General features: G+C 54.0%; 2 protein-coding genes across 2 annotated transcripts in view; one reads left to right on the top strand and one right to left on the bottom strand.

Annotated features, from left to right (window-relative positions):
* Positions 1 to 1399: 1399 nt before the first annotated feature.
* Positions 1400 to 22382, top strand: MMP15 (matrix metallopeptidase 15). The gene is made up of 10 exons (XM_057534798.1): positions 1400 to 2169; positions 12582 to 12730; positions 13399 to 13527; positions 15313 to 15620; positions 15957 to 16118; positions 17063 to 17316; positions 17677 to 17815; positions 18839 to 18989; positions 19125 to 19240; positions 20386 to 22382. Exons 1-10 carry the CDS (start codon positions 2008 to 2010, stop codon positions 20841 to 20843), a joined length of 2028 nt encoding a protein of 675 aa, XP_057390781.1. The 5' UTR covers positions 1400 to 2007; the 3' UTR covers positions 20844 to 22382.
* Positions 22383 to 56571: 34189 nt separating this feature from the next.
* Positions 56572 to 58243, bottom strand: part of CFAP20 (cilia and flagella associated protein 20) — a 12774-nt gene continuing 11102 nt past the window's right edge. The window contains exons 4-6 of the mRNA XM_007167518.2: positions 57992 to 58180; positions 57511 to 57621; positions 56572 to 57000 (exon numbers count right to left, since the gene is read on the bottom strand). Of these exons, the coding sequence (XP_007167580.1) occupies positions 56995 to 57000; positions 57511 to 57621; positions 57992 to 58180 (306 nt within the window). The 3' untranslated portion in view covers positions 56572 to 56994. The remainder of the gene's footprint in view (positions 57001 to 57510; positions 57622 to 57991; positions 58181 to 58243) is intronic.

Below are 58243 nucleotides of genomic sequence, written 5' to 3'. Positions count from 1 at the left end.
TCTGATCAAACGCAGCATCCCCACTATGCCCCAGGGGATATCTGATCACCCTCACCTACCTTCAGCCAGAATCCCCCAGACTTGATGTCTCCCCTTAGTAATTTTCCATCCACCAATGCCACCCCGCCCCCCACTTGCTCCTTGGCAGTAAATCCCCACTTGTTCCAGTTGTATTTTGAATCAGGCCCAGTTCTATATCGGAGTCTCTATTGCAATAGCTTTTTTTTAAAAAATAAAATCTATCTTCGTCACTTTACTGCCTGTTCTCTTTAACAGTGCTCTTTTTCTTCACCTGGCAGGTCGGTGAACAGGCCATTTCTGAAGCTCTGCCAGATCTCTGTGGATTTCCAGGACGTGAGGCCTGCCGGGCGACCTGAGGGCTTACATTAGGGAAACCCTCCCTCAGGTAAGGAAAGCTCCCATTTCCGGGGCTGGGAGGTGGCGTTGGAGAGGGACGGCCTCCGCCCTCCTGCCCTCCCGAGGGGGCCTTCACCTCACGACTCTGCCCCTCCCGGACTTCCCTTGGTCTGGATGCGCAGCCTCTGTGGACCTTAGACATAGGCCTCCCACCTCAAGCCTTCAGCATCCAAACCGACCGGATCTCAAGCCGCTCTTGGAAAAGAATTAAACTAGCACTTTAAGCTCCGCTCTGCGGGGAGTTTTGCCCACCCGCCCAGCACCCTGTGGGGCTGCATTGTCACATTTCATTTGCACAAAATAGTGTTCTTTGCTCGGACACCTAATGTGTGCTAGGCCAGCAGCCAGAAGTATATCTAACCCCCCACCCCAGCCCTTTGCCCTGCGTTCCAGATAAGGACTTGGAGGTTCAGAAAAGTTAAGTAACTTGCCCACCTCCATACAGCAAGTATGTGGCAACCCAGGACTGCAACCGCGTCTCTGTCGCTTGGCACTGCCCATCCAAGGTACCCAACGCTTCACTTGGCAACTGAGAAAAGTCCTGAAGGGCCAAAGACACCCTGAGGCTCTTGAAAAGAGACCTCAGGCCAACAAATCTCTAGATTTTTGTTTCTTTTTCTTTTTTTTTTTTTTTTTTTAGCCTAAGACCAGACACTTGGGTCTCTCCTTCTCGGCTCTCCCTGCACACCGCTGCCTCAGTGTCCCCACCCACCCACTAGGCGGGAGAAAGAGGCGTCTTCATTCCTTTTTGCCCCTCCCTCTGTGGGGCGGGCCTCTTGGGGGTCAACCCAGCTCCCCAAAAACAAGGAGGCGAGTGACAGGGGCGGACTGGGGAGGATTGCCGCCGTCTGTGAAGAGTTAAAGGGTCGCCTGTCCGGCTCCACCGCCGGCACCTGCTACCAAAAAGCCTCTGGCTGAGGTACCGCCCCCGGCCCCCGCCCGGGTCCGCCCGCCATGAGAGCACTGGCCCTTTAAGAGCGGCGGCAGTGCATCGCGGGGAGGAGGGCCGGGAGCGCTCGGGGCTGCGCGGAATTCGCCGGGAACGTCTGGCGCCGGCTCTCTGGCTCGCTCACTCGCTCCGACCGGCTCCCTGCGCCTCATCCCTGGGCTGCGCGGGGACCCGGGCCCGGTCGGGCGCGGGGCGAGCAGGATCCACGGGCGGGAGGCGCGCGCTCTGGGCAGCGCCTGGCCCCGGACATGGACAGAAGGAGCTGGGCGCGCAGGGGGCGCCGCGGGACCGGGCGGCCGGAGCGCTGAGCCAGACAAAGGCTCAGGAGTTGCGCTTGCTCTCGAGAGCCGGGCCCCGGGCGCCGAGGCTGCAGGACCCCGCGGCGGGCGGCTCCGGCCCGCCCTCTCCCCCGTGGGCAGGCTCCGCGCTCCCGGCCCTGCCCGGCCCGCTTTTCCTCGGGCGTGGGAATTTGCCGAGGAGACCTAAGCGGCTCCGCGGTGGCCGGGACCGGGAGGTCTGCCTCGCGCCCGCCGGGCGGGGAGCCAGGGAGCGTCGCAAGTTTCCGAGCCGCGTGCGGGGACCCGGCGAGCGGGCGAGCCGCGCGTGCAGCAGCGCCCCGGGCCAGGCCGGTCGCCGGAAGCATGGGCAGCGACCGGAGCGCGCCCGGACGGCCGGGCTGGGCGGGCAGTCTCCTTAGCGGCCGGGAGGCGGCTGCGCGGCCGCGACTGCTGCCGCTGCTGCTGGTGCTTCTGGGCTGCCTGGGCCGCGGCGCAGCGGCGGAGGACGCAGAAGTCAATGCCGAGGTAAGGACCCTCGCCCAGTCCCTTTGCCACGGGTTGGAGGACTTGGGGCTGGGGGACTTGGGGTGGGAAGGAAGCCACGCCCGCAGCCTGAAGCGTGGAGAGGAAGGGCGCGGAGATGAACCCCAGTCCCGGAGTTGGGGGCGAGGAAGAAAGGGGACCCGGCAAGCTGCCCCTCCCCAGCTGGCCCTTGACGGTGCACCTCTTCCCAAACCCTGGAGGGCGTAGGGCTTGCGGCCACTCTCTACCCCTATAGCCCCGCCCTGGGCACTGATCCTTCCCAGCCCGCGTCCCGGGAGCCGCTTCTGCCGCCCCCAGCCCTTGCTCCTCTCCTTCCCTCCCTACCAGACTCCTGATTCCTCGAGAGCTCTGCGGACGCACGGTGACGTTCTTTGCGAATGGGAAGGGGGCTGCTCTGTGTGTGTGTGTGGGGGGGGGGTCTTGGGCACAGCAGGCAGCGCTCCCGCCTAGATAGACTCTAGTTTGGGTGACACTGAGCCTCGCGCGGCAGGCTGGGGTAGGGGTAGGGGGTGCGAACCTCCGAGGCAGCCCATTCGGGTTGAGGGGGCGCTTTGGCGACTTTCTCAGACTCTTGCGCGCAAGCCGCACCAGGGCCAGATGGCATCTAAGAGGGAAGCCCGGTCTCAGCCGGCGCTTCCTCCACCAGCGCCCCTACGCCAAGGCCCGGGCCCAAGAGGGTGGACCCCGAACATTTTTTCACCAGGAGCCCGGCAGACGTCCCTACCGGGGCCCATCTCTGGAGCGGTCCCGTGGGTGATTAGGCGCCGCCTCCTGGCGCAGAGCTGCGTCCAGCCAGCGTCCCCGGCTCCATGGGGTCGCTGAGCGCCGTCCTCCGGATTAGGGACAGTGAGGGCACTAGCTCCGTTGACCCAGAGCAAAAGCGTAGACGTTCATTCACGACTTCTAAGGCCCTGCTCCCCGCCCAGGAGAAGGGGAGAGGTTTGGCATGGTGGGGAGACACCCCTCTCAGCGCGTCCCCGGTAGGCTCGGGCCTCGGTGCCCTTGCGCCGGCCTGGAGCCTCCTGCCGCCAGGGCTGCTGCCCTGAGTGCCGTTTCTATTTGCAGCCAGGCCGGTGCTCCCTCCCAGCTCTCAGCGGCTTCCCCACCTCCCCTGCTGCCTGGGAGATTTTTCCGATGGAAGCCTGCCCTTCCCCGCCCTACTTTAATAAAAGCACTGAGGAAGGGCAGGGAATTCCTCCCAGCTCAAGTTACACCTCCCAGCCAGTTCCCCACCTGCTCTGCCCTCCCTCTTCGGCCGGCCAGGGAAAGCTACGGGGAGCCAGGCCCAGGCAGGAGGCAGAGTGGGACCCCAGGCCATGCCCAGTCCAGCTCCACCACCCCACCCCTGATTCACACAGGCAGGCAGGCAGGGGCTTATTGAGGACTCCTGCTGGTGGGGATTGCCCCTCAGCCTGCATCCAGGTACTGGGCAGAGAGTGCTGTTTGGGCCCACCTGCCACTCTCTGGAGTTGAATACCAAAGAATTGCAAGTCATAGACGCACCCCCGAGGAGTTTATAATCTATACTTAGAAACGGCATCTCCACACAGAAAGCAATTGCAGACCAGACTGGAATTTGGTAGCCAGGCATTGTGATTTGGCATTTTAGATGGCCAGGAGCTGGGGCACTGGGACCTGTGGTCTGAGGGCCTTCGTTCTCTCTTTCCTTTGCTTCTGCTCCTCCATCACCTCCTCCTCTCCCAGCTGCAGGAGTACCCATAGCCCAGGGCCTGCACTGGGGCCACAGACCATGGCCCTATGCCTGTGTGGCACTGACTAGGGATTCTGTGACTGACCTGCAGCCCCTCCCCTCGGGAGAAACTTGGGTTGGGCTATTTCGGGAAGAAACTCTGGAAAGTACAGGGCACCCTTGAATGCTGGAAGCCAAGGTAGATGCAGGACTAGAGACCGGTGGGCTATCCCAGATCCTAGAGTTGGCTTTGGAGTACAGGCTGTTCCATGGAGTCCCATCAAGTCTGGCCGGATCTGGGCCCAAAGAGTCAAATGGCTTCAGCAGCCAGCCCATTTGCCCGGAGGCTGTGAAAACTGTCCCCAGGTCCGTGCTAACCAAGAACCAGCATCAGAGATTCCTGGGCCTGGCTGTACCCTGTGTCCAGAGCTTCCGTCCCTTGGAGCAGGGCTTTGGTCCTTGACCACAGCTCCAGACCTCCAGTCAGGTCATGGCTGGGACTGTCTCTGAGCAGCTTAGAAACTGAGGCAAGGCCAGCCCCTCTCCCTCTCTCTCCCTCCCAGGGCAGAAACCAGAGGCATCTCATCAGACTAAGGAATCAGACGTGTGCTAGGAGCCAGTGGACACCGGCAACCTGCCAGGCCTCAGCCTGGAGAAGGCTGTCTTCCTTGGGGAAGCCACCACTGAGCTACTCTGCCCTGTCCCACTCCCTCCCTTGGCTGTCAGGTCCCAGTCTCCAGCCATTCTGGCCCACACAGACCTAGGCCCCGCCTGACTGAGGTGCCAGCTGTAGCTCCTGGCCTCCCTGACCTGAGAGTCCAGGCCCTCCTTCAGATTTCTGTCTTGCTCTTTCTGGCTATAGCACATACTCCGCTTAAGTGCCTTTGATTTTTCACCAGAGAAGCTTTGGCTCTCCCCACCTCCCCCTCCCCCCGAGACACACATCTAGGCCCTCAGCCCACCCACCCCTCCGCATGGAGGTGACTCAGGCCGCTAGAGTTCAAAGGTGTGGTGCCACTGCCACTAAAACATGGACACACCCACCTCCTTGCCCCTACCTGGCAGCTTAGCAGGAGAGCAAAAAAAGGGGTAGGAGTCAGCTGGAATTCTGCTTTTGACCTTCAGGTCTAACTTGAGCCGCAGCCCCAGGCTTCCTGGGTTCCAGTCTCTGTCCACACCTCCATGCTGGCCCCTGGGGCCCCACTGTGTGCTCCTGTCAGTGCCCTTTCCTAACTGCGGAGCAGAAGCGGCAGGGGCCCCTGTGCCCACCCTTGAGGAGAAGGGGTTAATGTGAGGGCTTGTCTTTGGGAACCTACAGAAGCTGAATCTTCTCGCCTTCTTTCTCCCTCTCTGCTTTTTAATCTGTTCTCCTCTTATCACTAACAAGCTACTGCTCTCTATACTTTATTTCAAAACCCAGAGAGAACTGGGCTGACTGGTGCTGCCAGGCACTCGGGATCCGACTGGGCTGTGCCCTTCATGCCCAGCCCTTTGCCAGGGCCCTGTGTTAGGTCTGCCCTGGGGTGCAGTCAGTCAGCTTCCTCCTTGCAGAGAACAGCCCAGTGTGCGCTCCATGTGTGTGCATCACCTGGCCTGCCCATTCTGACCCCTGGACTCAGACGCCTTCCTTTGCCCCAGCCCAAGGAGGGTGGAGAGGAAGCAACCTAGAAACACACCCAGACGCCCCCTTAGAAGACTTCCTGCAAATCCCTCCAAATACTACCCATGTTCTCTGATGCCAACTCAGAATAGCAACGCTGCCCAGCAAGGAAAATCCTCTCCCTGCCAAGCACTTGGTTCTGGTCACCCCTCCATGCCCCCTTTATTGCTTGGTCCAGATGTCCCCTGCCATCGAAGCCTCTGCCCAGCTGGAGGTTTGACTTCTGCCTGAGGCCAGCTTGAGGTGGTCGTAGTGGTGGCCACTGCTTCCCACCTCCAATTAAAGTTGGTGCTGTAGGCCTTTGGGAGGTGATTAGGTCATGAGGGCAGAGCCCTCGTGAGTGGGATTAGTGCTCTTATAAGAACTGCCTGAGAGGGCTTCCCTGGTGGCGCAGTGGTTAAGAATCTGCCTGCCAATGCAGGGGACACGGGTTCGAGCCCTGGTCCAGGAGGATCCCACGTGCCGCGGAGCAACTAGGCCTGTGTGCCACAACTACTGAGCCTGTGCTCTAGAGCCCGCGAGCCGCAACTACTGAAGCCCATGTGCTTGGAGCCTGTGCTCCGCAGTGCATGGGGTCGCCGCAGTGAGACGCCCGCGCACCGCAACAAAGAGGGGCCCCTGCTCACTGCAACTAGGGAGAGCCCGTGCGCAGCAATGTGGAACCCAACGCAACCAAAAATAAATTAAATAAATAAATTTTTTTTAAAAAAGATAATTAAAACTGCCTGAGAAAGCTCCCTTGCCCCTCCCACCATGTGGGGACACAGCAAAAAGTTAACAGCCAGGAAGAGAGCCCTCACCAAACCTGACCGTGTTGTCTCTCTGATCTTGAACTTCTTACCTCCAGAACTGTGAGAAATACTGTTATGAGCCACCCAGCTCATGGTATTTTCATTATAGCAGCCAGGGTGGACTAAGGCAGTTGGCACCTTCAATATCGTCCCAACATTTATGTAGTTCACACAGCTGACCACTCGGGCAGGGGTCAAGCCCCATGGCCAGCTCTGCCCTGGGCGTGGAGATGTGTTCTCTGAGTCAGCAGAAGCAGAGAGGGCTTGGGAGCTCTCTGCTTAGATCCTTCTCCAGCTCAAAGAGGGCCCAGGGAGGAGTCCACAGATGAATGTGAGGACCTGGGACCCTGCAGGTGGCTGAACACTCCAGGCCTGAGGCACACAGTAGGTGCCTTCTGACTGGACAAGCCCCCGCTGAGTTAGAGCTCATATGAGGCCGTTCCCCAGAAGAACAGTGGTTCTGGGGATGCCTGAGCCCTTTAGGGGAGGTAGTACAGATTTTGCAGCCCCGGGCAGGAACAGCAGAGGTGTATGAGATGGTCCTGGATCGGAGAGACAAAGAGGGATGCCTCTTAACCAGATCCCATTTCCCTTGTGGGAATAGCAGGAAATGAGCAAGAAGACCCAACTCAACCTCCAGTATCTGGACAGACAGATGGGGACCTGAGTCCCAGCCATCAGCCAGCCCTCAAAGATGCCCCACAGCCACGGAGCCTGGAGGTCAGGGTCTAGAACTGCTCTCTAGGATTCGCCCTTAGTCCTGGACACCACCTGGTCCTTCTCCCAGAAGCAGCTGCCCCCCCCGAGGGGTGAGAGCCCAGCTTCATGTCCACCACACATGGGCCTGGCGCCTGGTACATAGGAAGCACTTACAAAATGGTGGCAAAATACAGTGACAGTGAGAAGCACATGGCATTTGCTGTTGTGAGCAAGTCATTAACCCCATCTGAGCCTCAGTTTCCTTGTCTACAAAATGAGACTAGTAATAGTATCTACTGGATGGAGTTACTGGGGAAATTCAGTGCGTTTATGTGTAAAATGCCGAATGCGATGTACGATGTCCTTCACGTGGGGCCCATGGAGGATCAAGTGTTATTTTTGAGCGCCTTCAACATACTTGGTGCTATCCTGGGCAGGGCCTAGGTGTGTTTTGTAAGCATTTTCACATTTAATCCTGTATTAACTCTGTAAGCTTAGGTGCAATCATGACCCCATTGTACAGAAGAGGAAGCTGAGACCTTGAGGTGAGAGACATTACCCCTGATTCCCCAGCCTGGGTGGTGGCAGAGGAGCCTGAGCTCCCAGCCCCCAGGCTGGGTTAAAGGCTACAGATCAGAGCCCGGGGTGTCATCCTTTGGAAGTGCCGCCAGGCAGGAGCCTGCTGGGCCTGAGCCAGGTGGGAAGGAGGGTGTGGAGGTGCAGCCAGGGCCCGCCCTCAAGCACGTGAGCCTGGAGCCCTACCCCTGCCTGTCCAGCCACCCAGGCTCTGCCTGGAAGGCAGCCCCGTGTAAGAGGCAACACCTACAGGGGGTTTCCAGGTGAGGCCCCAGGCCTGGCCCTCGGCCAGCCCGAAACCACTAGCAAACAGGGCCCTTTTCCCCAGCCCTGCCCGCCCACTGGCCGAAGGACCCGGCTGCTTTTCCCTCCGGGTTAAGGAGTGCGGGGCAGGCTGGGAGGCCACAGGGTAAAGAAGTGGTGTCCACTTCCTTCCTGCTTCCCTGGCTGGACGTCCCCCACCCCGCCTGCTCTCCCCACCGCCCAGAGCCCCTTCCCCACCTGCAACTTTCCCATCTTGGGGGGTTAGATTTGAGCCCCAAATGAGCAAGTTTGTTCTTCTAGAACTGCTTAAATATGGACTGTGCTACCTCTAAAGGGAGTAAATGATCCACTAAGGACAGGGTGGTCTGGCTTGGCGCCCCCCTTCTTCCCCGGCCTTGGACTAGTTATGCCATCTGCGGGCACAGTGAGGACCTCAGGACACCATGAAAGGTCTGCGTCCGTCCGTCGCTGGCGGGCCTGACAAGACGCCTTTTGTGCCTGTCTGGGCAGCCCCGCTAGGGTCTGCTTGGCCTGCAGAGAGAGCTGTGGGTGAGTGAAGCAAAGCAGAGCCAGGAGAGGTTTTTCTTATCGCACAGGGTCTGATAAGGCCGGGTGGGAGGCGGCTCGGCCGTCTGAGCCCCAGGAGTTGGATGCGGTGGCAGCAGCAGCGCGCTCACCCTGCCCCCACTGCTGCTTCATGCACAGTATTGATCGGGCAGCTCCTTGCCAGACACGCCCGCCCTGTGGGGAGGGCCTGCCTCGCCGCTGTCTCGGCGGTCCTGGGGGGCAGCCCTGCTGACGTGGCCCAGCGCCCAGACCCAGCCTGAGATGTGGAGTGTGGGGAGGGCTGGGCGCTGTTCCCGAGAAGGGCCAGGGCCCAGTGTGCCCTGCCTCAGGCCCAGAGGAGCTGCTGCTGCTTCACAAACAGCCTGGTCCGGTAGCACTGCCCACAGGCTCCGGTGCTAGCCACAGAGCAGCTGCGTGACCCTGGCTGGGCCCCGCACCCTCTCTGAAACTCGTAGTCTGTGTAATGGGGATGGGGCACTTGTGAGCATTGAATGGGGTGATGAGAGTGGACAGTCTGGCCTCCAGCAGATTCTCGGCCCCTGGCTGCTGCATTTATGGCCTCTCCTAGGGGCCAGGGGGCCAGGAATTCCCCCTCAGACTCTTGATGGCTCTACATCTCTTTGCCTGGGGCAACCACTCACCTGAAGCCTCTACACACACTTATTGGATGGGGTCTGGAGCTAGAGAAAGAAATGGCTGAAAGAGCCAGGGTGGGTGGGGTCTCCTGCAGCAGCCTCCCTCCCTGGGCTGCAGGCAGGAGGAGGCCTCGTGGCCCAGAGCTCTCTCTGCAGAACCCTTACCTGCCTCCCACTGGACAGTGGTCCTCACGGAGGAGGGCCCACCACTCTGCTGCTTACTGACCTCCCTGAACCTCAGTTTCCCCAGCTGAGCAACAAAGCTTCACTGCTTGGCTCACCCCACCTGTGAGAGTCGAGGTGACCGGACGGAAAAGGAGACACCTTATGGAAGGGACAGTCTTTACCGGTAGGAGCAGCAGGGGCTTGAGCACAGCCCTTCCCCGACTTTGAGACCAGGGGTCAGTCATGACCTTGGGAATTGCTTCCCGCTTTTGTCCCAGGGCCGCAGAGCCCCTCAGGAGGCTGGAGTTAGGGCAGCACCTGCCATGCACCTGTGTCCCCCATGGTCTTTCCCCTCCACCCCCAGGGCTTGTCGAACTTAGCAGAGCAGTAAGGTGATGAGAAACTTCTCCTGGACACTGGGGAAGGAAAAGCCCCAGCCCCGCAGGCGGTGTAGACTGACTGGTGCATTGCCAGTCAGGCGGGCTCCGTCAGCTCCTTCACCTTGTCTTCCGGGGACTCAGCTGCTCTGGGCCAAGGCTGTATTTCAGCTTAGCCCACTCATGTCACCAGTCCTCAGCCTCAGCTTTTTACCCAGCAGTGGCCGAGAGACATTTGTCATCAGGAAGCCTTGGCTGATACTGAGATGGAAGTTCCTGGCTTCCCTGGGACTCAAAGGGTGTTTGCCTGTGTGAAGGAGGGTCCACAGGGACCCTTGGGCCTTACCTGTCAGCCCCCCGAGCTGTGCCCAGTACTGAAGGGGCCCCTCTGCCCCATCCCCCGCCGGGCTCTGGAGCTCTTCACTGCAGACAGGCCCAGCTCCCTCCCCTCCCCAGGGCCCCAGCCTGAGCCTCCCCCGCCCTGCCCTCCTCCTGTCACTCACCAGACACCGCTAATCAGCCCCTTGGTGGCCTGTGATTGCGCTCCCCGGGATATTTTTACCTTATGCAAATAGGTGATATAGAGGTGCCCTCATCTGTCAGCAGCAGCCCCAGTTCTCCCCCCACCTCCAGCTGGATTCCTTTCACTGTCAGAGCTGGCCGAGCATCACAGCCTCGCCTTCTAGATCTTTCCAGGCTTCTTCAGGCAAACTGTGTCCATTAAGGGTGGTGGACATCCCCCTTTACAGACACACAGGAGCCTCAGGAAAGGTGTCCATGCTTGGGAAGAATGGGGAGGGCGCCCGTAACATTGCCAGTGTCTGGTGGACCTGAAGGAAGGGGGCCCCGGGCAGGAGGGGTGAGGGGGGTCCGTGGGGGATGCCACAGGGCGCTCCTGCCTCCCCCAGCTGCCCTGGCCCCACCCAAGGCTGCCATGTCGGAGCCTGGATCCTTCAACCCTGTCGGCCGATGCAACGGGCTGCCACTCTAGGAACAACTGGGCAGCGCCCCTGCCCCCACCAGCCTCCATGAGATGAGGCAGGTCTTGAGGCACCCCCTTTTACAGACTGAGGCACAGGGAGCAAAGTGGCTGGGCCAGGATCTGTCCCCAGAGCCGTGGTCATTTCTCAGCGCGGTGTCTGCCACATTGTTCTGCGAGGCCTGGAAGCTGTGGCTGGGCATCCTCAGGCTCTGGCAGTCTCCCCGCGCCGCCCTTGTTGGCTCAGCCCCCGCTCCCTCCAGCGGCAGCCTGGGCGTTGCTGAGCCCGGCTGTGTGGGCACCCCATCCACACCAGGGGCCTGGGCAGGGCCCTGGGCAGGTGCCAGGGCTGGGCTGGCGAGTGGCACTGAGGGAAGCCAGTACCTGAGGAGCTGGATGTGACCCTGGTGGCAGACAGATGAGAGTGTGGCCCAGGCCAGCTGACACACGGCTGTCGGCCCAGAGCAACTACCATGTCCAGCTGCCATCCTGCCCCGTGGGCCCTTGATGTGCAGCCCTCACCTTCCAGAGCGTCTCAGAGAGCAGGCCTTTAGGTCCCCTCACTCTGGGGGTTCCCAGAGACCAAAGATAGACAAGGAAGGGTTCAAAGGACATGCTTCCATGTAGCCAAGGCCCACAGCAGTCCCTGGCCTCTGCTCACCAGCCTCCCACAGTGGTCACCACGTTCTCGTGGCCTTGGGGGCACCAGGTGGGCAGGGCAGAGTCCCCTTCCTTACCACCACTCAGCTTGGCTCACTGGGGATCCCGTCCACCGGTTTTGACTGCAATGGTCCTGTCTGCTCACAGACGTGCGGGCGCGAATTCCTCGCTCTGCGAGTGCACCAGGTCTCCGCAAGGAGATCATAAACCCCTGGAGGTCAGGACACCTCAGCCGCCTCCTCCACGGCCTCCAGCTGGCATGGTACCTGGCACAGAGAGGGTGCTCAGAAACACTTGGCAGGATGGCTGGCTGGCTGGGTGGACACACAGACAGACAGATGGGTAGATGGATGAGAAGACTTGCCCAGCAAGGCTTGAAGGGGACGGGCACCCCCACTGTGTCCCAGCTGCTTTTCCCAGGTCCATCTCTCTCACCCCACCCCCTGACAACCCCATGGCTCCCATTTCGCACACGAGAACACTCAGGCCCAGAGAGAACAGAGTTTGTGGCAGAGCAGAGACTGGACTTCAGGTCTCCTGTCCGACCCTCCTGGGCCTGGGTGGGCTGGGCTGCCTGAACCCACCTGCTTTCCCTCCGGAAGGTTCAGGGTCTGTTGGGGAGCAGCACCAAGGGGCTGGTTTTCCTACTTGGTGAGAACTCAAGAGGTTCTGAACCCTGCAGGGTCCCCAGTGGTCTGCCTGGAATGGTAGAAGGCCCCACCCTGGAGGGGCCAGCACAGTAATAAGGACGGCAACTGTGGACTGTCCTCAGAGACACAGCTTCTGTCCTAATGGGGGAAGGCAAATGATAAACACCTAAGTGAAACATACAGTGTGTCAGATGGTGACAAGTGCAGGGAAGCAGGAGAGGGAGTACAGCGGATGGGTGTCTTTTTTACATTTGTCAGAGAACACCCCTCCAATAAGGTGATGAAGCAGAGACCTGAAGAAAATGAGGGCATGAGCCATGCAGATTTCTGTGGGGAGAACACTCCAGGCAGCAGGAACAGCAAGTACAAAGGCCCTGAGGCCTCACAGGTAGCTCCTGTGAGAATTGGCTTTTCCTCTGAGATGGGAAGTCTTTGGAGGGTTCTGGACAGAAGACTGACCAGACCTGACTTGTAAAGGCCTTTTGTTCCGGCTCTTGTGTGAGAACAGACCGTAGGAAGTGGAAGCACGGAGAGCGTACAGAAGCTCACATGGTCACCCGGCGGGAGGTGGTGGCGGGAGGTGATGGTGGTGGAGGTGAGAGGTGGTGGGATGCAGGCCATGCATGTTTGGAGGTAGCGGTGCCAGAACCTGCTGACCGGGTCATGGCCTCTCCTTTGCAGAACTGGCTGCGGCTCTATGGCTACCTGCCCCAGCCCAGCCGCCACATGTCCACCATGCGCTCCGCCCAGATCCTGGCCTCGGCCCTCGCCGAGATGCAGCGCTTCTACGGGATCCCCATCACGGGTGTGCTGGACGAAGAGACCAAGGCGTGAGTCCCTCGGTCGGGCCATTCCCAGACCCCACTGGCACCTGCCCTCCTTCTGGCCAGCTCTGATGAAGGCTTGGCATGTGGAGTTTCCAGAAAAGAGTGGCCTAGATAAGAGATGGCATATGGCTTGATCCTCCGTGCTAGCTCTGATTGGTTGGGAGTGGCTGCCTGCTGCCTAGTGTTGAAAAAGCTCCTGAGGCCAAAGCCCAGCTCAGCAGCAAGGAGCATAGGATTGATTAGTGATGTCTGCCACGGGCACGGGAATGGGGAGGTGCAGCACACATGCGCACATGTGGTTGCCTAGCTAGGCCTTGCTCTGAATCTGGCAGAGGTGATGTGACCCAAAGCCACATCCTTGATGAGCACACACAGAGCATAACGTATCAGGGATAAGAAGCCTCAGGGTAACTCTCCTCCCATTCCTGGGTGATACTGCTGAAAAGGGGCTCACCTTTGCAGAGCCACTGCTGGGCACCCAGTCTTCCAGTACAAGGTCACTGTACCGTTTTCCTGATGAGGAGCTCGAAGCTGAGAGAGTCTCTCACCCCCTCCACACCCATATAAGGGGCAGCTGGAGGCCAGTGGGGGGAGGGTGGGAGACGGTGGACTGCCTGGAAGAGGCAGAGCCCAGCAGGCAGGCGTGTTGAGGGGAGGCTCTGTGCACCCAGTTGGATGAAGCGGCCCCGCTGTGGAGTGCCAGACCAGTTCGGGGTACGCGTGAAAGCCAATCTGCGGCGGCGGCGGAAGCGCTACGCCCTCACCGGGAGGAAGTGGAACAACCACCACCTGACCTTCAGGTAGGGACCCTGGCTGCCCAGGGTGGCGTCCCCCCAGGGCACCCTCCAGAAGCAGCTGGCCCCTCTCTGCCTGGGCTGAGGCCTCAGGCTTCCCAGTGGGCTCCTCTGGAAGGCTTCCTTTCCCAGCAGCCCACTGCAGGGTGTCCGGCCTAGCCGTCCAATCCTGCCAATCCCGCTCCCATGCTGATTAGATCAGTCACCCCACTCACCCACCCACCCCAGGCAGTCTCCCTCCAGAGAAGGGCAGGAACTTTGAACTGCTTCTGCTCTGTCCTCCTTCCCTCCATCCCCTGACCCGCCAGCAACCTAGGGCTGGCCTCACCTGCCCAGATGGGCTCCTGCACCGGTGCAAACTGGGGGCTTCAGGTGTCTGAAGGGTAAGGGAAGACTGGGGTGCCTGAATCCAGGCAGATGCAAGCAGGTAAGCAGCAAGTCACCTGCACAGACCCTGGTTCAAGCACCCTCCTCCTTTCCACTGAGTCCTTTGGCAAGAAACCCCCCTGAGCCTTGAGCTCTGTGGCAGTCCCCAAGGGTTCCCCCTTCCTGTTCCAATCCAGCCATGACCCCACCCGCAGCTCCATCTGCTGAGGAAGAGCAGCCCACAAGGTCACATAGACCCAGGCCGCCAGAGTGAATTCATGATCCATGAGTTGATTCATGATCTTTGATGGAGATCTGTCCAGCACATGGACTCTTAATCTGCTTTATGTGGGAGATAACAGGCTTCATCATGCTTTGTGTGTGCGTGTGTGTGTGTGTGTGTGTGTGTGTGTGTGTGTGATGCTTGTTAATGTTTAACATTTACATGTTCTCAGGATGAAATTATGTAAGAAAGAAAAAAATCAGAATATGTACCCTTTATAGGCATCACAGTTTTGTTTGGGTCAAGTGTGAGGCAGAGTTGCCTTTAGTCTGTACTCTTCAAGGCAATGGAAATCTAGAAGGACAGATATTTATTATTAGGGGCTGGTATATTTGTTTAATATTTATCTGCAATAATGATAGAATTGTTTTTAGGAGAATATGGATAGTAGGGTAAAATATAAAGAGAGAAAGAGCTCTTTTAGAATTATACATAGATTTAACCTACTAAATTGCAGAACATTGGTAGTAGAGAAGCAGCATGGCATGTTGGAAAGAAGTATGTTCTGGAAGCCAGCAGTCCTGAGTTTGAACAGGCTTCATCATGCTTTTATCATGTGCAGGCTCATCTGTGCCTATGTTCTACCTGAGTTAAGTCATTTAATCCTCCCAGGCACTCCATGATGAAAGCGCTGCCCTCCTTTTCCCATTTTACAGATGATGAAACTAAAATTCAGAGAGACTAAGTCAGTTGCCCAAGGTTCCACAGAAAATGTTAGAGCCGAGCCTTGAACTCAGGTCACCCTGACCCTGGAGCCCAACATTCAGAACCTCTTGGCCTGTGTTTCCCAAACCGCAGCCATTTGCATCCCACTTGCTAGGTCTTTCTCTTGGCTATGTATCACCTATACTTTTAATTACTTAATGTTTTTCTTTCTTAAAATAAGCTTATTGGGCACAATGCAACCTTATTCAGTGATATCCTAATGAATTCCTTGGCTTCACGTTAGTTCCTTTTTTTTTTTCAAATTCACGTCAAAGTAAACTAACAGTTGATATTGATGAGCATTGTCCATGAACCAGCTCAGATCTTATGCCCTTTCCTTCAGACCATGTGTCCCCGCCCCCAACCCAGTGAGTGCTAGCAGTGGACAGCAGCCCCAGGCCCTGTGTTCACTCACACATCTCTCTGCCCACCTGCAGCATCCAGAACTACACGGAGAAGCTGGGCTGGTACCACTCGCTGGAGGCGGTGCGTCGGGCCTTCCGCGTGTGGGAGCAGGCCACGCCCTTGGTCTTCCAGGAGGTACCCTATGAGGACATCCGGCTGCGGCGACAGAAGGAGGCCGACATCATGGTACTCTTTGCCTCTGGCTTCCACGGCGACAGCTCACCGTTTGACGGCACAGGTGGCTTTCTGGCCCACGCCTATTTCCCTGGCCCTGGACTGGGCGGGGACACCCATTTCGATGCAGATGAGCCCTGGACCTTCTCCAGCACTGACCTGCATGGTGAGAACAGCTGGTCAGGGTGACAACAAGGGAGGCGAGCTGGAGCCTCAGGGCTCAGAGGAGAGAGCATCCCCCGTGCAGTCCTCAGGAGCAGTGACGCTTGGTCTCCGTCTCCTGCCCATCATCTCCAAGGGGGGGTGGTAGGGAAGGGAAGGGATCATCGTACCCATTTTCCAGATGGGGAAGCTAGAGGCCCAGAAGTCAGAGCAGTTTAGCTTCTTCTAAGAGTAAAGCATGGCCAGGCTCTCTGGCCCCCTCAGCCCACCCCAGCCCTGTCTGGGGTGTCCAGGACCTGGGCCAGGTCAGAGCTGACTGTGCTGCCTGCCCCCACTACAGGGAACAGCCTCTTCCTGGTAGCAGTGCATGAGCTGGGCCATGCGCTGGGGCTGGAGCACTCAAGCAACCCCAGTGCCATCATGGCACCATTCTACCAGTGGATGGACATTGACAACTTCCAGCTGCCCGAGGACGACCTCCGGGGCATCCAGCAGCTGTACGGTGAGCGGGCGGCACGGGTGTGGCCGTGTTCTCTGCACGCGGCTCTCAACTCCCAGCCCTACGAGGCGTAGGTACTACTGCTACCCCCATTTTGTAGACGAGGAAACTGAGGCCCAGAGAGGATTAGTGGTGGTCCACATCATTCAGTGAGTAAATGGTGGTGCTAGAAATCAAACCCAGGGCTGGCCGACTCCAGGACCTGGCCCTCCCTCAAGGTCCTCACCCAGAGCTTTCATGATGGCCCCAGGGCCCCTCACTGCCCCCCTTTCCTCCTCAGCCTGAGTGATACTCTTATTAGACCGAGGGTGTCCCTGGGGTCCCAGGACCCCATTCCTCCCACTGTCACTCCCAGCCCGTGCCTGTCCCAGGCTCTCCACTGAGTGTTGCTGGTTTATCACTTCCCAGTGCCTTTGAGGCAGGTGGCATCCCTGCCGCCCCACTGCAACTAGGCCCCACCATAGAAGGCCTCCAGTGGGGAGGTGTCCTGGGGGCCAGTTCGGTGGGTCAGGGCCACACTCAGTGCCCACCTTGAGCCCTCAGTATGTTCCTGGCCACCTGGGAACCAAGTTCTTCCCTCTGTTTGTGTCCACTATTTCCTGGAGCCTCCACTGGAGCAGGCTGGCATCCTGAGGGGAACATCACCCGGGGCGGGGGGGGGGTGGAGCCAGTGGCAGCCTCAGGGGCGCAGTGACCCAAGCCCAGTGTGGGGAGGTCAAGGAAGGGGCTGTGTGGAGGAGGATGGAGGTCCTCCCAGGGCTGATGGCCGTGCGGGGGAGGGGTCTGCCGTGGCCAGATAGGGCCTTTCGCCTGGGTGGGCTGCCCATGGAGCACAGGTCTCCCCAGGCTGGGGACCCCAGGCTCCCAGGGTTCTAAGTAGGAGACCCTGGCATCCTGGCTGAGTTCCAGGGCTATACCCCCTCACTTCCCCCTGCCGCCCTCCGCAGGCACCCCAGATGGCCAGCCACAGCCCACCCGGCCTCTTCCCACCGTGACCCCCCGGCGGCCAGGCCGGCCAGACCACCGGCCCCCCAGACCCCCTCAGCCACCTCCCCCAGGCGGGAAGCCGGAGCAGCCCCCAAAGCCAGGCCCCCCGGCCCAGCCTCGAGCCACGGAGCGGCCCGACCAGTATGGCCCCAACATCTGCGACGGGGACTTTGACACGGTGGCCGTGCTGCGCGGGGAGATGTTCGTGTTCAAGGTCTGGCCCTGCCTGTGCCTCCCCAGCCCCTGGGCCCAGGCTCAGAGCCGAGAGCACCCTCTCACCTCTCCCCCGGACCCTTGCCCCGCCTCCCCCCCCGCTTCACTGAGCAGCCCCTGTGGAGCCATCAGACCCTAGACCAAGAAGAAACCAGCCCGAGGGACAAGAGAATTGCCCGGGATCGTACAATAAGCCTAGGAGTCCACACCCCACCCGGGCTCTCTCCCTGGTGCCACCCTGGCTTCCTAAGCCACCTCCCCCTGGACCCTCCCTGACCCGGGAAGGGGTGGGTGGAGGGGGGCCTCCCCCAGGCCAAGGCAGCAAGCCTGCCATGCTCGCTCACACCCACGCCCTCCCCAGGGCCGCTGGTTCTGGCGGGTCCGGCACAACCGGGTCCTGGACAACTACCCCATGCCCATCGGGCACTTCTGGCGTGGTCTGCCCAGTGACATCAGTGCTGCCTACGAGCGCCAAGATGGGCGTTTTGTCTTTTTCAAAGGTGAGCTGGGGCAGGTAGGAGGGAGGGGACTGGGCGGCCTTCCTGCCCTTACCTCTGGCCTGACCTCTGACCCAGCCGGGACTGAGGGAGGAGGAGAGGGAAGGACCGTGCACATCTCGTCTTGTTGCCCACTGTGGGCTTACTCGGGGGAGACGAGTCCTCCTGGCAGCAAGGCAGGGGTTGGGGACGTAGACAGAGACCAGAGGACTGGGCGGCAGAGGCTGCTCTGATTGGAGGCAAGTGTCCATCTTCTGCAGCACAGGGGCTCCGCCCCATCGCCCTCCTTCCTTGCATCCTGTGCCCCTTCCTTGCCCCTTCCTCATAAGAATGGGTCCCCGAGCCCACTCTGGGGCAGGATTCCTGAGTCTGTCTATGGAAACAGTGGCGCTCTCTCCCCTCAGCCCTCCCTCTGGGGCCTGCCTTCCTGGGGAGGGCCTCAAGGGCAGCACCCCTGATGGACCAGCTGTGTCCCCAGCCCCGCTGGCCGAACCTCAACCAGGCAGGAACTCCCCGAGGACAGGGCTGGGTCCACACTAAAAGTAAGGAGCCCTGGGCCATGCACTGGGGTGCCCCAGGGATGCAGCCCCCAGACCCAGAGGCCAGGCAGGGCTCCCCCTCTTTCCTCTCTCTGTACAGGAACTGTGTGGGGGGTGGATGTTCAAGTGGGAATGGAGGCCCGTATACGGTGCGACTGTGTGTGGTGTGTGTACAGGTGTGACCCGGCAATGTGTATGTGTGTAAATAGGTGTATCGCAGGTGTCCATGAGTGTCCACTGTGTGTGATGCGAGGGTGAGTTGCGCTGTATGTTGTCATGGGTGTGTAGGTGTCAGTGCCTGCCCTGTGTACGAGGATGTGTGTGTGTGTGTGTGTGCGTGTGTGTGTGTGTGTGCGTGTGTGTGTGTGTGTGCGTGGTAATGGATGTGAACAGATTTGGGAGCCCAGAATATCCCTCCCGGTGCCCCCTTCCTGCACACCCACCACCGGCCCCAGGCCTGTCCTCACCCCCCTGGCCCCTCCTACAGGTGACCGCTACTGGCTCTTCCGAGAAGCGAACCTGGAGCCTGGCTACCCACAGCCACTGACCAGCTACGGCCTGGGTATCCCCTACGACCGCATTGACACAGCCATCTGGTGGGAGCCCACGGGTCACACCTTCTTCTTCCAAGAGGACAGGTGAGCACCCCTCCTCGAAAGGGAAAAGGCCCGCACTGGGACCCCACCTTCAGGCCTGACCGGAAAGAACCCATGGCCCGTGCGGACCGGGCTCCAGGCCCCAGCTGGCCCGCAGCCCTGTGCTTTTGGTCACAGGTATTGGCGTTTCAATGAGGACACGCAGCGTGGAGACCCCGGCTATCCCAAGCCCATCAGCGTGTGGCAGGGGATCCCCGCCTCCCCTAAAGGGGCCTTCCTGAGCAACGATGCAGGTACCAGGGCCAGCCCCCTCCCAGTCTACCCAGCACTCACCATTCCCCCTCCTCCATACACAGGAACAGAGCTTGCCTGAGGTCACCAGCATCGAGATGGCATGCATGGGGGACACAGCTGTTACCCCAGGCTACCATTTACCCCATTTACAGAGGCCAAAGGGAGCTTGCGTAAAGGGCCCCAAATCCCGCAGTGAGGAAGTTACGGAGTCAAGAGTCCAGCCAGACCTGCCTGTGTCCAGAGCTGGTGCTCAGAGCTGCCCCGATCCCCACAGAGCCTTGAGCCTGGCGGGGGTGGGCGGTGAGCTTGGCTCAGAGCGACGGGAGCAGGAGTCCTCCCGGGGTGCCCCCTTACCCGCTTGGCAGGGAAGCATGATCTCTGTCGTTATAACTGAGCAACAGGGAGCTGTGGCTTTTATTTCTCCAGCAGGGTCTCTGGTGAGTTTAAGAAAACCCATCAGCCCTGGTTCTGAGCCTCCAGGTCTCAGGGGAGACCCGGCTGGCTTTGCTAATGCTCGGGTGGGTCACACAGCTGGTTCTGGCGGGTCCGGCACAACCGGGTCCTGGACAACTACCTCCCCCGTGCGTGTCACGCGGCTTCCACGCGTGATGGTTTCACTCTGCAGCTGCTCTGACCTCCTTGTGCTCAGCTGAGTATAGACGCACCTGGTGGTTCAAACCTGGCCCTTCCTGGAGTTAAAGGGATGTGGGTGGAGTGCCCAAGACCAGAGATCTGGTCCGAGGCGGCATCAATCCCCTCTCCAGGTCTGATGCAGGCTGACTGTGTGGCCTTGAGTAAGACACTGGCCTCTCTGGTGCAGGGAGAAGCCAGGCCTGGGTCCCCTGACTGTAGCCCACAACCCAGCAGGCTACCGGACCCTTCTTTGCGCTGCCCTAGTCAATGTCAGCCCAGCCAGGAAGCCCAGGATTCTAGTTGTGCCCCTGACCTAAACCCTGTTCTTCTCTGAGCATGGCCTGGCTCCTATAAGTTGGTAAGGGACAGATTTGAAAATGCCCAGGGAAGCCAGTGAGAAGGATGGTGTTTTAAAGCTGGGGCCCCTTCAGCTCGCCCTGGTCTTCTTTGAGGTCTCTGGCCAGTGGGTGGGCCCCGGCCTGACACCCCTCTGGTCTGCTTGCCCTCGCAGCCTACACCTACTTCTACAAGGGCACCAAATACTGGAAGTTTGACAACGAGCGCCTGCGAATGGAGCCCGGCTACCCCAAGTCCATCCTGCGGGACTTCATGGGCTGCCAAGAGCACGTGGAGCCGGGGCCCCGGTGGCCTGACGTGGCCCGTCCGCCCTTCAACCCTGACGGGGGTGCAGAGCCCGGGGCGGGCGGTGACAGTGAGGAGGGCCACGAGGCGGGCCCCGGCGGCAAAGAGGGGGACTTCGGGGAGGGGACAGACGAGGACGGGGGCAGCCGCGTGGTGGTGCAGATGGAGGAGGTCACTCGGACGGTGAACATGGTGATGGTGCTGGTGCCCCCGATGCTGCTGCTGCTCTGCATCCTGGGCCTCACCTACGCCCTGGTGCAGATGCAGCGCAAGGGCGCGCCCCGCATGCTCCTCTACTGCAAGCGCTCCCTGCAGGAGTGGGTCTGACCCTCCGCACCAGCCCCTCCTGCTCCTCACGGTGCTAAGGGGCCAGGCTGGCCGCGCCTGTGGTTCTGAGACAGCTCCTGGGGCCTTTCATCCAGAGCCTTCAGTGGTTCCCTCAGCCCCTGGGTGGGGGCCCCTCCAGGCCCTCTAACATCCCTGCCAGGCCTGCCCCCTTGTTTATTTATGCCCAGGTATCTTTTTTTTTTTTTTTTTTTGCACACTGATTGAGCATTTCTTCCTACTTTCCTGACCAGGGCGGTCCCTCAGGGCAGGGGGTTAGTTTTCTAAATGTAGTTCTGCACCAGACAGGGAATTAGGCTCCCACCCACTTCTGGCTTAGCCAGAGGAGCAGAGGGTCAGAAGGCCCGGCTGGAAGAGTGGCCAAAGGACTGTTGGGCTGTGCTTCAGCCTGAGCACCAGGGCCAGAACCGAGGGCTCTGCTGGCTTTGGAGTGTGGTGGGGCCTAACTGGTCTCAGCCCTCTGAGTCTCTGTGGTCTTAGAAAGAGCTTTCACCCGGTGGCAGCCCCAGGCCAGAGGGGCCAGAGGGGGCAGAGGGGGAGGTGGCCTGCTGATCGAGAGAGTCCTGTTGAGGTCTGGTTCCTTCCCACCCACCTCTGACAACTCCAGCAGCCTGGTTCCTTGTGCCTAAGAACCTACCCTGCCCCTGGCCAGCACAGGGCCAACAGCCCCCAGCTGCCCTGTACCCCTTGAGCCCGCACCTCCTTCCCTCTCTGGAGAAGGGGCCCTGGGCCTGCCTTACCAAGGACCAAAGGGGGTCTGCCGAGGCCCCTCCCCCAAGGGTAGCACCAGCCTCGGCCCCGGGCTGGGTCTCCACCCCCGCCCACTTTCTCCTCTCTGAGTCATGACCCAGCTGGGCTCTTTCCGTGAGCGTCCTCCCTCCCTCTCTCACCCACACCACCATCCTCAGAGGTCTCAGAACCCCAGCAGCCTCAGGCTCAGCTGCCAGTGTCCCGGCTGTCCCAGGGAGAGAGGGGCGGATGGGCGCCCAGGCTGGCACGGGAGGTGTCCACAGACGCGCGCCCACCAGCCTGGGGGTGTTCCTCCCTGCCAGCTCCCTGTCCCCCAGGCGCACTGGTAGGGAGAGGCCAGCAGCTCATCCCCTCACACAGGCTGTGGGACAGGGCTGTGGAGCCCCCAGAAGAGCCCACTAGTGGTAGCCTGGAGATCCTCCCCGTCCTGGGCTCAGCCCTGAGCGTGAAGATGATTCCTCCCTCTTTTCCTTCCCAAAGTAAGCAGGAGGCGAGGCTGCTGTGGGAAATGGTACTGTACAGCCGGCTCTGTCCCCTCTGCTTCCCTGCAGCCCTGAGCAAGCAGGTCTGCCGCCCAGAATCCCTGAGGCCCCTGCGGGGAGGGGCTCCTCATGGGCTGGCCCCAGTGCGGGTCCAGCAGCTTCCTCCCCCCTCCATCCTCAGAACCACCGGTGAGCCAGCCAAGGGGGGTGGGGAGGGAGGGGGTCAGTGTCCACCCCCATACGTTTCTTTCTGTAAATAATCTGCACTGATTAAATTGTACGGCCGGCGAGTGTGCCTCCTTTGTAAGAGGCCTTGGGCTGGAGCTTACAGCTGGAGGGGCTGCAGGTGACTAGGGTGGGGAGGGCGTGGTCCAGGCTGGGATTAGGGGACTTGCCCCCCACCACACCAAAGAGACCTCGTTCCCAGTTCTGCGGGGGCTCCTTCCTGATGGCCCTGGAAGGGGCAGAGCTCTGGGGAAGAGTGGGAGGCGGCTGCCCTCAATAGACCAGAGGAGGGTGAGGCAGGGGACCAGGGGTGGCCCTGCTGGGGTCGGGCAGAGAAGGGGTGGGGAATTTACTGGCCATTCCTTCATGGTGAGAAAGGGCACCCAGCTTCCCGCACACCCTGCACATCTACGAAGGGTGGGATAACCAGTCCAGGCCACCCAGCCTTCCCACCCATCCGGACTGGTTCTAGGCAGCCTGAAGACCCAGCTTGGACGAGAAGAGATGAGAAACGATGCCACTGTGGATTCCAAAAGTTCCCCTCATCCACATGCTCTGCCCAGAAGGTGAGGGGCCACCCAGGATCTGCCCTCTTTGAAGAAGCAGAAAACCTCGCCCCGGGCAGGGGGCAGCCGATGCCCAGGAGTGCAGGAGACGGGCGTCGCTGCCCTCGGGTCTGAGCTTGGCTGGTGAGCCTTGCCCTCCATGTCCGACCTCTGGGCCCAGCCTGTTGGGCGCCAGCCTGTGCACCCAGGACCGCGACGCTCAGCCACGGAGCAGGCCAGGCCCCCAGAGCTCCTTAGGCGGGTCCTCCAGCCCGCTCCAGGCCCACCCTCCCCCGCAGCTGCGTGCCCCCTTCATCCCGCCCTTTCCTCTCTTTGTGTTGAAAACTGGCTGAGGAGAGTAGGAAACACTGGCCCTCGGAAGCCCCAGAGGCCACTCAGGCTCAGCTAGGAAACGCCTGTGTGCTTCCCCCAGCCCAGGGGCCTTGGTGGGCGGCACGGGGGTGCGGGTAGACGCTGCCTCGTCAGCCTTCCTGTGGCAGCAGCCGCGGGGCCCCACCAGGTCTGCCTCCTGCCTGAAGCCTTAGGGTCACCCAGAAGCCCAGAGGTCACCAGGCAGGAGGAGGGCGGTGTGGGGCACGGGGACGAGAGAGGACAGGATGAAAGGCCTTCTCGCCCAGCTCTTCCGCAGCCGCCGGAGGGGAGACTTAGCAGAGGCCTCACCTCCTCAGGAAACCCGCCCGAGGAGCCTTCCAGCCCCAGCTCCCGGCTAGAAGCTCAAAGAAACCCTGCGGCTCAAGGAACAGCCCATCTCACGAGCCCAGTTTATGCTTGCTCAGGGGCCCAGGTGTGTGGAAGTCTCTGAGGCACAAGGGGTGGGGGAGCACCTGGGCCCTTTCTCCCCAGCCCCAGACAGCCCGGCAGCCCCAGTGACCCCCTCCTCCCCAGGATTAAACAGAAGCCCACATCTTTAACGTGGCTTGTTTTTTTAAATCAAGCTGTAACCTAAGCTCACCTTGGGCTCCTCCCAGCCCTCTATTCCCTCAGCATCTTTTGTTTCTTTATATTTTGCTAATTCCCAAGTAAAACAGGCAAGACATTACAGATAAACAAAAAGAAGAAAAAGATAAGTTGCCATCACTTCCCCAGCCAGTGTGGACAGCTTGGTGTATTTCCTTCCAGCCTCTTTTCCTCTGCTTCTGCACAGCTTGGGGTTTTAGAGTCCAAAACGTCCTGGGCTTCAGCCCTGGTGCTACCGGTACTTAAACCTCAGTGGAGGGGATCACATGACCTACCCCACTGGCTGCTGGGAGGATGATCGGAGGACGCTGACTGTCAAGTGCTGGCGAGTGCTCAGTGTGTGATCACGACTCCAGTCGTCTTGCATGCTCCCTTGCTCACATTTCACTCCCGAGACAAGCAGGGCTCAGAGAGGTGAAGTTACTTGGCCAAGGTCACACAGCCGGGAAGTGGACGATTAGAACCCAGACAGAATGACTTGCACAGCAGCCCAGCGCCCCCACCCCCACCCCCACCCCCATGCTGCTGGAGAATCCAGCAGGGATGAGGAGGCCCCTGACCATCCTGGCCTTCCCTCCTCACACGTTCTAGACATTGGAGACCCCAGGGCCACCAACAGAGCCTCCTTTCAGGCTGGGGCAGGGCTGAGCTGGCCGATTCCTCCCCCTCCGACTTGGCAGAAAAGCCTTTTTGTTGTGGCTCACATAGAGGCCATTCTCCTCCGGCTCACGGGAAGAAATGGCCAGCTTCCTGTCCATCCACAGCCGCCCAGGCGGCAGTGGACTCCTCCGTGTACATTCAAGAGGAGCAGGGCTTCCTGCCCCTCCAGGTCCTCTAGTTCTGCCTCAGGGGCCCGAGGCTGCCGGACTTTGCCCCTCGATCCGTGAAACCACACAAGGGGGTTGGACACAGCCTCCTCTCAGCTTTCCTGGCGAATGCTGGGGATTCCAGGCCTCAAGGCACTCTCAGGACACAGCAGTACCACCCTCGGCCCACTGTTCAAGTGGCCTCATGACCCACAAAGCGCTGGCAGAGCCCCTGCCAGGCTGCTTGCTCTGTCCCAAATGTCCTGGCACTTGCTTGCCTCTATGCCTTTGCTTGTGTTGTTCCCTCCTGCTGGAAAACCTTTCCCTGCACATTTTATCCTATTCAAATTGCACAGATCCTTTAAGGCACAGGTTAAGGCTTGCCTTTTCCAGATTTCCACCCTCCCTCCTCAAGATGATTGTTTCCTTCCACCCCTGGCTCAACCAGCACTTGTATCCTAACCATTCCTTGCCTCCGACTCCAGTCTGCCCATCCTAACAGGCACCCAGATGCTGAGTGTGACTCCATCACTCACAGGCTGTGTGTCCTTGGGCAAGTCACTTCACCTTTCTGAGCCCATCTGTAGAATGCGGCTAATAGCCATGCCTATTTCATTCAGCTGTGAGGCTTGATTGAGCTGATCCATGTAAACACTTAGAACAGCCCACAGCAGGCTCTCAATAGTTTGTTACTCATATCTCTGTTTTAGGTGCAGGTACCTGATGGGCACTAAGGAGTCATCCCTCCTTGCCTTCCTCTCCAGGAGTATTTGTGGGATGGGGTCAAAGGTCGACAAGCCCAAGGACAGGTGCCAGGAAGAGGGACATTCCTCTCCCACCAGCTCCCCCCCTCAGCTGCTGTGGCCTCGCCCTGCCGACCCTGGCGGCCCAGCCTCTCCTCACCCACAGCGCCAGCACTTCTTTCCAGATCTTGACCGTGAGGCCCCGGCTCAGGTTTTCTCCCCAAGTGCTCCTGTCACCTCCCACCCCTACATTTTTCACCCACCTCACTCTTTGCCAGAAATAGCCTCCAAACTCCCCTTCTCTTACAGCCAATCTAACAGGCCCCTCCTGGAAAAACTATATCATTCCCCTGCCAGCATGGATCACAGCAATAAACTGGATTCCATTAAGAAATTGAGTCAGTGGAAAGGGAGGGGTGGCTATATACCCCAATAATTTCATCAGAAAATTACACAGCACCATCCTAAAACCTGTCGACTTCAGCCAGATTAAGGTTCCTTTACAGATGGGGACACTGAAGCCTGGACAGGGGGCTGATTTGACCACAGTCACTCACTGAGTCTTTAAACTGGTGCCCAGGCAGGACTCCTCCACCCACACCCTCTCTCACCATGCACCCCACGCCACCTCCCCACCCCTCATGGGGCCTCCCTCTTCTGCACTTTGGAAGAACTGAGGGCAGGGTGTTGTGGTTGATCCAGCTTTCCTGATAAAGGGCATTTCTGTGCTTCATGCGTACATGAAGCACAGCCTTCAACACAGCTAGTGGAGAGGAGATCTTCCCTCTGCAAATTGCCCCCCATTGTCCCGTGAGAACAAGACCCTGCTTCCTCCCAGTCCGTGGATTCTGGTAGAGCTGGCCCTATTGCCTTGGTGGCCAGATGATCTTGTGACCCAGAATCCACCCAATCAGAACCCCAGCGCATGATCCAAGGGTGGGTAGAAAACCCAAGCCTGGCCAATCAGGGACTCCCTGCGACTTTTTCTGGAGCCCCGAGGAGAGAGAAGCCCTGTGTCTGCTGGGATTGCTGAGCTCCTGGAGCGTGACTCTGGAGCTGCTGATGGGTCATCTCGCCACCACACAAAGAGAGCCTGCCTCAAAGCAGAGCCAGCAGAGGAATATAGAGCCTTGAAGGTTCTGGAAGGCACCACTTGAGCACCTGGATCCAGCTGTGCCTGAAGCTCTTTCAGTTACATGTACCAATAAACTCCTTTTATTTCTTAAGCCATTGTGTTATTATTTTGTTTGTTTGTTTGTCCTCACTGATGCCCAGGGTGCCCTGAGTTCCAAATTTGTGCTTAGCTTAACACATTCTTCTTGCAAATCTAGGACTCTTCTCAAGAAAGTGCCAAACCCCAGGACCACAAGCCACCCATCTCTTCAACACTTGAATGTTTACTGAGAATGTTTACTGGGGTCCCTGGCACAACTCCCAGCCTCAGTAATGCTGCCTAAGACAACATAGGACACCTGAGTCTTCACAAGAGGCCCTGGGAATCACGTAGCCAAATGGTAGCAGGTGAGGGTAGTGGGGAGGCTCACTTAACTGTTACATGGGCTTTTTCAGATTGCATAAGGTAACAGACAATGAGAAAACCACAGAAAAGCCAAAGCTGTCTATGAAAAATGTCATCAATATCTACTCTTTCACCAAACAACTTTAACAAAATTTTTTTGTTTTTTTGGCTGAGCCATGCGGCTTGCGGGATCTTAGTTCCCCGACCAGGGATCAAACCCGTGCTGGGTCTTAGCCACCGGGCCACCAGGGAAGTCCCCAACCTTAACAATTTAAATGTAAATCCTACAGGCTTTCCCTTATGAGTACATATTAATATATTTTATTTTCTAAAAGTAAGCTCATACCAGGCATGTTGGTTTTTTTAACCTGCCTTTTTCATTTAATATAGCATGAAATTTGGATGAGAAACTTGACCTGCAGGATTCACTTTATTTGTTGCTTGAATTTTTCTGAGGATGCATTGTATGCCCATCATGATGAAATAAGTGAGTAAACAGTATATCTTTAACCCCTTTCATGTCCACAGGTTGATTTCTACAACATGCTTTTGGTGGATACATTCTGCGGACACCCAGGAGGAGATTCCTCAACCCACGTCTGGACAGTTACAGATAATATTTTGGAAACATCCATAATTATCGCAAATAGTTTTTGAGGGCTCATAACTGCACCAGACTTTATATGCTTTACTGACATTAATCCTAATTATGCTTTACTGACATTAATCCTAATAAGAACCCCACAGGGCAGTTCTTCTATTTGTACTTCACACCAGAGGAGCCCAAGGCTCAGAGAGGTGAAGGAACTTGCTCAAGGTCACACAGCTAATCAGTGGCGGGGCCTGAACTGAAGCCGCACCTGCTCTCAATTGTTCATTTGTACAATGAACATCTACTGCTGTCAGGGGGCAGGCCAAGGATCCAGCAGGGAACTAACACAGAGACCCTCCCTCATGGGGCTCACTTTCGAGGGAGATGAGCATCCCAGGCAGAGGAAGTAGCCAGTGCAAAGATCCTGAGGGTGGACCAAGCCTGACAAATTTGAGGAACAGAAAGGAGATAAGGAGGGTGAAAAGGAGAGAGAAAGAGAGCAAGGCCAGGCCACGGGGTCAGGAGCTGGATTTATTCTAAGCTTGACAAGAAGACTTTGGAGTATTTTAAGGAATGGGGAGGGAGGAGGTGGGATCTATGATTTTAGAATATTCCTCTGCCTACTGTATGCTTTGCTAAACTACCTTTGCAAACATCCATGATTCTTGCCTTTAGAGAAAGTTCTAGATATGAAAACAAAGTGGAATCACCAGCCCACAATGTTCTAAGCTTTTATTACATACTGACAAATTACCCTCCAGAAGGAGAGTAGCACCTGTTTCTACTCCTCCCGCAAGTGGCCGAGTGCCCATCCCCCCACCCCTCACACACCTGGAATGAGATCATTTTTATCAACATGATTGGTGGAAGCAATATTGTTTTGTTGGTTTTACCTGCAGTTCTTTGATTGCTGCTGAGTTTGAACATTTTTCTCATGTTAGTTGTTAACTGTTTAGAGGGGTTTTTTTAGGCGAGGGGAGGAAGGCCTGCTTATGCCCATTGCCCAGTTTTCTTTGGGGGCGTTTCTTCTCATTGATTTGTGGGAACCTTTTATAGTGTGACAAAATTGACCCTTTGTCAATCAGTGAGTTTTAGAGCCAGGAAGTTCCACAAACGGGTAAACTGAGGCCAGGACAAGCATGGGTACTGGTTCTAGTCCACGCTCTCAGCTCTCTGGGGCCCTGCTCGTTCTGGGAAGATGCCTTTGCCAGCTCATTGCCTAGAGAGATCCCCTCCCCTCCCGCTGGCCCCTCCTGGTCTTTCCCTGCTTCATCCCCAACTCCCCACCAGAGCCTCTTAAGGGTTCCTGGTGGAGAGGAAGACATTCTGCAGACAATGGCTGTGTGTGCAGATGATGTCACCGATGGGGGAGTGGGTCCCAGAGAACAGAGCTTAGTTTCCTGGGCGGGGTGCCGGTGAGGGTGAGGGAATGGTGCCCCTGTCCTCCCCTTGTCCCCAGTTACCAGGAGGGGCCAAAGACTTTGATTGGGAGACAGGCTGCATACACACCCTGCCCCAGCAATCTTCCTTGGGCAGTGCGGGACTGCAGGAGCATGAAACATGAAAGGGGCATCAGAGAAGGGCAGTGGGGTGAACCAGAAAAAGTCCTAGATCATGGCTCAGAAATCCTGGGTCGGAGACCAGCTCTGTCTGGGCAACTCTTTGAGCTCTCAGCCTTTGCCATGAGATGGGGGTTGTTTCCAGAGTTGGTGCTAAGAATCGGTGAAATGATGGACTTAAAAATGTGCAAACATGAAGCTGTGCTTACTGTGGTGGCATCAGTGCTTTTGCCTGCCCAGCACCCATCTTCCCATCTCTTGGCTCCTCTAGGGAGCCACCCCTCTCCCACTCTGAGTTCATGAATTGCAGAAAGGCTGCTCCTCCCCCCACAACTTCAGGGACAGGTGAGACCCAGGTGGAGGCAGTCCCCTATCCCCTCCTCCATCCCTACCAGGGATGGCCTATGTCCAAGTCATCTCTGGCCTTTGTTCACACATAGAACTACCTGTGTGAAAATGAGCAGCACACAAGGAAACGGAGACGCAAGACAGAAAGATGGTATTGTTTGAACCCCTGGATACAGCCAGACCCGACAGCCATCCCCCTTACTCTTGTGAGAGCCAATAAATACTCTCTTTGGTCAATCCAGTTTGAGTTGGAATTTCTGTGATTTGTAACTCAAAAAAAATACAACCAAACACAATTGCCACTTAATTCAGTCCTTCGTCACCAAAGCCTGGGGCTCAATGAGAATAGATTTGTCCCAGGTCACATACCACTTCGCTGTAGAGTGAGAGCTCTGGAAGCCCAGATGCACTCCTCCTCAGCTACATTCCCCTGCTGGCCTGGTCAGGATGTACAGCCCCCGTCACTCTCCCTCACTTCCTTGCGAATTCACAAGTTAACAAAAGGCTTTGTAAACAAGTGATCTTGTTTGTTTTCATAAACAAATCAAGCAGAGTTTGGGTCTGCGTCTAGGGTGGCAATAGCACCCCACTGGGCTAGTCTTGTGCCTCAACTTGCACTGTAGAGTCCAGTGGTCCTGACCACACCTCTGTAAGTCACTAAAACTACATTTTCTTGGTCCTGTGTGAAGTGAATTCTGTATCCTGCCTGGGCTCGAACTAATACAGCAGGAGAGAAGCTGAAATTCCCAGATCCCTGGACATGTGTGTTGTCTATTTTAATATTTGCTTCCACGTTGCCCTTCCAGGTCGCACGACAGCTTGCCTGACTGGGCCACTGGGTAACCTTGGGGAGAGATGCGGATGTGGGGCTCCCCCCATGGATCCAGGCACCTGCCCCTGAGGTGCAACCTTGGGTTCTGGAGCAAGTGTCCTGGCTGATGAACAGTTGTACACTGGGGCACCCGCGGCCACCTCTGGCTGGAAACGTGCCCAAGAGCACGTGAGGGGCCCAGGCCCCGCCAGCCACTAGCGGCCACTGCCAATTGAGACCAGCCTGGAGCGCCTTCCCCTCTCCTGTCCAGAGGCAGGACAGAAACCTGACAGGCGTGTTTTCACCAGCGTGAGAGTTTCGGCCCCTCTTTGGGGACTGTTTGTGTTTCGGGTCACGCTGTTGGCTGCCCCACCCCCTTCTTTCCTCTGCCAAAGTGACACTCCCTGGGCTGCCAGGCCTCCAGGAAGCTGGCAGTTCCTGCCCTGAGCTGCCCGGTGGGAATCTCCTTTTCCTATTCCAGGCACTTCCATATCCTCTGTTACATTTCGTTCTCTCATCACAGTTCAGCAAATGGGAGGTATAGCCTCCACCTTACAGACAGGGAGCTGAGGCCCAGCAAGGGAAGGCAGCTTGCCCAAGGTCACACAGCAAGTTAGGGGCTGAGAACGTGAAAACTGACCCCCAGCCCAGTATCCACTCCCCACCCCCAAACCCAAACTCAACCACCAGACAAGGATCAGGCCTGGTAGCAATCCCCACTCTCCAGTCCGTTCATTCATTTGACAAATACTGAAACTTCCCGGGCACCAACTGCAGAGGGTTGGCCCTGGACCAAACCCCGCCCACCTCCTGTTTTTGTAAATAAAATTTTGTTGGAACACAGCCACTCCCATCCATCTGTGTATGTCTACGGCTCCTTTCTGCTACAGGCAGAGTTCAGTCAAAACAGAGACCATCTGGCCCCCAAGCTTAATATATTTACTATGGGGCCCTTTACAGAAAAAATGTGCCCAGGGCCACATTATGACTTTCTAGGTACTTCTGCACCTTCATGAACCCTTCCTTATAAAAAACTATATATATGCTTATATATATATATATGAATCCGAGTCCCCCTAAAACCAAATTCCCTTACTGAGTTTATGATTAATCTCTCTATCCAAAACTTGATTTCCCTGCTGTCCCCCCTGATCTCAGTCCTATGCTAACTGAACCCTAATCAACCAGCGTCAGATGACTAAGATTGCTGTTGTCCAAAACATCATTAATGTCCTAAAACTGCTGTTAGAGATTCATCATTAATGTACAAACTCGGGTTCTTTCTCCGGGGCAAGATGAGCTCACAGACCACCTCCCGCCACCCGCCTCAGCCATGGACCACCTGGCTAGAGAATGGTAAGCCAGAGACATCCTGACTCCCAAAAACACAATTAAGAAATGTCACAGAAACGTCACAAGATGATGACTAATCCCAGTTCCTTTGTCCTTAACCTTTAAAACATCCTTAACTCGAAGACCAAAATGGGGTGGATCTGAGACTTGTCTCCCACTCCCTTGCTTGCTGCCCTGCAAATAAACCCTTACTTTGCTGCAGACACCGACTGTCAGAGTTTGGCTTTCTGCACTGTGGGTACACGAGTCCTTGCTCAGTTACATACACATAAAATTATAGATATAGCTATATATATAATTATATTTTATGACTGCATTGGTATAAAGACAAATATAATCCAGGCATGATTGTATCCTTTTTCTACTGTTTTAAATCAATTCCAACATTTCTATGAGCCACTAGAACTCTTGTGGACCTCAGGCACTGCACCTGCTATTCCTCACAGAGAAGTCAGCCCTGAGGGTTGGCCACAGGTGGGTCCCATACTGCTGAGAGTAGAGCCCCAAAAGGAGACACCCCAATGTTTAGCGCTCACCTTGGTCCTTACCCCAACAGTAGAGGTTGCAGGGAGAAGTTTTGACAGCTTTGAAGGGAACCATTCAGGACTCAAAGTGATTGCATACATTTCTTAGGATGAAAAATTTTATTCCTTTTCAAATTCTTATATTTTGTATTTTTCAATTTTTAAATTACTTTTGGGGGATAAATAATAAATGCACACGGGTTAAAAATATTTTGAATGCCCCAAATGATTTGCAAAAGAATATAACGCTCCCTTCCACTCCTGCACCCCCATCCCCTTCCTACCACTAGTGCAATTCCTTCCATGCAGACTGCATATTCAAGAAGAGATGTGCGCACACAGTTTAATGCACATGCTGTTCCACTCCCGCCTTTTTTTTGCGTCTTAAGTCTACATTCTTATGCATATATTCATCCTGTCTTTGTTGAACAGCTCTTTAGTATTCCACTGAATGAATATACCACAATTAGGATGTGCGGGTATTTCCAATATTTTTCTATTACAGCATTGGAACAGAGATTACTTCTATACAGACTGGCTATGCCTGGATATTAGGCAACTTTTTTTTGCCTCCAAAAAAATCTCTCAGAAAAGAGGGGGTCCCCTTTACTGTAAATACAAATTCCCATTACCTGATGCTTTCTGATTCCTTTATTTTAAACAAGGAAGTACTACTTGCGGAAGATACAATAGCCTGAAATGACCTCAGTGAATTCTAATTTGGGATGTTTATGGCGGACACCCAACAGAATTGGTTAGAGGGGGAAAAGGAGGCAAAGGCATTTAACACAAGTGCCATAATTTTTCCTGGGGATATGACTTCACAATTACAAGTGTTAAAATAACACTGTAAACAAACCTTTTAAAGATCACTTTAGAAAGCAATGCTTTAAAATTAAGAATGTCCCTTCATCATACACCGTTAAGAAAATGAAGAGGAAGCCACAGATCAGGAAAAGATACTTGCAATCTGTATGGCCAGCAGAAGACTTGTATGCAAACTATATAAAGAACTTCTGGGGGCTTCCCTGGTGGCACAGTAGTTGAGAATCTGCCTGCCAATGCAGGGGACACAGGTTTGAGCCCTGGTCTGGGAAGATCCCACATGCCGCGGAGCAACTAGGCCCGTGAGCCACAACTACTGAGCCTGCGCGTCTGGAGCCTGTGCTCCGCAACAAGAGAGGCCGCGATAGTGAGAGGCCCGCGCACCGCGATGAAGAGTGGCCCCCGCTTGCCGCAACTAGAGAAAGCCCTCGCACAGAAACGAAGACCCAACACAGCCATAAAAATTAATTAATTAATTAATTTAAAAAAATATATATGTATAAAAATTAATACACTAAATATTTTAAGTATTTGACTATTTAACCTACATACCTAAAAGTTATAAATACAAGCTGGTCCACGAATGTGTTGTTGGTTTTTTAAAAATTATTATTATTTTCAGTTGTGGTAAAATACACATAACATAAAATTTACTGTCTTAACCATTTTCAAGTTTACAGTTCAGTGGTATTAAATACATTCACACTATTGTGCAAACATCATCACCATCCATCTCCATAACTTTTGATCTTGCAAAACTAAAATTCTGTCCCCCCAAAACAATAACTCCTCATTCTCTAGTTCCTCCCAATCACCATTTTACTCTCTGTCTCTATGATTTTGACTATTTCACGTAAAAGTGGATCATACAGTATTTGTCTTTTTGTGACTGGCTTATTTCACATAGTATAATGTCCTCAAGGTTCATCTACATTACAGCATATGTCAAATTTTCCTTCCTTTTTTCAGGCTGAATAATATTCCATTGTATGTATAGACCACATTTCGTTCATATATCCATCCATCCATCAGTGGACACTTGGGTTTCTTCAACATTTTGGTTATTGTGAATAATGCTGCTATGAGCATGGGTGTACAAATACCTCTTTGAGACCCTGCTTTCAATTCTTTTGTGTATATAGCTAGAAGTGAAATTGCTGGATTATATGGTAATTCTATTTTTAATATTTTGAGGAACCACCATACGGTTTTCCACAGTGGTGACACCACTTTCTATTCCCACCAACAGTGCACAAGGTTCCAATTTCTCCACATCCTTGTCAAAACTCATTGTTTTCTGGTTTTTGACAGTAGTCCTCCTAATAGGTGCGATGCTGTTTTTGGTTTTGATCTCTTTGGGAAATAGAAAATTGTCATATATTTGAGCAATATGCTACTTTCTAACATACATGCGCAAGTATGCATATGTGTGGAATAAATCCCTAGAAGTGAAATTCCTGGCACAAAGGATGTGTGCATTTTATTTTATTTATTAATTTTTAAAAATAAATTTATTTATTGTATTTACATTTTTTATTTTTGGCTGCGTTGGGTCTTCATTGTGGTGTGCAGCCTTCTCATTGCGGTGGCTTCTCTTGTTGTGGATCACGGGCTCTAGGCGCGAAGGCTTCAGTAGTTGTGGCACGCAGGCTCAGTAGTTGTGGTGCACAGGCTTAGTTGCTCCGCAGCATGTGGGATCTTCCCAGACCAGGGCTCGAACGCGTTTTCCCCTGCATTGGCAGGCAGATTCTTAACCACTGCGCCACCAGGGAAGTCCATGTGCATTTTAAAGTCATCAAATTGCCCCCACTGAGGTTGCCCCAATTCACAATGCCACCAACAGTGTGTCAGAGCACCCGTTTCCCCACACCCGAGCCATCGCAACACATGATCAATACTTCCATTCGCTAATGCATCTCCTAGTGCCTCTGGTTCTACTGTGGAATGAGGTCCCTCCACCCTTCCTTCTGGGCCACAGCAGTCACCCACACACAGAGCCCTGTTGCATGTCCCAGATGAGACCCCCATCCTCAGTCTCATTTCCTCCATACCACCCTCCACACAGGCAGCCAAAAAGATTTTTCTCAGGTCCTGTCCTGTCTGCCTCTGGGGAATCCCACACCTCCCCATTCCCACCTGGTCCAGATCAAATATACCCTTTTTGTGAATCCTGCTTGGATAAGACTCCAAACAGAATGATTTATTCCCTCCTCCTGTGCTCCTACTGTTTATAACTTTCTATTTAAAGCAGAGCTTGGTGCTCAATATGATCATTCATTCATTCATTTAACAGTTATTTACTGAGCATCTCCTGTGTTCCCAGCACTGTTTTGTGCATTAGGAATAGAGCAGAGAAAACTCTGTCTTCATGGAGCTTACATTCTAATAGGGGAACAGACAATAAAGATCTACATGTAAAGTAAACTACACATGGTATACCTGCAAGTAAGGACTAGAGAGAAAAATCAAGCAGAGAAGGAGGATTAGGAGAGCTGGAATGGTGTGTGTGTGTGTGTGTGTGTGTGTGTGTGTGTGTGTGTGTGTGTGTAACTTTAAATAATGTGTCCAGGGATGGGAATTTCCTGGCGGTTAGGACTCGGTGTTTTCACTGCCGGGGCCCGGGTTCGATCCCTGGTTGGGGAATTAAGATCCTGCAAGCCGCACGGTGTGGCAATAAATTAATTAATTAATTAATTAAATAAATGTCCAGGGAAAGTCTTTCGGAGAAAGTAAAATTTGAGCAAGGACCTGAAGAAGATTAGGAAGTGCAGTAGGTTGAATGGTAGCCCCAAAAAGATATGTCTACGTCCTAGTCTCCAGAACCTCTGAATGGAAGCTTAATGGGGAAAAAGGGTTTTGCAGAGCTGTTAGAGAATGAATTTATGTTAAGTAACCAAATTTGTGGTAATTTGTTATGGAAGCCCTAGGAAACTAATACAGGAAGCAAATCTTGTGGAAATCTGGGGTGGGGAAGAATGTTCCAGGGAGAGAGACTCTCAAGGACAAAAGCCCTGGGATGGGGATTTGGTGGCTTATGGACCGCCAAGGAGCTGGAGCTGCTGAAGCAGACTGCACAGGGAAAGTGGTAGGAGTGAGGTCAGAGCCTAGGGAACCAGATCATGTGAGACCATGTAGGGTCTTGCTGGCTTTGACCCTGAGTGAAGTGGAGCCATGGCCGGGTTTTGAGCAGAGAAGTGGCATGATCAGACTTACAAAGACATAAATGAATGCATAGCAGCTACCATATCACATCCTAACTGTGTCCATGACTGCTAAACTCTGAGCAATTTGAGGGCAAGGGACTATAGTAAATTTTTTTGCATCCCTAGGGTCCATCACTAATAATTTAAGAGTTCCTACAAATCAATGAGAAAAAGACCAAAAAATAGGCAAAAGAAAAATTCAAGTGTTTAACAAACATGAAAAGCAACCGGATCAATTGCATTCCTAGGAATTTATCCAAGAGCAATGAAAGCATGTGTTCACAAAATATTTGCATATGAATGTTCATAGCAGCTTTATTTATAATAAGGAAAAGTTTAAGCAGCCCAGGTATCCATCAACAAGAGAACTATCCATACAGTGTATCCTTATCCATGTATGAAATGTATCCATACAACTGGCTATCCATTTGTATATCCATACAATATACATTCAATGAATATTGTATGGGTATTTGCATGTCCATACAGTGGAACAGTATTCAACAATAAAAAGTAACTAACTATTGCGATGACATAGATGAATCTCACAAGACATAATGTTGAATGAAAGAAGCCAAACACAAACTAGTATGGGCTCTATGATCCCATTTATAGGAAGTTCCAGAACAGCCAAAATTAATCTCTGATGAAAACATAAGAATGGTGATTGCCTCTGAGGAGTCAGAGCAGAGATTGACTAGGTAGGGACAAGAGAGTTTTCTGGGGGTCACGTTCTACAATATATCATAATATAAGGTCTGGGTTACACAAGTGTATGCATTTGTCATAACCAATCAAACGATACACTTAAGAGTTTTGCATCACCATGTGTAAATTTTACATAGAGGTGAGAGGGGAGAGCGATAGACAAAGATTGAACTCTAGTTAATGATATACATGCTTGAGTGTTTAGGATGAAGTATAGTGACGCCTGTAACTTGCTCTGAAATGTATCAACAAATAAAGACTGATGGATGGATGGATAGATTGATATGTGCTAAAGCAAGTCCAGTAAAATGTAAATTGCAGAACCTACATGATGGGTAAATGGGTGTTCACTGTACAACTCTTTCTACTTTTCTGTATGTTGAAAATTTTCATAATAAAATGTTTTTTGGGGGAAAGAGGCTCAATAATCAGGGATGTGTAAATTACGAGACTCTATCTTCCACCCCTGGGATCAAATTACAAGACTCTATCTTCCACACTCTGGATTGCCAAAAATGTTAAAGACTAGGGATACAGTGGGCACAAAAGTGTGGGGTTTCTCACACTGCAGGTGGGTGGACCCACGGTGGTGCCCCTGCAAAGCCATCGGCCCTGACACCCCGTGTGCTTCCTTCCTGTTCCCTTCCTGCCCTGAGCTTCTTGTCCTTTACATACGTTGTATACAATGTTGTATCCTGTTTTCCCCTCAGCTTGGATTATCAACATTTCCCCACTTCTCTAAAAACTTTAGTAAACGTTTTACTTAAAAGAAAACAGGTATTGCAGGATTTGAGTGTTTTGTTTTGATTTTTTTTTTAGGGTTACAAAGTTCATTGTAGAAAAATTAGAATGTTCAGAAAAGAACAAGGAAGAAATAAAAATCCCCTGACACCCGTTGACATTCTGTTGGTCCTCTTTCCTGTCTCCTCTGTGCACATGCACGGGCGCGCAAACATACACACGCACACACACACAGATTTTTACGTTTGTGTGCATTTTAACAAAATAGGGATCCTATAGGACATCATGTTTTGTTATTTGCTTTTCTTAATAAAATTCTTCTGGGATGTGGTTTTATAGGCTGCCTGGTTCTCTAATGAGGGACTCATTTTCCTCCATTGTTGGGGTCCAGGTAGGGTCAGCCTGGTGCTTGCTATGCCTTTGCGGAGCCCAGGGCAGAGACAGGCCCACCGACACCGGCTTAGAGACGTGCCGGCTCCTTGGGTCAGAGCGCCTGGCAGAAGTACCTTCTGATCCTCAGGGAGTCCCCCTGGCCTGGCCTCTGGCCCCTGGTCTGGCTGCCCCAGCTGCTCCCATCACCACCTGGTTCCAAGCTCAGCTGGGAGCGAGCTGGTCACCCCTCTTCCCTCGGGGTTCCACTGCCAGTCCTGACATGTGCTGGCCTGTCCTGAGCTGCCCTTGGCTGGGCCGGGTCGGGGGACGGTGGTTCCCAGAGTCCCCCTGAGGACTGTGGGAAAAGTCAGGCATTTGAGGCCAGTGGTCAGGGTGTCTTGCTTCAGCAAGGCCTTTGGCCTAAGAAGCATCCTCGGTCCAGCCCTCAGCCTGGAGGAAACCCCTGTGCCCCAGGCTTCATTGTATTGTCAGGATTTCCTGTTTCCTGGCCACCTAACCTATTTATGGGCCACAATGGCCGCTTCCCTGGGGAGGTCCCTACTGTACTTGGGCCATTCTCCACAGGCCTCTGGGCTTGGCCCACACATCCCATGACGGCCCAGCCTGGCCTTTCTCTGGGGTAGGGACAGTAAATGGGTGTCACCTCACGTGCTAATTCAGTAGATTGATAGAGCCTGCCAGGCACAGCGTGAGGCTTCTGAGGCTCTATCTGGGCTCAGCAAGAGTCTGACAGTCCATCAGCCGTAAGCGCTGTGTGGGGCTGGGTGACGTGAGCATGCAGCATGGTGACGGCAGCCTTCTGCCCAGGCCCTAACTTCCTTTCTTGTCTCATCTCCTACCTCGCTGCCATGCCCCACCCCTCCAGCCACAGGTCCACTCTCTCCTTTGAACATGACCTGCCTTTTCCTGCCCCAGGGCCTTTGCTTTTGTTGTGCCTCTGGCCTCTCATGTCCTGAGCAATTTAATCAGGCAAGATTTATCAAATGAAGCAGACACTGTTCAGCTCAACAATTCTTACTCAACCTTCAAGGCCCTGATTCTAATGTCACCTCTTCAGGGAGGCTTTCCTGTGCCCCTAAGACTGGCCCCCCATATTCCCCTTCCCCAGCCCTGGTACCATTCTATAGGAGAGGCCACCAGGTCAATTTTGTGGGTATCTGAGATCAAGTTCTCTAGAAGCAGAGCCTGAGATGCAATTTTTATGCAAGTGGTTTACTGACATCCTCAATCCATGTGAAAGTGAGAGAAGCAGAGAATAGGGCAGAGAAAGACGCCAAACAGGGTGTGGTTTCAGGAGAAATCTTGCCTCAGCCTGATCCCCGAGGACTCCAGATTGTGAACGGTACCAAAGACATTGTGGACTCCAGAGGCCAAGGGACCTGGCTGCTAACCGCCCACGTTGGTCAGTCACTGCTCATAACCTCCCGAGCATCTCCAGGTGACGCGGCTCCCGTCAGCCAAGGGCAGCCTCTGGAGGGGGTGAGCTGAGAGCAGCCAACAGCACAGCAGCTCAGGGATGGGAGCACCAGCCCGGGGAGCTGGGCGGACATGAACGGCACCTGCAGCAGGGAGTATCCCACCAAGTGGGAGCTGCCCACAGCAGGTGTGGCATCTGAGGCACCCCAGAGCCCAGAACTGGGCACCCAAAGACAGACGTGACACGTTGACATACGGCTGAACCCAGGGAGGGCAGCAGCTTCAGGGCTGGTACTGACTCTGTGGCCTGAGCCCGGTTATGTGGGGGTCACCCCCTGCCCCAGTGCCTTCCCAGCAGGCCTGGTGTCTCTGCCCCTGGGCCTCATCTCCTCTGGCTGCGTCCCACCTCCCTCCCATGGGTCATGTTGGTCGGCCCGGCTGTGCGTCCAGCAGGCTCTAGGAGGGCCGCAGGCCTCTGTGCCAAGGATATTCTGGACCTCTCCCCAGCCCTGTCCACCTTCCACTCCTCTCTCTGCCTTGGGCACCATCCCTACACAAGTCACGTCTAGATGGGTAAGCAGCTCCCTAAATCCCTCCTCCTCTTGGAAGCCTCCCCAGACTCGGACTCAGGAAAAAGGTGATACTGGGGAAGGGGCACGGTTCTGGCTGCTTCCTGTCCCCTGATGGTGGTAGTGGCGGTGGTGAGGGTGGTCCCCAGGCTGACCAACCAAGGAGCTGGTCTCAGGGGCCTCAGTCATCCAACCAAAGGCCATGGTGTTTAGGCCATGACGAGGGGGTCAGGGTACAGAGCTGGGGTCTGGAGAAGAGCTGGCTCCCTTTGAGCAGCCTGCGGGAGGAGTTGTTCACGTGCTGGAAAGGGGTGGGACCAGGAAGGGTGTCCAGAAGCTTCACTCAGCATCCCTACCCTGCTGAGCCCTGTGTTTGGGGAGGGCAGGGAAATGTGGTGGGGTTTGGGCCAGGCAGAAGAGAGTGAGGAAGGGGAGTGCGCCTGTGTTGATAACCCCTCCAGGAACCGGTTCATGCTTAAAGGAAGGAAGAGAGAAAAACAGCCCACAGTGGGGACCACCAGGCAGGAAGCTGGAATCCCAGCTCTGCCCCCTGTGCTTTGCAACCTGAAGCTCTGGGCCCCTGGGCCTCAGGCTGCTCAAATTAATGACAACGAGTTGGACCAGGTGGCATGCGGGGATTCTTTGGGCTGGAACAACCTGCCGAAAGTCCCTAAGTCAGGAAGGGCCCCCGGTCCCTGGGGAGAGGCAGCTCTTCAAGGGGTGGGACAAGGAGCCTCAAAGCCCAGGATGGAGGAAGAGGCACCCAGGGACCTTGTCAATAGCTGCATCAGTCAGACCTGGGCTCCAGTCTCAGGGCAGCCACTTGCCCCCTGTGGGCCATTTACATCTCCGAGCCTCAGGCTCCTCACTGGGAAAGGGGGACAGTAATATCAGCACCTGCCTCAAGGGTTGGCATGAGGGCAACGGGTACCCAGGGCCCTCAGGGACATGTTCCCGCTACCCCACCGTGGCTCTGTGATCCCTACATCAGCCCTATTAGGGAAGCAGGACAAGGCTAGTGCCCATACTTCAGATGACAAAACTGAGGCTCCAGGTGCTCAGTTCAGGCTGCCTCTCCCTTTGATGCACCCTGCCTCTCCCACTTCCATGGCTGCAGGCGATGCTGGCCAGGCCGTGCGTGTGTGCACACGTGCACACTCACATGCACACACACTCACATGCACCCCCGCCCCCTCTGCAAGGCCACCCTGGGCTCAGCACTGCTGAGGGGGGAGACGGGAGCAGAGCATGGTGTTTCCCACTGCTGGGCTCCTCCTGCCAGGAGAGGAGGAAGGAAGGAATGGCGCTGGTGGCAGGAGGGGGATAGGATGGGGGTGGAGGGGTGAAGTGGCCACCTGTTCCATGGAAGGATCCATTTTTCCCTGGAAACACTTCTGCCTTCCACCCCCTCCCCCAGCTGCCTTTTCCTGGAACAAAGGCTGGGGGCGGAAAGGAGACGGTCCCAAGACCCACCTGGACAGATGCATTGTGACTTCACCAGCCCAGCTTGGCCCCAGAGCCTGGCCCCAACCCCATCCGGGAGCCCAGACCCCTGACCACCTCTCTGCCTCATAGAGGGAAACCGAGGCAGACGGTCAGAAAACCACCTTCCTCCACATCGGGTCCTGTCAAGTCAGAATAAAACGGTGCAGCCCACACCCTTTGAGGGGTCATGATGGTCAGTCCTCTGCCTCAGAAAGGCCAGGGCTCCAATGAGGGGGGTACTTCCCTTGGGGGCCTGTTCTGCTCTTCATCAAAAAGTTCCTGCTTGTGTCCAGTCGGATCATCCCCGGTGGAGGACAGACTAGCAACTGCCATGCCCCTGCCTCCCTCCCTGGCCAGCAAGGCCTGGGGTGAGGGTGCAGGGCGTGGGCCGGGCAGTGAGAAGGCGAGGCCGGTGAGGACTGGGGAGAAGTTCTCTGGCTTTTCACCTGCTCTGCTCTCTGCTCCGCGTGGCTCTGGCCTAGCTCTCCCTCATCCTTTCTTTCCTTCCTACTCTCCCCCTCCCCCACCCCCGCTTTCCCCCCTCCTGTGTGTCCTCCCTCTCTCTTCCTCTGAATCACTTCTTGTTCTCTCTTTTCTCTCTTGTGTGTGCGTGTCTCTCCCTCTCTGTCCTGGGCGCTCTCTCACTTTCACTTTCCTTGGCTTTCTCCTTTGCCGCTTCTTCCCCTCTCTCTTCTCCTCTCTCCCTCCTTTGCTCCCCCCTCCCCGTCCCTCTCTCCCCTTGACTTTCCAGCACTGCCCTGCCACAGATCCAGCTGTCCTGCAGGCATCTCCCCAAGCTGTTCCACCAGCTCCTCAGCCGGCCCCTCCTCCCCCAGTGCCCCCCCAGGCTCTCACCATACCTGTGCAGCCCCTGCATGCTCCCCACTTCCTGCCTGTCTCCCTCCAAAGGCAGGCCTCTGTCCAGCACAGAATGTCGGAGCTGCAGTGCGAGGGACCTGACATGGGTTAGGGCTGAGAAATCGAGGTAAAGACTAGCCAGGAGCTAACAGACCCAAGACGAGGCCAGTTGAGGCAGCACCCCAGAACAGCAGAGCTCGGGGGCTCTGAAATTACCAGCACAACCCCTGCACTTTACAGCTTGTAAGTCGGGGCTCCCACTATGGGGTCCTAAGCGGGCAGGCCCAGACTCAGCAGGGCAGGGCTCCCTATGCCAGGCACTCCTGGCTGGTCAGTGCCACCCCAGCAGGCAGCCCTGCAGCCCAGCAGCCCAGCAGACTGTAAATCACCACCATTGTCTGGCCTGGCCCCAGTCTCGCCTGTACTTTAAAAGGAAGACAAGAATCTCCCTGCACGCGGCCCCCCTGCCTGCCAGCCGAGAGAGGGCTGACGCAGCAGAAGAGAAAGGGGGTCTTTATGCCCACGGGCAGGAGGGCACCGCATCCCCTCCCAGTCCCCCTACAATGCCCTCTGGTGAAAGGAGTCTTTGTGATGCTCCCTGAGACTGGTCAGAGCAGACACAGTGCCCTCCCCAAACAGGAGGCAGTAACAGGCAGCTGGGGGGCTCTCTGTCCTGCGGGGAGGAGCGTCACAGGCCATACTGGGGGAGGCCTCTGGGCCCAAGGACCTGAGGAAGAAGCCATGTGATGGCAGGAAAAGAGAGAGGAGACACTCAAACTGCAGCATGCGGAAGCGAGGTTAGAGTTGTCGTGTCCTGTGTCCACATAGGCCCTGACCTTTCGCAGCTGCGGAGGAGTGAATTCCTGCGAAATTGGTCACAGAGGAGGGGCAGCTCCTCTGCCACCCAGTCTCACTGACCACATTCTCACCTACTCTACCTCTCACCCACTCTGCTTTCACTGCTTCTTGAGTCACTTTGCACAGCCCAGGCAGGAACTTTGCAATGCTGTTCCTTCCACCTAGAACACTGTTCCCTGCGTCTGCACTGCTCATCACCTCAGAGACGCCCACTTTGACCTCTCCTCCTCTGCCCCTCTGGGCTACCTCTACTTCCCCTTATCCCACCTCCTCACCTTCCAGCCTACCACGTCATTTGTTATGTCTGTATTTTTTTTTTTGGTCCGTCTCCCCAGCTGGAATGTGAGTTTGGTGAGGAAACTTACATTCATTTTTCATTTATCTCTTGTCCCAGTGCCTGACACACAGTAAGTGCTCAATGAATATTTCTTTGAATGAAGGTATAGATCATTTCACTTCCCCTTTCTCCTACCCTGAGAGGGAGGCACAATGGTTCTCGATCCGGAACTGAGGGATACTTCTCAAGTTATGCAGTGAAAAAGAAGTGGAACTGAGGGACTTCCCTGGTGGTCCAGTGGGTAAGACTCCACGCTCCCAATGCAGGGGCCCCAGGTTCGATCCCTGGTCGGGGAACTAGATCCCACATGCCACAACTAAGAGCCCACGTATGGCAACTAAGAAGTCCACATGACGCAGCTGAGTCCGCATGCTGCAACTAAGACACGGTGCAGCCAATACAAATAAATAAATAAAAAATAAATATTTTTTTTTAAAGTGTAACTGGGATTCAGATTCAAGGCTATCTGACCCCAAAAGCCATGCCTTTAACCCATAGTTCCCTATCTCCCTGTGACAGCCACCCTCACGCACTGGGACCCTGCCTGGAGGGACCCCAAGGAAAGAAGGGCAGAGAGAAGGGCTCAGCCCTCAGAGAATGTTCGGACGGCCCAATCCCTCCCTTACAGGTCCAACGGGGGCCCAATGCCAGGTCCTCAAGCAGAGCTCTGTGCCTGTGAGAACAGGGGAGCAGCTCCACCACTCCCCTGCACCTCACCCCTGCAAGTCTGACCCTGCCCAGCTGTGCATCATTAGGCAGGGCTCCTACTGCTTCTGGAAATTTAGTGCCCCCCCACCTCTCCCACCCTGTGTAAAGTGGGGAAGTAACACCTGCTCAGCAGGTGCGTCTGTGAGGACCACAGGTGAAAATGTGCAGAAAGGGCTCCTGGGATCGGACTGTAAAGCCACAGACCCCTCTGCAAAGGCCTGAAGCTGGCAGGAAGCTAGGGGTGGGAAGGACTCCAGAGAAAGGCTTGGTTCCCTCAGTCCCCGACTGGAGGAAAAGGCTGAGCTCGGGGCTGCCAAAGCCATGAGTCAGCCATCCCTGAAAAGCCAGGCAGCCCAGGGCCCGGCAGGGAGTGGAGGGCCAGGGGGCCTGGGGCCTGGGGCCTGCTCTGTGGATGGGGACAGTCTCCCCAGGGAAGAGCAAAGCCTTTCAGGCCAGGAGCCATTGGAATCCATCTCTTTCAATCCTGATCCAAGGACCTGAGTGATGCTAACAGTGGTCCCTGAAAAAGGGACTTCCTTATAAAGGCCAAACGTGGGGCTGCCTGACCCCTCCAGACTGCCTTCATGCCCCCCTTCATCTTACCACTCCATCCCCATGAGCCCACAGTGTCCCGCAAGGCCCCTCCGAGCCAGAGACAGGGCCTTAGGGGACAGCAAGCTGGGTCCTTCACTGTGCAGATGGGGAAATCGTCCCAGGGAGGAGCAGTGAAGGCCTGGGGCAGAAAGAGACGGGGCCCGGCTCTTCCCGCCCCAGGCCTCGCACTTGGCTCTGCTTCGAGGACAAGCCGCTCAGGTGCAGCTGTCCGTCACAGTGCCGGGTCGGATGCTCTGGCACAGGCAGGCTCAGACCCCGGAGTGGAGACCCCATCCAGTGCGCCCTCTTGCCCCATCTCTCACCCCACCCCAGCCACGTGGAACTTCTCGCAGTTCCTCAAACCGGCCAGGCTCTATCCAGTCTTCGCCCATGCTGTCCCTTCTGCCTGGAAGGTCATCTCCCCTTTCTCTTTCCTGGCCAACCTGTGCCCATCCCTCAGCTCTCCTTACAAACAGTAGACACAGCTTCCTCCAAGAAGTGCTCCCTCTCCTTCTGCCCCCATGAAGCCGGGGCTATGAGGCCCTCTCTGTGTTTCTACCCATCGTAGAAGCCACTCTGTAGGGCTGTGGTTCAGCCCCAGATCCCAGCACTATGGCCAGTACACAGCAGGAGCTCAGTGTTTGCTCAGTGAAGGGGACTGTGAATGAGGGGAATGAGCTCCTCATGATGGAGGGTCTCTAGGATAGGGGGTAGTCCCCAGGGAGCACTGCCTTCTTCTCTTTTGAACTTCCCCGCTCTGGTCACTTAAGGTGGCTGAGGAGATGGAGGAATACCTGGGAGAGGGAGGAGGTACCACTCTCTCCCCAAGGGTCGCCTCCCTCTTGGAAGGGCCGACTCCACCCCTGCTCTGTTGGGCCCACTTCTCACTTCCATTTCCCAAGCCCCTACTGCTAACAGGGGCTCTATTTCCCTGTTCAGATTCCAGACAGAGGGACCTGATGGCCATGTCCTGGGTCACTGACCAGCCCAAGAATTCATCATCCAGTTGCCTTCAGCCAGGGCCCCAGGGTCCACATCCCAGGCAGCCAATAATTCACTAAAAAATCTGTTCATTCCTTTATGCAAAAAATTTGCTCTGAGCACTAAACCTGTGCTGGGCACTATCCTAGGTGCTGAGGATATATGGCAGGGAAGAAAACGGATGTGGGCTCCGGCCTCTCGGGCACACAGTCGAATGGGCTCCTCTCTCCTCCCCACATTTCTGGAAGCCTCCGTCTTCCTCCCTGATGAAGATGTTTTCGTTTCTCCTCTCCATGGAACCTCTCTAAGCAGGCAGACACACCTGGGCCAGAAGGAGGCCAGCCACAATGACACCCATGAGGCTGATGAACCGAGGACAAAGACCGTCACCCTGACAACTCCAGCCCGGAGTGCTAGGTCTTGCCCTAAGCACGGTCCCCTCATTCTCTCAGCGAACCCCAGCCACAGCACTATGAGGTGCACATCGCTACTGTAATTCCTGTTGCTGTAAAATGGGAAGGCCCAGTGAGGTGAACTGTAGCTGAGTTTGCAGGGCCGGTAAGCAATAGAGCCAGGATTCAAGCCCACGCTGGCACACGCTACAGGGGAGGGCTTAATCACTGGCCACTTGGCTTTTCCAGGCCCAGAGTGGGCACATCCATTCATCTCACTGCCCTACAATGACCCCGCAGGCGGGTAGGGCAGATGCCCCAGAGCATCTGGTCTCCACCAGACTTGCTTTCTGCTGGGAGGGCAGTGCTGGAGAGGGCCTGCCTGGAAGAGAGGGGACGGTGACCAGCCAGCCCAGTCCCTTACAGAAAGCTCATTCAGTGGGAGACCTCTCCCCCCACAGCCCCAGTCTCGGTCACAGGGACTCCTGTGGCACAGGGGCCTATTTTGGGGAGGCTGTGTCCACCTTCCCCATCCTCTCCAGCCAAATCCAGAGTACACTCAGGACATGGGCTCCGTTTTTGCATCCCCCGTCTGGGGCCTGCTTCCTCCCTGGTCCATCACTCTCCTCTACGGCCCCCATCTTGGTGGGGACCATGTCCTCCTCCCCAACACCCCCTGTAATTAATCGTGGCTCTGGTCCTGCTCACCCACCCCACTGCCAGGCCCGGACAGGGCCATCTACCTCTCCTGGTCAGAAGCCAGTGACCAACTCAAAATAACTATTTCCCTTCCCTCCAGCACAACTGTCTTTCCTGCGGGGGGACAACAGCTGCAAGGGATTAGGCGTGGGGAATGGAACCCCACCCACTGAGCTGGAGGCCGGGGCCGGGGACGTGGTGTGAGGGGCCTGCCCCACCCCGGAATCCAGCATCCAGGGTCGCCTTCCCCCCGGAGTGAAGTCCTCTTCCCCAGGAGCAGGAGGTGAAAGAAGGGAGCTGAAGGACGGCTGCCTCCCACAGCCCAGCCCACCTGTGGCCAGGACTGGGCCCCCAGCCTGAGGTTGCTGCTTGCAAGTCAGGCGTAAAGGAACTGCATGCTCTCATTGCAGCAGGAAGCTGGAGTTCCCACTTCTGGGTCTTTGCTCCCACTGTTCCCTCCGCCTGGACCGCCTTTCCTCCTTTGGCCTCCTGGCCACACAAAGTCCTCCTCCACAGAGCCTTCCTCGATCCCCCCCCCACCGCGCCTCCAACAAAACGCAGAGACTGGAAGTTACACCTTTTACCTGCTCACACAACCACCTCTAACGGTACTTCTCCCAGGAACAGACCCCCTGGTGAGGGCGACTCAGTGAGAGGGCAGAGCCACCCTCAGCTGAAGGAGATGGGGGGCTCTCTTGGACCCCGGAGTTGAACTGAGCTGGATAGGCCTCACTCTGAGCAGTGACACCTCAGCCAAGCCCAGCTCAGCCAAAGGACAAGGGGAGGTGTGACTGGGCTGGGGAGGGCCCCGAGAGAGCTCTGAGTCCCCAAGGCAGGGCTGTGTCACATGAGCGCCAGCCTCAGTGCACATTTCCCCACTACTTTTGGGGCTGCTGCTTCTCTCTCTGGACGGCCCCTCTGTACCTGTGCCACTCTGCCCTGGGGCCACTCGAAGTTCACCTCGCCCCCCCACTCCCACCTGCGGCTCCTCCTCCCTCTGCAGACACCCCATTGTCCCTGCGTCCCTTTCCTGAGGCAGCCTGATGGATCGTTGCTTTCTCCCTGCAGGTCTTGGTCACAAGGGCTCTCAAAGCCACGCTTTCAGGATAGCCCCTCCCTAAGCAAACTCGAGAGAGAGAGCTGGCGTGTCAATACACCTTCGTCTGGCAGGTGGCACTTTGCCCTCCCACGCCCTCCCACCCTCAGCCTTTCATGTCTGAATGAGGTTACACAGTGGCTAAGGTCAAGGACCAAGGTCAGGAGTGAAATGATGCTCATCACTCATATAATTTTGAACTTGCATCCCAGTCCCGAGGCTCATCACCTAAAACGCACCCTAAGTGTTTGTAACTAATCCTACAATCCCTTGCAGGTCAAAGGGTGGTCCATGGATCGGAAGCATTAGCACAGCCTGTGACCTTATTAGAAATGCTGAACTTAGGGCCTCATACCAGATCTGCTGAATCAGAACCTGCATTTTAACAAAATCCCTAGATGACTCCTATGCACATTAATGTCTGAAAAGCCTGCTCAGATCCATTTTTAAGGAAGTGATTATATTACATTAAACATTTTTTGGTAGTGGTGATAAAATCTTATTTTGTTTAATGCAAGCATTTAAGACAGCACTGTCCAATCAAAACTTCCTGTATCTGCACTGCCCAACATGGTGGCCATTAGCCACATGTAGCTACAGAGCACTTGAAACGTGGCTAGTATGACAGAAGAACCGAATTTTAAATTTATTTAAAATTAATTAACATTTAATTTAAATAGACACAGGTGGCTAGTGGTTACCATATTAGCACGAATTTTCAATCCACTTCACCTTCTACAGGTCTGCCAACCTAGGAAACTGCAGCCTGGCTCCCTTCTCCGTCTCCACGAGGATTCGCACAGCCCTGAACTCCTTCCTGGTTACAGTGCAATATTGTGATATAGGAAGAAATACCTATTTTGGTCTTTATCCCCAGCTCCTGGCCAGAGCTCCTAAAACCTTTGTAATTTCCTAAGCAATAAGGGTGCCAGGAACACCTTTTGTTCTGATATTTGATCTTTGACCTCAGTTCCTGACACAGAGGTCTAAACTCCATGGAATTTTCTGGGTGATAGGAATGTCTTTTGTTCTAATGACGTGACTCTTGGTGGGTTCCTGGATGGGAGCTGTTACCTGAAAGACCAAGCCATAATCAGAAGCTCGGAACTTTCAGCCCCCCTCCCCATCCTCTGGGGAGGAGAGCGGGGGTAGAGACTGCGTTAATCATGAATCACGCCTACATGATGAAGCCTCCATAAAAATCCCTAAAGTACAGGGTTTGGGGAGCTTTTAGACTGGTGAACACATCCAGTGTACTGGGAAGGTGGTGCACCCCAACTCCACAGGGGTGAGCCATCACAGCAAATTATCAAACCTGAGGAGTGGGTCAGGAGAATTCCCAATTTGTAGCTCAGTCAGACAGAAGTGTGGGTAACCTGAGGACCCACTACTTGCAATTGCCCTCTGAGTTGCGGGGCGGGAAGTCTTGTGGAACTGAGCCCTTAACCTGTGGAATCTGATGCTAACGCCAGGTAGACAGTGTCAGAACTGAATGGTAGGACGCCCAACTGGTGTTGGAAAATTGGTTGGTGTCAGAAGTATTGTGTGAGTAGAGAAAGAAACACATTTTTTCTTGTGTATGGTTTCACAGATAAGGCAGGAAACTGGTGCCTCTGAGGCCCATGGAGCCACCAACGGGAGGGGAGGGTGGCAGCCACCATGGGTCCCCACACCAGCTGAGCTCAGCCTCCTGGGGAGTGGGTGATGCCCTGAAGCACCCTTCAGGCCTCAACAGTTTCCTCGGGCAAGGGGAGTAGAATGGGACAAAGCTAATGTCCAAATCCCACAGGGAAGGCCAGTGGCCCCTCTGAGGCTCAGCTGCCTAAGGAAGCTCCAGCTTCTCCATTTCTCTTACTTGAGGTTGCTGGGATTTCCTGGGCGTGAGGACTGGTGTAGAGCTTTGGGTGTAGAGTATCTCCCCTCCCCCACTCATCTGCCAGCACACGGACCAAAGTGAGCACAACCCTTGGGAATGAATATTTACTCCCTACAAGTAGTGCAGGGATATCAGAAATACCATTCCATAAGAAATAAATAAGATCCACACATGGCCAAAAAAAAAAAAAAAAAATATCTTTCCACTGGAGAAATGAGTCAATTCCAAAATATGCGACTGAACATTTTACAGGTATCTCTGTCCCCATTAGAATGGGGCATAAGGGCTTCCCTGGTGGTGCAGTGGTTGAGAATCTGCCTGCCAATGCAGGGGACACGGGTTCAAGCCCTGGTTTGGGAAGATCCCATATGCCGCGGAGCAACTAGGCCCGTGAACCACAATTACTGAGCCTGCGCGTCTGGAGCCTGTGCTCCACAACAAGAGAGGCCGCGATAGTGAGAGGCCCGCGCACCGCGATGAAGAGTGGCCCCCACTTGCCGCAACTAGAGAAAGCCCTCGCACAGAAACGAAGACTCAACGCAACCAAAAATTTAAAAAAATTAAATAAATAAAAAAATAATAATAAAATAAAAAAATAAAATAAAATGGGGCATAAGAACTTGGCAAGCCCAGCCACCTAAGACCTTCAGAACGGTATAGTCTGGAACTCAGAACCGGCAGCTCATCCCTCCTCCTGCCCACACACTTAGCAGAGAATCCCCATGTGATCCTACTGTCCACATATCCTCACGTTCTCCAAAGAAGTGCACCAAGAGAGAGCAAGCGGACACTTCACCGAGCTTTAGGAACGGGTGCCAGGAGTCTTTTTTGCATGCTCACTTGTCAGTTTTGTACTTGTGTCCTGAGACGTGATTTCATAGCACACCATGGGGTAGCCAGCTTGGAGGGGAGAGAACTCAGCTTTCCACTACCTCTGATACAGGCTCCCGAGAGTCACCAGGACTGACATGTTGGCTTAGGTCAGTTTCCGACACCAAGAAGAGAGGCCCCAGGCTTGCAAGGATGCTTTAGGCTTCAAGTGAACATGAGGACAGCCCTGGAGGAGGGGAGGTGGCTTTGAGGGTGACTTGGAACCCAAAGGCTAGTGTGTGTGTGTGTATGTGTGTGTGTGTGTGTGTGTGTGTATGTGTGTGTGTGTGTGTGTGTGTGTGTAGTGATTCTACTGTATTTCCTGATTTTACTGTATTTCCTCCCAAATACCAGGAGGATTCACAACTTAAGACTTTATGGAAAAAAGGGTTGGGGGAAACCCATGGGATGAGAGAATTTATGAAAGTCCTTATTAATATTTATTACCCTCATGCAATAAAACAGCAGAGGCTCTCAGTGACATTTTACACCCTTTGCTAAGGGGTTCTGTCCAATGTGTTTCCATATCCCACCCTTGCACACTGTTTTGCTTTGCTTCAGACACCATGGATACCAAGAAGCACAATTTTTCCAAGGCTCATGCTCCGTCCAGATGCTCAATGACTTATGGATTTACAATTTGGAGGGCCTCTATTGCAGCCCAGGGGTGCTCATGATTTGCATTACAGGACTCCATATTTTCAGGTTATGGAAAAGGTACAGAGATGTAAGTTACACACTAGAATTTTGTATAAAGGGAACTTAAGGATTTCAGAGGTAGTGGGGTTGCTATCTGCAAACGTGCCAGGGTGGGTTGCTTTACACTCTCCTTCCCTCCCGGCATCTGGCTTCTCAGCACTCAAGAGGTATCACATCAACTCTTGCTCGCTCCAACTTGGAGTAGCTTCAAGTGACAGAAACACCAAAAATCACCAGGGGACGACGTTAACATGCAGATTTCTGGGCCAGATTTAGATCTCCTGAAAGAGAATCTGCATTTTAATGAGCTGGGCCCCAAGAGCCTGCATTTTAATAGATCAGGGCTAAGTAATCTAAATTTGACTTTTTTTTTAATTGAGAAACATAATCGGAAGAATATATTCAACTGTGTGTGCAATTCAAATAGTAATGAAGCAAACGTCCATGTGTAAGCACTGCCCAGGTTAAGAAATAAAGCACTGATGGTCCTTGGACGCCCCCAAAGTGCCTCTCCCAACACTTGTATCCCCATCCCCAACCCCACCTCTAGGCAAAAGCGCACTCCTGAGTTTTCAGATACTCCGCCCTCCGCCTGTCACTAGAGTAGTCCCCAGAGGGATACGTTCCAAGACCCCCGGTGGATGCCTGAAACCGCAGATAGTACCAAACCCTATATATACTACTTTTTTCCGATATATACATGCCTATGATAAAGTGTAATTTATAAATTAGGCACGGTAAGAGATTAACAACAGTAACTAATAATAAAATAGAACAATTATAATGATACACTGTAATAAAATTTATGTGAATGTGGTCTCTCTCAAAATATCTTATTGTACTATACTCACCCTTCTTCTTGCAATGTGAGATGATAAAATGCCTACATGATGAGATGAAGTGAGGTGGGTGACACAGCATTAGGCTACTACTGAACTTCTGACAGTGTCAGGTGGAGAGCATCTGCAGCAGGTGATCTTGCGTCATCGAGCCATGACAATGTCAATGGTGGGGTGTTAAGAGCAAACCATGTTGATGGTTGGGGATCCCAGGTAGGGCAGCACGAGATTTCATCATGCTACTCAGAATGCAGCACAATTTTACACTTATGAATTATTTCTGGAATTTTCCATTTAAAATTATTGGACTGCAGCTGACTACAGGGAACTGAAACCAGGAAAAGCAAAACTGCAGATAAAGGGGGACTACTGTATAGACTGTCGTTTATAAATGCATCCTAAACAATATATTGTTTTGTCTATTTAAAAATTGTACAGAAGTGGAATCATCTCTACTATATTATGCCTTGCTGTTTTCACTGCATTATGGTTGTGTGGTTCCTCTTTTCTTGCACCTAGCTGTAATTTGCCCCTTTTTCATCACTGTACAGTATTCCACCGGGTGAAGATAATACAAATGATCTAATCTATCATTCACAGACGGACATTTCTTCCAGCCCAGCTCTGTGGTAAGTTTCTTGTGTTTTATCATGAGGCTAATTTTGTCGAGGAGGAAACAGTGGGTCAAAGAAGTCACGTGATTTAAGAGCCTAGCACAGGAGTTAAACAGCCTGAGTTTGAAACCTGCTTCTACCACCACTGTGTGAGCTTGGGCACATTAATCTCTGTGCCTTGGTTTTCTCATCAGTAAAATGACAATAATAGTTCTTGTTTCAGTGTTGTGGTAATTCAGTAAAACAAATACATGTAGTTAAAACCTGGCCTGGGGAAACTAAAATTAGAATTACCACATGACCCAGCAATCCCACTATTGGGCATATACCCTGAGAAAACCATAATTCAAGAAGAGTCATGTACCACAATGTTCATTGCAGCACTATTTACAATAGCCAGGTCATGGAAGCAACCTAAATGCCCATCAACAGACGAATGGATAAAGATGTGGTACATATATACAATGGAATATTATTCAGCCATAAAAAGGAACGAAATTGGGTTATCTGTAGAGACGTGGATGGGCCGAGAGACTGTCATACAGAGTGCAGTAAGTCAGAAAGAGAAAAACAAATATTGTATATTAACGCATATATGTGGAATCTAGAAAAATGGTACAGATGAACTGGTTTGCAAGGCAGAAATAGAGACACAGATGTAGAGAACAAACGTATGGACACCAAGGGGGGAAAGTGGGGGGGGGTGGGGGGGTGGTGTGATGAATTGGGAGATTGGGATTGACATGTATACACTGATGTGTATAAAATGGATGACTAACAAGAACCTGCTGTATAAAAATAAATTTTAAAACAAAACAAAACAAACTTGGCCTGGCCCATTCAAATACTTTCAGTTCAGGAATGGGAACAGGGGCTTTATCTTACTTTACATTCTTTGTACAGCTTGAATTTCCCATGAGCCTATGTTACTTTTATGATCCATTAGTTAAACACAAATCTTTGCCCCACAGCTTTCTATCCTCAGCCTCAGGCCCTGAAGTTCAGCTAATGTGCAACCATGAAGGGACGAACCAGGCAAGCCCTCACTGCAGAGGCAGAGCTGAGTCTAGTCCTCTTGAGCAGCCACGTCTGGCCTGGCCCAGCCTCCCAGGCAGACGTTATCTGACCTGTCAATGCCTCTACAAAAAGGATACAGCCACCACAAAGGAAGCAGGGGGACGTCAGCACAAGGGAGGACAGGGATGGCATATGACTCCCATCAGGTGGTCCTCATCCTTGTTCTACTCCTGCCACTCTGACAGGGGCCAGCCCGAGTCTCTCTGGGCTATAGTGTCCTCACCAGTAAAATGGAAGAAGGGAGGGCTCAGACAAGAAGGGCTCCAAGATCTTTTCCAGTGAATTCCTGACACTTGAGGCTTTTGGCTAAAGCTGCCAAGGATCTAGGGAAATCAGCTTGGGGGTTGTTCTCTGGCATTCTTGCCTCCTTAAGAAATGCCCCGGGAGGGGGCTGGACTGGCACGGTCAGTCTTATTGGCTGGGTTGCAGGGGAAGCAATCAATGTGCTGGTTGCAAATAAGGGCCATAGTGGATCTGCTCTCCCCCAAGATGGGTGGGCCCTGCTGAGAATGACTGCATGACATGTCCCCTCAAGTTCATGCCAATTAACTAACACTCTCATTTGGAAGACAACGCCTCCTAAAACACACCGTGACTTCTGAGGAGCTGGGTAACCAACTCTGCCTGCTGCAATTTCCTCAATCTAAGGTCACTCTGGCTCCAGCTCCATGAAGGAGGAGGCCTCCAGGCCCTGCAGCCTGACCTTTCCTTCCTCCTTCCCTTGGCCTCATAATTAGTCGTCGTCATCTTCCTGGTGAGCTGGAAAGCTGAGGGCAGGGGCCATGCAGTCGTTGGTACCACAATTCACATTGGCCTGGGTCCAGCTTAGATAATACATCCCACCACCCTCAACACCCCCTCACTTCCTCTCGGATGGATATGTGAAGCATCTGGGAAGTCAACAGCTGCCGCCTTATACCCCAAAGAGGGTGGTGAGGTAATCCCCATACATAGTCTGACAAGTGCCGCGGGGTGAAAGGGGCTCTGTGTGGAGGAGAGTGCATTACTGTATTGCTCTGGACTTCCAGGAGCACTCCACTGATGTCCTGGCACCGGAGAGAGATGAAAAGTTAACCGGGTTTTCTCGCCTCCACAAAAGCATCTTTCATCCCACAACAGACTCCAGATTGGAGGGAAGATTTCACCACACAGTGGCCAGAGACAAGAAGCTCTGTTGAAGTCCCTGACCACCCACCCCCACCCATTTCTGAAGACCCCTCTGTAACCCAGAAAGCTCGGGAGACAGACACACGGAGTCTCACAACGGGAATGCTAATGTGTTTCAGGACGGAGAAGCGGGCCAATATTCAGATGTGACTGGAGTTGGCCCTGAGAGAGCAGGCTGTCACCTGGGCTGATGGGTGCTCTGCGATGCTGAACGATGGCGACTCTCCAAGGAGAGGGGCGGCATCCATGGCGAAGGCGGCTCCAGTCCAGCTGTTAGCAGGAAGAGAAAGACAAAGTCGTCTTGACTGAACCCACCTAAGTGCCAGGTCCCGACGACTGTGAGGAGAAATGAGAACTCAGTGAGTGTCTAAGGCAGCAGTGGAGCGGCTTTCCCTCCAGCCCTCCGCCCACTGCAGCCCTGCCCTCCTCAGAGATTCGGTCATGCTTACCCAGAGCACACTCTGGAGGATAAGGATGCAGGAGAACAGTGCTCCTTGCCACTGAACTTCTCAGGAGGCAGCAACAGCAATGACGAATTCAGCACTGTGTTTTTACCTCTAGTCAAAGTCAAAACAGCCAGTGCCCACAATTCCAGCCTCATCCTGTGGGATGAAACCAAATCCAGAGGGAGTGTCGGGGAGAGCACAGTATCCAGGATGGCCTTTTGTTCTTTTTTGACTTTGAAATTCTTATCACATAAATATTACCTTTCAAAGAAAACGTCTATAGTACAAAAAAAGTATGTAAATGATACAACCATTCTCTCCAGAAGTAATCCTATGTGTCCTATGAGATCATCTAGGTGTATCTACATATGCTCTTATCCGCCCCCAAATTGTTTTCCCTCCAGAAATATTACATAGAGTTGTATCATGTAAGTGTTTAACTTTTGTAAATGTAACTATTTGTGCCAGGGTCATTTCACCAACCAAGCACATGCCCCAGAATAAGCGTGAGCAGGGAGAGTGGTGCAAGATTTCAGTTCTCTCAAGTGAGTCCAGTGTTTAAAGAAACATTTTTCCTTCAAGTCCCTAAATTCAAGGCATGTACTTCATCTGGAGCTCAAATAGGGAGATGGTGATCTGTTCCAATGCTGAGGAACACTAGATGTGCTGATCGTTACAAAAGGGCAAGTGAGGCTCCAACAAGACACCTTCCTAAGGTGTCTATAAGGTGTCTTCCTAAGGTGTCTAAGAGCAATCTGGAATATATGCCATTTTATCTAACTCCACTTGGGACCCACCCCTCAGTAAGATGATTCTACTGGTGATACACTATTCCGTTTCTTTCCATTTAGTTTATCTTGGAAGTTGTTCTAAATCAGTATCTATAGATGTCTTGTTCTTCAAGTGCTTATTGTAAGCTATTTCACAGCATGAATGTATGGGATGTTCTTTGGAAAGAGTTCTATTTTCATACCATAAAGAAAGAGAAATGTCACCATTAAAAAAGACACAAACTAAGAACAAATTTACAAACCAAGAATGTAACATTTTATTCATTTCCGGATTATGAGTATTACACAGCATATACATATATTTAGATAATATATAAAACAAAGAACAAACCATAGGAAGAAATATCGGTCTGAAATTGCCTTTACGGGACATATTTAATTCTGCAAGTTCATGGTAAATGTATCTCCCCACACACCGAGGCAGGCAGCAAGATAAACTCTGGCATTCATGTATCAAAGGACAGCTTATCCCCCACTGTACTTACAATGCACGGCACGGTCACTGGTAGCCACGACCAGGGACGCCAAGGAGTAGGTAAAAGAACTGCAGCACAGTGAACTAATATAAATATTTGTTTTTTGCATTGTCCTCCAGATAGTTTCCTTTTTAAACTAAGAGTCACATCCAGGGTCTATCCCTTGGAGTTGCATTCGAGTTATTGCTGGAGGGGAAAGAAAAAAAAGTAGAATAAAGGCATCAGTTTAAGTTATTAGAAAACAGACGGTCAGTGCCACTGACCCCCTACCTCTAGTGACACTCAAGGGGATGCTGGACTGTGGGGAGATGCATATGTGTCACCAGTGGGCAGGCATGTAAGCACCCATCGTCGTGTCAGAGGGGACAGATCAGCTGATAGTAATTTGGGGCTGATGAAGAGGTTCAGATGAAGATATTCTGCAAGGAAGGCCTGGGAGCAGGAAGCAGCAGGATGCCCCCCAGGAGGGACAGTATCACTTCATGGAGGTGAGACAGCAGTAACAGAACATTTCATGGGATCATTCCTGATTCAGTGCTGGTGGTGGAAGACCTAAGACCTTATGATGTAAAAGTCCTCCATACTCCATGTCAACAGAGAGAGGCTCTGCAGCTGAACTTGTAGAACAGAGCACTTTCCAGGGACACAGCTTCTCCAACTCACTGTCTGGCCTTCCTCTGAGGAAAGCTGGCTTACCTTTGCCTTATTCTGAACTGGGAGATACAGTTTGAACTCTGCTGGCAGTTCGTCTTCTGAGTAGAGTCTGTCTGAGAAGTAAACCCGTCGGATGCGACAGTTTGCATGGATCTGTGGATGCAAGACTTAAAATAAGTCTCTTAAAATAAGACACAAAATATGATTGTCCTTCCTCTTTTCCTGATTTTCCTCGAGCCCCCCGCATGGTGTTGTCAAAGCTTCACCTCTTTGGCATCTCCTCAGTGTGGCTTAGAGGTAGATTCTGACAAGAGGGAGATTTTACTTGCTGTATTCTCCCACTGTATCTGAGCAGATTCCTGAGTAGGTCCTGGGCCTCTCTGAGGTGAAAGCCCCCTGGACAGTGACTTGGGAACTTTAGCCTGAAACCCACACTGTTCTGTCACCTGGGTCACAAGCCAGTAACAAACAGAGCCTAGACCCCTCTCCCATTTGGGGCTCCATCTGGAAAAGGAGCCAGTACCTGCACCCTGAGGGTCTCAATGTAATTTGTGCCATATGCCCGCCGAGTGAAGTCTGACAGGTTGAACTGAATCTGGTTCCAGCCGTCATCCAGCCGCATGGGCATGGTACAGATGAAGGGTTTGACCCTGGTGGTGCTCTGGTAGTTACTTGCCCGAAACCGCCGACGCACATTCTTGTCATCTAGTACCTATGAAATATAGAGAAGAATCACATTAACTCCATCTTGGAAGAAGCAAACAACCCTGATAAG

The sequence above is a fragment of the Balaenoptera acutorostrata genome, chromosome 19 (assembly GCF_949987535.1).
Source record: "Balaenoptera acutorostrata chromosome 19, mBalAcu1.1, whole genome shotgun sequence".
Taxonomy (NCBI): Eukaryota; Metazoa; Chordata; class Mammalia; order Artiodactyla; family Balaenopteridae; genus Balaenoptera; species Balaenoptera acutorostrata.
This window is presented reverse-complemented; position numbering and strand designations above follow the sequence as displayed.

Bases quoted from the DNA above. Each gene is read 5' to 3' on its own strand.
- MMP15 (XM_057534798.1), top strand. From the start codon at position 2,008: ATGGGCAGCGACCGGAGCGCGCCCGGACGGCCGGGCTGGGCGGGCAGT. The intron at 2,170-12,581 runs GTAAGGACCCTC...TCTCCTTTGCAG, and splicing joins ACGCAGAAGTCAATGCCGAG to AACTGGCTGCGGCTCTATGG. The intron at 17,317-17,676 runs GTCTGGCCCTGC...CGCCCTCCCCAG, and splicing joins GGGAGATGTTCGTGTTCAAG to GGCCGCTGGTTCTGGCGGGT.